The sequence below is a fragment of the Vigna unguiculata genome, chromosome 7 (assembly GCF_004118075.2).
Source record: "Vigna unguiculata cultivar IT97K-499-35 chromosome 7, ASM411807v1, whole genome shotgun sequence".
Lineage (NCBI taxonomy): Eukaryota > Viridiplantae > Streptophyta > Magnoliopsida > Fabales > Fabaceae > Vigna > Vigna unguiculata.
The window spans coordinates 15,816,034-15,888,122 of NC_040285.1; the positions used below are offsets into that span (position 1 = coordinate 15,816,034).

Below are 72,089 nucleotides of genomic sequence, written 5' to 3' on the forward strand. Positions count from 1 at the left end.
TGATTTTACTAAACAGATTATGTACTGGTACAATCAATCGATTGAATTAGAAAAATAGTCCACTGAAATACTGGCAAAAATACAAAAATGTAGATTTGTGATTTAAAGCAAGAACAATGTAAAAGATCAATCAAGACAGGTTCTAATGAGTTATACAAACATGCTCAATGCTGTAGATGCCACCAAAACACTCAAGAATATAAAAAATATGGTTTAAATCCAAATTCTTTAAACTTTAAATGACAATGCAAAAGAGAAGGGTTAAAGAAAATATTGATGCACAAGATTTTTGTATTGTTTCACTCAAACCTGAGCTATATCCAATTTGTCAAGGCAACCCGAGCCTGACTTTGCACTATTTCAAAAGATTTACAAAGTTTACACCCTTACACTTTCAAAATAAGCAAAAACACACACAAAAGAATCTTGAATCACACAAAAATCACAACAGCACAGCAAGACACCTCTTGTAGACTTGGAAAACCACCAGACACACACATAAAGCTTGTGAAAGATCAAACCTCAATGGTAGCAAAGCCTGCCTACCACAAACACCTTCTCCAAGATTCAAAACTAAGCAAAATGCTCCAAGAATTGATCTAAGATCAACCTTCACCAACTGCAATTTGTATGATCACGAAAGAGAGAGAATTCCTAGGTTTCCAGAATAGTTTCGCGCTAAAAAATGGTGTTCTTACCTCTCTTTTGAAAAATACAACTCTTATAGTCAAACTGTTACGAAATACAACAGGTTGATTTTCAAATCAATTGGTTGATTTCACTTAACTTAAGTGAAATCAGTCGATTAAAAAATAAATCAACTGATTGAATAAGTCACAGTTTAAGACTACTACATTTAACATTTTAATCTGTTAAAAATCCATTCAATGGATTAAAAGACACTTTTTAACCTGTTGAAAAATACTTCAATAGATTAACAGGTAAAATAAAAACCTTATACATCTAATAAATGATGAATGGTCTACAAAGTGAATTACAATCTTCAAGCTTGTTTTCCTAATGATTGATCCATATGAAGGGCATGCATATAAGGCTTGATCAACTCGAGCAACATCAAATCTCCAAAACTTCATCAATGTAGGGATGATTCCAAAGCAATGGCTTCAAGTTACTTCAACAAAGCTTCATCAAATCCTCAAGTAACACACCATCCAGGCTACGCATGTCAACAATGCACAGTTAAATTATGCTACAACAGAGAAGGAGATGTTGGCTATTGTGTATTTTTGGAAAGTTTTAGATCCTATCTCATTGCTTCCCCTAAGACTTACAAGCAACAACCCTGACCTACTCACCAAAGCCTTTAGCAAGAGCACTCTTGCTAAGCTTAGGCCAAAGGCTTACAATAGATCAAAAACCCCCTTTTACCCGACTCACCAAAGTCCTGTGGAAAAAAAAAGGCAACTTGGTTTTACATATATGAGAGAGCCATACTATACATCACATAGACAATCAAGTATAACATGCTTCATTACCATAGCATTCACCAAAACTAACATCCCATTCAAGCATACATCAGACCAACACCACCAATCATACCTTATATACCATGTAAATATCACCAAACAAATAAAACAAGTTAAGCCAGAGAAAAATAGCAAATCAGAAACTCTGTGTGACCCATATTTCCAACTACAAACCTTCTTGATCCAACAACCACTACTGACTAAACAAATTATCATGTTTACCTTTCATGTAATACAACAAAAACAACTTAGTAAAATCATAACACAATTTAGAGTCACACAACATCAACTAAACGAACTCACTCCCAACAATCACAAAGTCTTTTTTTTTAAACTAGGCTTTGATATCAAAGTGTAACACCCCAATTTGGGATGTCAAGGAAAATTATAAAACGTACACATTTAGCGAAAAATGATTATCGTTGAAATCGTACTAAGCAAAAGCTTATAGTTTAATTATTAAATATTGTAGTTCAAAACATCCATTGTCTAAAAATTTTCAAATAACAACGACAAATAAAAGAAATTACATCGTCTTTAATACTTAATTTAAACTACTTAATAAAAACGAATAGTAGTCAAAAATAATACTCATCATCACATCATAGTAAAATACTTAAGCATAGCAATCACAACCACACTTTGGTTTTCTTAACACCTGTTACCCACCACATCATCTAGTTTTCTAGAACCAACGGGTTCGAGTCGTCCTCCATCGGAGCATCAGACCTATCTCTCATACTCCTCAAGGACTTACGAGTAACAACTTCGACGCCAAGTAGAACTTTTAAGCATATGGTTGACAAGATTAGACTTTGTCATCCTAATAATGTGGATTTACATGAGGGGGAGAAATAAAATATGTTATGAACAATATTATATTGAAAAATAAAAAATGATGTACTTTTTTTCCTTCACTAGGTCTTTATCCCAAGGAGATTTTTCTAGTAAGGTTTTAACGAGCCACATTCTCTAATCAATGGACACTTAAGGGGGAGAATTATGAATAAATGGTTATCCATTGATTTGCTACAATTACAAATGTCAATGATTAATCTTTATGATTTGTATAAACTTTGATTTATATCCTTTTTGGATTACATTTTGTATCTATAAATAAGATTTTTCCTATTAGTAATAATACACAAAAATTAGTCTTCATGCTCTATTATATTCTTTTCTTCCTTTTTCTTCTTCTCTTTATTTATCACAGTAATTTCATCTATTAATACCTACAAAATAAGTTTTAATTATTAATTATAATGTAATAATGTAAAGATAATAGGTATTTTAATTTATTCGATTATAGGCATTAAATAATCAATGAAAACTTAAAGGTTAAAATATATATTTAGTCTTTATTTTCGTTCAATTTTATCATTTTAGTCCTAATATTGTTTTTTTTTTCAATTAGGTCCCATTGTTTTTCAGTTTTATTAAGGTTAAAATACCTTTTTGGTCCCAATTTTCGTCAAGTTTTGTTAAATAAGTCCTAATTTTGGTTTTATGTTCAAATAGGTCCCAATTTTCGTCAATTTTGTTCAATAAGGTACTTTTTTGCTAACATCATTTAAATTATTAACGACCATGAACAATGACTGCCACATGTCACTTCGTGGTTTTTTATTTTTTATTTTATTTATTATTTATTTATTTTATTTTTTATTTATTTATTTTTTTAATTTTTTTTAAATGTTCACGTGTCAACCTAGTAGCGTGCCATGTGTCAAAGTCAATGTTCTATATTTAATTTGGTCCCTATATTTGTTATTTTTGTTCAATTTAGTACTAATTTTGTTTAAAATTGACCAATTTTGTCTCTATTGAAGATGCGACCAAATTTAATTTTTATATCAAAGTTATAATGATGTGAATTTAAATATATTATATAAAAATATTTAATAAAAATATCAATTTTAATATAAAAATAAATTTGATTTCAATTTGAGAGGGACCAAATTGGTTCATGTTAACAAAAATTGGGACTAAATTGAACAAAAATAAAAAATATAGGGACCAAAATTGAATATATAACATTGACTTTGACACATGACACACTACTGGGTTGACACGTGGACATTTAAAAAAATTCAAAAAAAATTCAAAAATTCAAAAATTCAAAAATTCAAAAAAAACCACAAAGTGACACGTGACACTATTCATGGTCATTAATGATTTAAATGGTATTAGCAAAAAAAGACCCAATTGAACAAAATTGACAAAAATTGGAACCTATTTGAACACAACCAAAATTAGGACTTATTTGACAAAACTTGACAAAAATTAGGACCAAAAAGGTATTTTAACATTTTATTAAATTTGGTCTTTTTTTTCTAACGACATTGAAATAATTCGTAGTAATGAACAATGATTATCACATGTCACCTCATGGTTTCTTTAGTTTTTTTATTTATTTTTTTGAAAAACTTTATTTTCAAAAAAATGTTCACATGTCAATCCACTAGTGTGCCACATGTTATAATCAATCTTTTATATTCAATTTGGTCTCTATATTCATTGGTTTTGTTTAATTTAATCCCAATTTCTTTTAAATGGAGCAATTTTGTCCCTTTCCAAATTGAGACAAAATTTAATTTTAATATAAATTTTATAATGATGTTTTTAATGAAATTGACATTATTATGAAATATTTTGGTTTTGGCTTACAATTAGTTTGAAATTAGAATGAAAATTTTGCGGATCACTAGTGCATTTTAGAGCTTTTACATCGCAATATATGTCTCGGTTCTTGTGCACCCGCTGCATATAAACATGCGATAACATTTTTATATTAAAGTCAACTTTTATGCCTCGATTGCTCTTCTAATCGAGGCATATAACTTAACAAATTTTGACTATTCGCGCTAACCCAGAATTTGAGTTTTTTTCACATGCTTTTATGCCTCGGTTACAGCCCAACCGAGGCCTAATCTATTTTCTGCTTCAGTTACTTTTTACCCGATGCAGTTAAGTTGAAGTTTTTTTTTATTTCACGGAAGCAATATGCCTCGACTCTTGTATAACCGAGGCAATAGAGACCTTATGCCTCGGTTCTTATAGCAATATGCCTCGATTTCGAATAACCGAGGCAGTATCCCTTCGTAGGGTTAAAAATCCCCAATTTTTTTCACTGGAACAACGACGCAGTTCTGATTTTCTTCTTCTTCTCCGTCGTCCTGCGCACCAAAGCACACCTCCCACCGTCCCGCACACCTCTGACGCGCCAGCCCATCGTGTCGTCACCTGGGCCGCTGCTGCATCACCTGCACCTTCTAGGAGCCTTGCAATGCCACTAGAGCCGCTGCATCTTCTTCTTCTAGCAATCATCACCAACGTCCACTATGCGGTTCCGTTCAGTCTGCCTGCAATGTTGCTGCACGCACTGTCGAGGAGGTTGTTCTGGTGTCACTGCCATTGCCTCCGTTCAATCCCCCGCTCCTTGGTATGTTTATTTTTACAATTTGGATTCTACTAGATTTAATTTTCTGCATTGTTTGTATGTTCTTATATTTTCAATCTTGAATTTCAGATTATTAAATATATGGTAGAAATTGGGTTTGTACTATGATGGAGATTGAGTTTGTACATACTTTTTGGCTTATGCACGAGAAAACCATTTCTACGAAGTCACAACCAAGTGTCCTGATCTTTTTGTAATAGTCTCTCTTTTCGTCGAGCCCGTAAAGTGGTGCTAAGTGTTTGCATAGTAATAAAAATGGGATTGATGATGATGAACTTTGCTTGCTTTTCAAATTTACATAACTTAGTTTGGATCCTAGGAGTTAAAATGCATCAATTTCATTAGAATTTATTTTAAACTTTTGACAGTGTTCACATACTATTATCCCTGTTGTTGGACTATGGGTACAGTTGATTCTCCTCCGTTGCTACTCACGTTTCGCTCCCAGGTTCTTAATTTTATTATGAGCTTATAATTGTTTAGTATATTGTTTATTTTTTTTTATATTAGATAAATTAATTTAAATATATGCTAAAATAAATCTATGTTGTTGTATGTTTATTTATTTATATTTTAAAGTAAATCAATTTATTTTGTTTGATCTCAAATCGTCGTTGCATGGAGTTAGCCATAGTTTCCCGTTTGAGATTAAATACGAAAATTATTTACCTGTCTCCAAGTATTTTTTTTTTTAAAGAATATGTATTTTTTTTTAAAGTTTTCAATCTTAACTTGTCCGGTTGGACAGTTTAAGAAGATTAATCACTTTTTAATAGTTTATTGGAGCATATATATTTTAATATACATATCTTAATATTCATGAATATTTGTCATCTGTGTTTTGATATTGATCTTCGGGTATGACTCTAGTTAATTTTTGAAAGGTGGGTTATCGAGACGAGCCTTTTATCATGGCACATCAACCATCTCAAGTTTTTTATGTAAAAGATCTTGTATCTGAACATTGGTTTGTTGCTCTTCATGGCAAGAGAGAAATTGATGTTAATGAAGAGAATTTGAGTAACCTTCATATTGCTGACACTCATCCATTTAAAACAACAATAACTTTTGATGAGGCTCCAGTACTTGACGATGTACAAGCAATTCGGGAAGATCACGATGAGGGAATATACATATGACCAATCCATAACTTTATGTATGAATCTGAATTTTTTGTATAAATTTATGTGTTTTGTTAAATAATATGTTATTTGTTATTTTAAATATTTGTTATTAATATTTTGTATTTTTTTCTTTTAACAATAGATATATGGTTGACCATCAGACTTCATCATCAGAGGATGAAGTGCCCAAAAAGAGAACCACTAGAGGAGTCACTGGATTGAAGAAGCTCTTGTTGAGAAAAGCTAAAGGTAAGAAGACTCATGTCATTATTGACATCGTCACAGGTCAAGCTTCAGGTCGTAATGGAGACGTTTTCAAAAGATATTTAGGAGTACTGGCACGTGACAGAATATCCATCCTTACTCCTAGTTTCGATCATGTGTCTGAAGTTCAATGGAACATGATTTGGCAGGATCTAATGGTAAATTATGTCATGTAATTTTTTTAATTTATATTTTTATTATATTGGTAAAGCTCTTATTGATGTGCATTCTCTTTATTGCAGATGAAATTTGATATTCCAAATGTGGCGACGCTTAAACATAAATGTTTGTCAGTTGTCGCCGAGGATTTTTGTGCTTTTAAGACAAAACTAACGTCTAGGTATATCTATGGATCTAAAAAGAATGAAGATCCACGCGAGTTGTACAAGGAAATTGATGAAGACACTTGGCGTCAGTTTGTTGAGTCTCGTACATATGAAGGATGGAAGGTTAGTTTACTTGAATTCGAAAAATTGTTGAAATTGTGTACAAGTTGAACTAATTAATAAAATGAATTATATGTTACAGCTAAATAGGACAAAAGCCCAAGCAATAAGTGCTCAAAATAAAAACCCGCACTTATTGTCTCGTGGTGGATATAGAAAGCTTGAGGAAAAGATATTGACAGAAAAAGAAGAGTCTAGGCCCCCACCTTCTGAAGATGATTTTCCTGCGCCTCCTTCACCACCATCTTGTCATCAAAAGTGGAAGTTAGCCCGTCTACGATCATCGGGTACTTACACTTCTGAAACTGCACGAGAAATCTCTGAAAAAATTGTAAGAGTTAACTTTACTTTAAACAATAATATCATTTTATACCGATTTTATTTTAATTTTCTTTTGTTATATTGCAGGACTCCTTGGTTGAGCAGAGTTCCCAAGGTACTTTCATTTCAGAAGGTCGTCATGACATTCTTGCTACTGTAATTGGACGACCTGAGCACCCTGGATGTGTGCGTGCTGTTGGAGCAGGAGTCGGCATTCGCCAATATTTTGGTGGCTCCTCTAGTCAGTCTTCATGGACACACAGTGTTGAGTATGAAGAAAAGTTGACACAACGACTGACAGAAAAAGGGTTATGCGTCAGTTCGAGCAGCATTTTGGTGGTCATGGCATCCCTCCGCAACTAATTCCCCAACCAGAACCTTTTATTCCCCCAACAGGTAAAATTAACAATCATTTTGTGCTAAGTTATGATCTTTCATAATTGTGATTTAATAAAATAATATTATCATTGGCTTTGACAGGTATAAGCAAAAAGGGAAGTTGTTCGGCTCCAGCTGTACTAGGGGATGATGCAGACGATGCTCATCGATGTGAACTATATGTTCTGCATGGTACAGGGAAGACACTAGTGGCTCGGGGAACAATATTTGAGGCAACCACTTTTCTTCATGGTATGGAGCTAACGGGTGATGAGGTTAAGGTCACAATAGAGGAAGTCATTGTACCATATGCTTTAGTTCCTGTGCCAATAGATGAGGTATATATTGTCGCACAGGCATTTTAGTCTTTCCTCGCCTGGCCTAAAGATTTGATTGGTTCTATTTCTGACCCCTCGGTATGGATCCCCAAACTCATCTTATTGTACTCTGCATTTTAAGTTTACACATTATTTATGTTCACAATCAAATTGTTTTTTCCATGTAATAATAGTGGCATGAAGTGGAAAGTCCTGAATCTATGAAGATTCCAATATCTTTGGATGATCCTCTTGGTGGACTGCACCAACTTGCTGACATCATAAGTGATAAGTCGATGGCAGTTCCATGGGATTCTGATGTATTTGGTAGAGATAATGACATCCTAATTTACCTGCATAAGCAAGATGTCTTAGAGCTTGCGCCGGGGACAGAAGAACGGAATATTACCCTTATTTAGTTATGGATGATGTAAGCATTTAAACCATTCATTATGTTTAACTAATTTATCTAGTTGTATCTAAACCATTCATTTGTTCAGGTATATGTTTGGTGTCAATAACAATATGGGGTTGAGTGATGTATATGGGTTCATAGACCCCCAACTAACTCATGCAAGCAATAAATTTGATGACATTCAAGCATACGTTACCCATTGCTTTGGACGAGGGAAGGAAATATATTTTGTCCCCTATATTGCTGGGTATGTGTACTTTGTTGACTTCTAATTATAATCTGTCATTTTAAGGTAAAACAATGAATTTTGTTTTGATTCCTAGCATCATTGGCAACTACTTGTGATTTCCATGAAGGACAACATTGTAGTGTGGCTTTGTTCCTTGCACAGGCCTCCCCCTAACCATCTCAAACAAGTTATAGATTGGTAAGAACCTACTTTTTATGAACTTTCTTTCTTATATAATTGTATCTTAACACGTTACTTTTTTCATAGTTCAATTGCTGGGCATAGCATGTTGTTAGGGAAATCAACTACTATGACAAAAAGGCTAGCATGGTTGGGCCTCCAGGTTTGTTATTTTTGTCTATAGTATTATAGTTATTCAATTTCTTTATTTTCTTAATTACTTATAATTGTGTATTCATTGTAGTGTAATTTACAAACTGGCTCATATGAGTGTGATTACTATGTAATGCAATGGATATCAACCATTGTACGTGCTTGTATCACAAATGGTTTGGAAACGGTAATAGTTTCACTATATAAAATACTTATTTGCAATTTTGTCTTATTCTATATACTAATTTAAATTATTCTCTTGTGTGCAGAGATTCAGTACCACTACATCAATCCCCACCAAGTCCATTGAATATTTAAGGATAACTTGTGCAAAGTACATTATACAAATGTACAATAGTACTTAGTATATTTGTTTATGGTAGCATATGAGATTGTAAAGTATCCTACATTAATATGGATAGTATTTAAGTATTTTGCCACATTTTCTATTTGAATAGCATTTGGCTTATGTTTTTAGATGGTTTTGGTTTTCTGGTTGAAAATTTGCAGGTTAAATTTGGTGATTATCAATAAAACAGCATCAGAATTTAAAAAAAAATGACAACTTTATGCCTTGGTTGGAACCAAAACTTAGGCAGAAAGATATAACGATTTTTCTTTTTTTTTTTTAATAAATCATATGTCTCGGTTGGTCCAGAACCGAGGCAGTAAAACTATGCTATATGCCTCGGTTGGACCAGAATCGAGGCAGTAAATCTATATAATTTTTTTTTAATTATTTCTGATACACCCTTAGGCCTCAGTTGGTGGAAACTGAGGCAGTAACTTTGCAATATGCCTCGGGTGGATAATCGAGGCATAAAGGATTGTCTTTTTACCTCGGTAGTATATGCCTCGGGTTCGAACCTGAAGCCAAAAGTAGAAAATAACCGCTGTCGTTTTCCTTCCCTGCACTGGTGGATGAAAACTAATTTTGAAATTTTAGATCAATGATGTGAGTTTTCTCATCCTTAAAGTTTTCATTCTAATTTTAAACTAATTGTAACCGTAAACCAAAAATATTTAATAAAAATGTGAATTTTAATAAAAACATCATTATACTATTATATAAAAATTACATTTGGTATCAATTTCGAGGAGGACAAAATTGCTCAATTTTAAACAAAATTGGGATTAAATTGAACAAAAATAACAAATATAGGAACCAAATTGAATAAAAAACATTGACTTTGACACGTGACACACTACTACATTGACAGGTGGACTTTTTTTCAAAAATTATAAATTAAAAAAAAAATAGAACTAGAAAAACCACGAAGTAACACGTGGCATACATTATTCATCACCATTAATTATTTAAAGGACATTAATAAAAAAAGTCCAAATTGAATAAAATTAACAAAAATTGGGACCTGATTGAACAAAAAACCATATTAGTACTAAAATGACAAAATTGAACAAAAATACGAACCAAATGTATATTTTAACCAAACATAAAAAATATTCATAATGTACTTTTGATATATAGATACATTTAGGTTAAATTATGCCTTTTGTCCCTATTTTCGTAAGAAAATATCGATTTGGTTCCTTTATTTTTATAAGTCTCAATTAGGTTCCTTTTTTCTAAAAAAAAGGTATCAATCATGCCCTTTCTGTTAAATTGGGCAAACGATGTTAAGGGAATAATGAGTAGCCATGGTTTTGTCTAATTAAATAGTGACTAGGCAAATCAAAATGACTGATGTGGATTATTGTTTTTTAATAATCAAGTTGTATTAAAAAAGTGATAGAATGGTATTTTTGTTATAAATAGAGATTAAGATTTTACAAAATTAGGGTTTTCTTCATCAAGGAAAATGGGGATTGAAGATTGATAGAAGATTGAGGTGTTCGGTGATAGTGATCATCTCTAGGAACATGTTCAGTGGAATCGTGATATCTTTTGGTGTAAATTCTACTTAGGATGATTCTTAAATATTATTGCATTGTAGGAGATCATGAAAATACTCTTATAACAAAAGGCTTTGGGCTCCATAAGAATAAAACTAAGAGGCGGGAAAAAGGTATCATTTGTTACCTATCTGGAACTTCATTTCTCTTTTTTCAAATTGAATAGATATATCTATATTTCCTTATTTTGTGTACCAAGTTCGTTTTGAGGTCATGGGGAATGTGTTTTGCACAAAACTACAAAGTCACCGTCATTATAATCTAAAAGGGTCTTCACAAGGAAGATATACAAACAATGATAAAATCAACTAACACAACATTAAAAAATCTTGATTTACTTTGTTCTTTACTCTGATCAGATGGATGTGTGTAATTCTTGGCTAGGATTTATCCTACGATTTTTTATCTTTAAACGGATGGATAATGATGTTAGAATTTATAGAGAATGTAGAAAAGAACTTTAGAAGAAGTTCTATAGAGCGTTGATGATTTTTATAAATTAAAACTCATTAATAAGAATTTTATTTATAGCTTTAGTCTTTTAATAATAAAATGATGTAGGGTTATCTTATTCCTATTTAAGATTTTCATGAATATGGTGATGATTTCTTAAGAAAGCCAAATGAAAATGTCCATTGGACATAAGATAGCATGTTATCTAGATGTAAAGGTTCATTTCGCAAAGCTCAAGAGAAGAAGATGATGGATTGATTCAAAACAAATAAAGAGTGGAATGCACATAAAGAAGAAAAACTCGAGAGCAAAGTAGCATGAAAACTGAGACAAATAAAGGTGAAAGAAAGCATATAAAATGGAAAGGAAAGAAATGGTTGAATGTGAGAAGAAAAGAAATAGTCTCAAAAAGGTTACATTTCAATAAACAAAAACCTAAATTTTAGAAGGTAGGTCAACAAAGCAGCACATGTGCATGATCTAGAAGCCTTCTCGACTAACGCAAAGATGAAGGGTCCTTCTAGATGCTTCTAGACGTCTTGATTGCCAAAGCATGTGGTCATCCTTTTTAGATGTTTCTAAAAAGCTTTGTTCTTTCTTTCTCCTCAACATGTGTTCTCCAAGACCATCAATCATGCCATTTGTCCTCTCTTAACGCCACCTCCTAATCATCCTACCAAGCAAATGAAATTAGATTCGCATGTTGATTTAGGTTAATCTAATCTTTGAATCAACAAGTCAACCTAACGTCAAGGTCAACAAGTCAACTTAAAATTAGTCAACCAAACCAACTTTATAGAATTCAAGTTAAAGAAATGCTAAACATGGTAAAAGATGGAAAAGCCTCTCCTTTTGTCATGCTTCTTGTAATCCTTCTTGGGTTGGCTTCCATGGTGCTAGGTGAGGTGGTCATGCCTTCATCATAAAATTGTTGAGTGTTATTTTTTAAAAAAATCATCAATACGTTTTGAAAAATTTCTAAGTCTTTACATATTTGTTCTTCTAGTATACTTATATATTATCTACCTTGATAAATGTTTAGCCTTAAGTTTTGTGAAAAGTTTTTTTCAATTGTCGGTGCTTATTCATTAAATCATCTACAAAATCCCTTTTTATGTTTTCCAAGCATCTACGAAAAGTTTTTTAAACTTTACTCAACCCCATTTCTAAAATTCTGTTATTAATTCAACATAGGCAACAAATCCCAGTCAATGTTGATCAAAAGTTTGATCCCAAGTGACACTAAAAGGATATCTTAACCAACTTTGGACAAAAAATAAAATTGATGATATATACAAGAAAAAAATAATATTTATCAACCAATAATTAACGATGACGTTAACAAAGAAAAAAACACCACTGGTGTTGACAAAGAAAATTTTGAATAATGTCAATTCAAAAAATATACTGATTATACTAATGAAAAAAAAAAACTCTGATAAAAAAAATGTTAAACCTCAACATGAAAAATCCTCATCAAAATCATTTGAAAATACAATGTCAAGACGACAATATCTTTGAGTGGATTGAAGAAGCGATTATAACGAAAAGAGGCAAATTAATATATATATATATATATATATATATATATATATATATATATATATATATATATATATATATAATTTCAAATTATTACTTGATAATTATAATTTGAAATGATCTCATTTTATATAATTAAATTATTATCAAACTTTAAAATTACAAATTCCCTTATATTTTTTTATTCAAACAATATATTTTGTTATACATTTTATATTCTCTATGAAAAAACCTTAATATATACATATTTTCCATCCAAACATAATGCACTAATATATGACGCAACTAGGACAATTTATTATCTAAAATAAGGGTTATTTATATTTTATATAAAATTAAAAGTTACCAAATATCTTTAACTTAAGAAAATATATTTTACTTGACTTTCTTTTGCACTAATTTTTTCGCATTTTATTTAGTGAAGATACAATATAAGAAAAACATTCAAACTTCCTGTTTTCTTAAACGACAAAAAAATATAATTATCTCAACATTTTATTTTCATCAAAACACTATTTTTTTTATTTTGTCCAAATTAAACATTAAAGACTATTCTATTAACATGGGGACTCTACCATTAATACTAAACATTTGTTTTTTAATTTTTATTAGAGAAAAGAGTAAACAACCACCGCAAATTTTGTTTGGTTAACAAAGGGATAATTTGAACTTTTTCGCTTTCTCAATATTTTTCTTACTTTTACAAAGAGCAGGGTTCGAGATGAAAGTAAAAGATATCTACCTATTTAAAAGGATATAGGTATTTTGACATTACATTTTGTTTTTTACTATCATCTCCTCTCATTATTATTCATTTTCTCTTTTTTTCTAAAAATGTAAAATTTAGCTTTTGATAATACTATTTATCTTTAATTGTGAAATGGTGTCTAAGAATTTTTTTCATTGGTAAAAGTCAGAGTTTAGGGTGGTTACAACTTAGTAAGACTGAAAACAACAGACCAGAAAAACCTCTGGAAATGTTATATACAAAATTGTCACTGTGTCATTTGACATCAAATAATATAGAATTCAGAAGGGATGTCAACACGGTGAAACACTCGTCAAATGGGTTCATCATAGATTGACACTTTTGCTATCTCTACCTTACTGCTCTACAAGATCCTGGGATGAACTGTGTGTATCTACAAATGTTTTAGTGTATGTGGCAGAAGGAATGAACAATCCTAACAGATGCCACCTCCATTTCATTCTATTTTTCCTCCTTGTTTCCCCAGAGACACCGAGGACCGAGGATATTAAAATTTAAGCACGATATAAAAAAACAAGTTTTACTAGAAGAAATCATCAAATGAACCCTCCTTTCCACTTTCAGATCCTGAAAATGCAACCATGAAGAAAAGGACAAATGATACTGTCAGACTCATCTTATTTTCTTCTTCTCATAGATTACAAAAAGACAATTCAAATAAAAGGAAACATGAGAAAATTCAAATATCATCCTATAGATACAGGAAGCAGTTAAATCCTACAACGCTACTATCACTACCTAATCTTTGATATTCCACTCCAAGATTAAAGGCTGCGAATCTCTACAAAAGAGTATTTCTATTCATATTTAAAAATTACATTCATAATATACATGACAGGATCTTTATATATTGGCTATACTCCCTATGACAACCAAATTATTTTCTAAAGCAGTAAGCAAAGTTTGATGGGAAGATTATTAGTACATTGACATTTGTGGAGAAAGTTGGACTAACCCGATCCATCCCCTGCAGTGACATCCTGAACTACTAGCGGGAAAGAATTTGACTCCTGAGGTTCTGGATTTGAAGCAGGAGCTGGAAATGTGAAATCAGAGTCTGTAGACGAAGTATCAGAGTTACTAGAAGCAACGTCAACCCTAGCTATAGGTCGAAAACTTGAACTCAATCTTGATGAAGTACTCGAGGTCGTCTTCAGCTCGGCAACTTGACTTGACACGGAAGATATCATCCTGATACACACTAATTCAGATCTAGCATTAATCAAATAGAATTCAGTTTTAAAAGTCAAAATTCAAATTATAGTGTTTTCCATATAAGGGTAGACGACATAAAAAATTAGAATGTCATCATGGTTAAACCCTGTTTAATGTTGCCCCCCAGACCATATATTTTGGAAGTTCAAACGTAATGTTCATTAAGGTCCAACAAAGTATGATTTCTGTTATATGGTTTATCTTGGTCATTCTTTTTTATTTTTCCAAATAGGCTTTTGAACAAGACAGGCCATGACTCATGAAATAGTACATTGGACATTTGCTTCCAGTCATTCTAACAAATAGTGATAATGAACAACATAAAATCCGTAAATTTTTGGATATTGAATCATATCTTTCGAAAGTAACACTTCATAAATATAGGCTGACTTTAAATCTTCCTCCCAAAGGTCACCTTCAGAGCTACCTAGCATACATAAACGAAGTGTTTGAAATATTAATCAAGAGAATGCCAAAGGAACAAAAAGTCAATTCCATCTCTCATGTATCGGTTCTCCTTATGATTACTGAAGAAGATGCTTTGGGGAAAATTAATGTGGTTAGTATCTTTGGTTATTATAAGTTTTATTTAATTAAAAAAATTTGTTTCATGGTTGTAAGACGCATTCAATTCAAGAGATTATGCCGAAAGGGGAAGGAAGCCAAACTTTTCTCCTACAGTTTTGCCTCTACCCCCTTTAATAAGCAACTGTCTAAACTTGACATATTCAACGTACAGACTTTAGAATTTTTTATTTAGAAACTCTAAATACTATTCCCATAATTTACCTTAAATATATTGACCCTTGGAGTCTAAGTATATAGTAATTCTTTTGCAAGATGGATTATAGTACTATTTATATATCATCAGATATTTCTATAGAAGTTCAATCAATCCTACATGTTTTCCAGGTCAATAAAAAGTTATTAGTTACTTCATAGAATGTATTGGAAAAGCACGACTTATCAACATCTGTTAAACTTGAAACAATCATGTGCTATGATTTAACCATATTGACGGGTTTTGGTATTGGAAAATAAAAAATTGCTAGATTACAAGAATCTGCAAGGGATATATTAATACTACCTGTTCCAAGTGTCCTGAAGCTGATATACTTTTTTTTCAGTTTCTGCTAATATTTTGCGTAACTCTTCATTGGATCCTTGAGCTTCTGCATATTTCCTTTCATATTCATCACCTCTTTGTTTTTCTGCGTGCAACTTGACCTGGCAATGCAGTAATTAAATAAAACTTGGTAAGTTTGAATTCAATAACTACAACCATAAGCCAAAACCCATTACATGTATAAATACGACATGAATGACAAAATAGCAGCTGATCATTATAAATTATTAGTGGCAACCATGTGATCTGATTGTTTAAATGATCATTTTTCTGAACTGTTCATCCTTGCTTCCATATGATGGTCTTATGTCACACATTCCTCAAATATAAACTGCAAACATCTACACAAATTACCCACTGTATCAGTTCCCAATCAGTAATTATTTACAAATTATTTCCATCCATTTAATCTTTAAATTTTGTTTGCCGTTAGCAACAAACAATATTTATCCATCTTGTCTAGCCACTATAATAAATATAGGTTCTATTACAAAAACAATATTATTGCCATCTTACCTCTTTACAGTTAATTTCCATGTAGGTAAGCACACATTATCTTTCTACACATAAACTCTTACATGAATGTCTATTTTACAAAAAAAAATATAATGTGTGAAGTTTTGTAGTGGTATTAACTTTAAGGTGTCATGAATTTCTTGACAAGAAATTATTGTGCAGATAAGTTGATGAGTTTAGATTTGACTAATAGGGAGGTGTTTAAATGGTATATGGTTATTCCGGTTATTATAAGTTTTGACTTTATTCATCATAGGTTTCTTTTTCCTATCTATAGGGCCAATTAGTTTGTGTATAGCTTGTATAGCCGGCTTGTATTTTGTTCATGGGTTTCGGTTTGGTCCCTCCATGAGTTTTTTTATCTTTATTCTTAATAATTTTTTCATGTGATGACAAATGATAGATGTACTTTTGGATGTCACCCTAACTAAGATGTCAAGGTACATAGTGATGTCTAACATAAGTTTTATATAAAAATAAAAAATCAAGAATATAACGAGGTAAGTAAAAATTCCCTTAAATTTTAAATGGTAAAGGTTGTTGAGATTATAGAGATCTTTGTAGAAAATGTGAAAAATGGTTTTGATGAGATACCTCTGCCCAAGGGACCTACCACAAGAGCTATGGCTAAGAGGACACAAGAAGAATGGGCCTCCAATGAACATGCAAGGCCCAAGATGGAGTTCACATGGGCCAAGGAGGATGTAAAAACCTAGCCTAGGACTCTTTGCTTGTAAATACTAGATTAGGATTTATTTTTGGACTTTGTACTTTTGGCCCAGTAGAATAGGATTTTCTTTGGACCATGTATTAGGCGGATCTAGAAATAATTTGGAACAAAAAGGGAATTAGGCCTTGCATTGGGCCTCAATTGGAGTGCATGAGCTAGAGAGATCTAGAAGCTTCAAGCTTGCTCTCCAAGGCTTCAAAGTGAGCGTCCCATGGCAAGGAGAGTGTGACTTGCTTAGGTGGCAAGTTACACCTTCCACATGCTCTTTTTTGGCTCCAAAATTCAACTTTTTAGACTTCTTTTTGCCTCCTCTTTTTGGAGACTCCTTGATCTCATTTTAGCCTATAAATAGAAGGCTTAGGACATGTATTTTTCAGCTTGAGCCAAAATGTGTGCACATTACCTCTTTTTAGCTCACCTTAGAGTAAACTTCTCTCTAGTTTACTCTAGTCTTCTTCCTTAGGAGTTGACCTCAGCTCTCTCAAGGACTTCACTCAAAACCAAACCATCTTCACCCTCTCTACTCCTTGCTTATGCGCCTCTTTATTCATCCATGGAGTCTTCATCGTCTATTCAAGGACTCCAAGCTAAAAGAAGGACTCATCAGGTTTGGTTTCTTCAAGTCAAGAACTTGTTAAGAGACCACCACTAGAGATGTTCTTAGTGACATTGATGATGTGTAGGTTGGTTGGCCATAATCTTGTGCATGGCCAATGGAAAGAAAAGAGGAATGGAGATGTGACATCATCACAGTAGAGTGCTAGATTTTAAAGAACTCAGTGGAAAAAATGATAAGGCATGCCATGGAGGCTGCTATAGCTCTAATAGCATAATGAAATTATATGGATTTAGGTAAGAATTCCCAATCACAATTAAAAAAGAAAACATATATTGAAACCACAACTCTAAAATAAAATAATGATTATTATGCAGATTTTATAGATATTCGGTAGTAGATATACTATGCTTTACCTTTAAGTTTTTCATTTCTACAGCAAGAACCTCAATCTTGTCAGTGTCTTTGAGAGGACTAGAAGAATCCCTGATAGCTTCAATACTTTCGTCTTCTTGCACAGGATTTGAGGATTCTTCATGCACAGGATATGAAGATTCTTCCATACAAGGACTTTCATTTTGCAGAAGAGTCTCTGAAACCTGGCATAACATAACAGCAAACTAGTTAATTTTGTTATCTCAGCAGCAGGAACTTCAAGATAAATGCTAGAAGAAGGTGGTTCACGTGCTTTTGTATTCATTGACATTTACAGCTTCAAAGACAATCCTAATCAATTTTCTTCCCGAAAAAGTAGTCTTCCCAAAAGCTGTAAGCAATTAAGAGAAGGCTCCAAAATAGTTTTGAATTATATCTCTAATAATTACATATTTCTCCTATCAAAATGTTAAAATATACAACCTTCTCTTCTTGTGTATCACAGGAGCTGCTGCTTTGTTGAATGATTGATGCTTTCTTAAGGTTCTGATAGTCAACGAGAGCTTTATGCCGACGCCAATGGGACTGCATTTTTTCATCCCCAAAATTTCAGACAACTGAAAGGCATTTCAAAATTATTGTAAAATATATTTTTTCCCTCAAAACATCTAAAAATTTGTTTTTAATTCTCATAAAAATTTATATGTTGCTAGCCCCTACGACTTTATATTAAATCTAGGGACTAGCATTAATTTTAATAGGGACTGAACCAAAATTCGAGGTATTTTGAGGGAAAAAACATAATTTACCCAACTTTAACAGGACAGCTATAACCTGAATAGTAGTTGATGCACTAGTCTGCTTTCTATATGTTTGCTTTTTATATCTAAATTGATTACAAGCAGCCATTGCTCGAAAACCTGTCTGCAAGACATTTGCACAGAACTTTATTTCAACATACTGCTTCCTAGCCACTGTTCGACGCATCTGCTTTTGAATTCTGACGGCAGCAACTTGCCTATATTTCATGCGATAATACAATCTTCGAGCCAGTTCTCCTAAAAGTTGAAACAATAAATGTTTAATATCTATCCTATGTACACATTTTTTTTCGAATTTTACTTTAAATAAAATAATTATATTTTCATCTTTACCCTTTAAATGACCATTAATTTAAATTTAATTATTTTAAAATTAAAGTAATTATTTTACTATTTTGTTAAAATCACTATTTATTTAAATTCAGTTATTTTTTAAAATTAAATTAACCATCAATAATAAAAACAGAGGACACATATGCACGCTTGTGTTTCCAATAATAATAAATAAAGTAAGTGCTTGAAGATTTTTATGCAAAATATCTCAACCTAAGTTTCAGAGTCCCTTTGAAAAGGTCACAGAAAACAATGCAGAAGTTATGGGAAAAAAATGTCAAGCAAACTGGACTCTAAGTCTTCATTATATATTCATTTCATGAACTAATAGGTGAACAAAGGCCCAAAAATTGAAACCGGTTCCATGTCTCATTTGTCCAAGTGGAGAGAGGTTTGATTAGGACACATGGGAGAGAGACCAATTTCAAGGGAGAATAACCTCCATTGAGAGAAAAGGAAAAAAAGGCATGCTCGCTCATTCACGGAGTTGTTACAGTAAAACTATTTGTGAATTTGTTAACATTTTGGATCAGGAAGATATTTTATCAGAAAGATCATGACATCTAGTTCTTCATTATCAACAGTTTGATTGGTGATCATTTCTATTGTAAGCTTTGTTGCTTTATCGATGGGCTGGATGTTAGCACAGACTTGTGCACTTGATTGATACACTTTTGTACCCATTTTTCTCTATGGTTAACCTATGGTTTTTTCCAAGAGTTTTCTAAATAAAATATTTGGCTGTCTCCCATATGTTTGAGCTATTTATTGTCACATATCTTGAGTGAAGGGATTTAATAAGCTGTCAAATAACGACCTCCACACCACTTTATATTTTCTGTGTCGACTATACTATGTTTCACACTGTTTTAAAAGAGCTAGAAGGGAAAATCAACACAGGGCACAGAGATAACGCCATAAATGAATGGAAAGTAACTTTTCTGCAATAAAAATCACTGTCCATAGATATCGAAGAGGATTCCTTTCTCATGTGCCTGTGTGCAATGCTTCCTTTTTCTTCTCAAGGATCATTAAATAGTTTCTTTTATGTTTCATTCGAAATATGATATGACAGTACTATATTTCATTCCCCACCCTTTGCGATTAGGCTTCAAGACTGAGAACTATAAAAGAAAAAGGATTTGTAGTTTGAATAGAATGAAGGTGAATCTAAAAACCGAAAGCTTCATATTTTACTGCCTCTAAAGATACTCCCCATACCAAGGCAGCCTTTTGTCCTTCACATAATACAAAAAAGACAAAAACTAACCTCTGCAAATGGATTGTAGGAAAAGAGAGCACTTTCGCAAATCAATATATGTTTTCCGACTATAACGAGTTTTAGCATTCTTTTGAATAACTGTAGCTGAACTACTAAGCAGGAATGCCCTCCGAGCATCCAATTCAGACATCTGACCAGCTCTTAAGAATATTTTTGTTTCCCCTATCTGCAAAATTGGTAGATCACAAGAAGTTCAGCTGAACATAGAAAAGCATCTTAGAATAAAGAATTTTGGTCAACGTATGTGACTCAGAATATGCGTCATTTGCCATACATCGAGTGTGGTTTACACATTTCATTTACAAACCCAGTCAAATGAACTAAACCAGAAAGAGATTCTGAGAAATCAATGACAGCAACTTTAAAGTACAATGATATCAAACTATTTAAAAAAAATAATAATTTTGGATTCCTTCACAAAATTCAATATATTTCTTGCTGTACCTGATAACCTGTCAGCCCAATCTTCTCCAAAATCTTTCTACACGAATCCTTTTCATCAAAGCTGCATAAATACATATCACTTTCAAGATGCAGAACCAAATAATTGTCAAACTAGAAAGCATGATATCAAGACTATTGAGTAAAAGTAACATGGTTAAAATTGGGTTAAGTTGAACTTACTTCCCTCGAAGAATCTCTGGAGCAAGAATCCATAATCGAGTTAAAAAATCATGAAAGGTCCAGTGAGTGGGAAATCCAGCGCATTTAATTCTTACTGCTTCAAGAACACCCTACAATAACACAATGGGTGAAAATTCTACAGAGGAAAGTTTAATTAGAGAAGCTACATGCCGTTGGAACCTGTAATTGCCTATTCATCACATTACGCGGGTTACTTTTAAATGCAATTTCTAATTGTCCCCTATTCAATACGAATAAACAAATAGGAGAGTAATTAATTAAGGATTGACTGAATAAATCCAGTATTTACTTGAGAGAGAATAGGAAACTAGTAGCTGGTAAGATTGTGACAGGCAATGGAAGTGTCAATAGCTCTACTCAGAAAATATGATAGAACTTAATTCTTAATTAGACTTACACCAGATCGTAATTGCTGGATGACGTTCATATGTTCAAATATGAAAGGTTTTAGTTGAGTATTTGGCTTCACACATCTAATATAGTGTGGCTCTGTCAGATTGAGTGTATCCATCAATTGTTGTAATTGTAGCTGTACAAATAAGTACAAGAGTATTAACCTTCTGACCTTTGGATTGAGGTAAGGCCTATCAGATGTACTCTGACAATATAAAGAACCATATTTTATAAACCTTGAAACGAGAACCAATGGAAGAAAACTTAGAAGATTTGGCTGACTCCTCAGAAAGTGGAGGGAAAAGACCTGATACAAATGAACATTTGGAAGCACTTAGCATCTCTTGATGTTCAGGAACAACATAGTCTTTGTTTTTGTCTAAAAAGTGCTCAGATTGATACTGAACCTGAAAAGAAGTGGTAAATAACAAGTTTTAGCCGATACTCGGGAAAAAAATGCATAGCAATGTTGAAAATTCAAACTCACATCTCCCGCATAGTGACAAACAGTGAAGTCTGAACGTGCCAATTTTGGCTTAATGAAGCGTTTGTGATCTTTGAATGTCTGATAAAGCTTTTGCGAAAACGTTTCATGAGTTGACTTAGGAAACATACTGCAAGCAGACAATGAACATGCCAATAAGGGAAATATAATCCATGAACTTCGTAAGGACAAATTATCAGGAAACATTCACAAGTTTGTGTACATTTTTCCTTGGAGAAGTTATTGTTAAAAAAGAGACCAACTTGTTCACTCTTTCACTTCAAATTCATAAGAATGACTTTCAAATCCTTATAGTGCCAAATACAATGCATCACATATTATATGCAGAAAACTTATACTGCATTTACTAAAACAGTAACAATCAATTCAAAGAAATAATGCACGACACAGTTATGGTACTTAATATGCCATTGGGCAAGTTCTACATTGCGTAAAATCATTTCTTGAGAGGAAAGAACTCCTTCCATTTCTCAATTCTTCTCTCTTATTCAAATATAAAGGCATAAACAATAAAAAATAAAGAAATTTCTTCATACCAAGCTTCATCAAGCAGAGCAATAATTCCACCAGGTTTCTGAAAAAGAGAATTATAGATATCAGTGGTGACATTCTGAAAGTAGATTCAGAGGATACAATCTTAGCAAATTCTGAAACAAATATTCCATAATATTTCAAAACGAAATCCAGCACATAGCAAAAGCATGTTGTGAGAAGCTACTAATAAAACTTATCTTAACCACGGAATGATTTGTAGATGATAATCCTGAAATCGTTCCAAAACTATGACTATTGATAACTGCCTCAAGGCTTCCATTGCTAGAATAGAGGCATATGTTGTCCATCGGCAATGAATAATGTGTACAGGTCTAACACAAGACAACAAATACACACCACTACTTGTAAGCCCAGCCAACTGCCAGACATCTGAGCCTAGCAGAAGCACGATAGGTAAAATATGTACCAGACATTTCAACTTAAATAGTTTCTCTTTTACAATAAGAAATTATCATAGGATTGATTATGCCAAAATTATATTCATGTAAACAACCTTGCACTCAAAGTAATTTAGAGCTAGTAATGGCAATTTATGAGAAATGTGGGATCCCTAAGTAATCTACATAAAACTATGGGGTAAGAATAAAGTATACACTGTATATCAATTATCAAAGTTTATTAGATTTTACAAATACAACGCGTGCTACAATAGTTTTCTTTATTTTTCTACAGTGATAGAACTGTTTAAAGGAACATATAGATTAAAATGAAGATAACCAATCCTTAACACGTGATAAAAAGCCCTCCATGCAAAAACACAGTCCAGAAATTCCCCTCAATCTCTGTAAACATTGACTGTTGGGATGCTTTTGTCAGAGTTATAGAAACAATTGTTGAGCCTATGAAAAAAAAATTTGTAGGATATTTTATTCTTAAACGACTCAAAAGTTTGTGACCAAGTGGTAAAGAAGAGTTCAATCCTTGGTGTGCTTGTGCATCATGATCAAGTTAAATTTAAGCAAAAAGAAAAATAGGCTTAAGTAGTTATGTACACACCAAACCTCTATAGGTGTGTTTCAGATATAAAATCCATTTGTGGGCTCCAGCCCTCTGTCTAAGTTTAAGCTTTCGTGAATTTGACACCCTTAAGGTAGGCAGAGTTGAAACTATGTTCATATATAGCGGCAAACCATTGTATTAAATTTCACAATGGTCCTCAGATTAGAAATGTGGGTCAGTAATTGTTAGCCTCTGAATTTCAACAATATAACTAAAATAAAAACCTATAAAGTGTGATTTAACAAGATCCTTTAATAAATACTAAAGCACAGACTAAAAGTTGGTAGAAACCTTTTCAATGAGATCCAGTACATCTTGATTATCTACAAATTCTAAGTAGCTCCAGTCAATCCCTTCTTTCGTATATTCCTCCTGCTCCATCTTAAACACATGCTGCGCGCATCATTGGCATCAGATTGAATGTTGAGAGAAAAGTCTCACAGTGGGAATTGTAAAATATATGAAAAACTAACCTCATACCTGGTTGAAGTGTTGCTGCAGCTTTTCATTTGTGAAATTTATACAAAACTGCTCAAAGCTACAATGAGGGAATTACATATCAGCATGGATTTATCTTATTTACTACCACACCCAAAATGAAAGGGAAAGCTTGCTTGCAAATATGTCATCTCCAACTCAATATAAAATTACTATTCTGTTGTATTTTATGTTATGTTGCTAAGTAGTTAGTCAGGTAGTCACATTTGTAACTGCATCTCTGTAACGGACTGTTGAGTTAGAAGCTAGCTAGATATAAATAGTGTACTCTCTCATCTCTAAGCAACGAGTCAGTGTAATCTTTTCTACAGTGTATTATTTAGGTTTCTTGGTTTCAATTATATATATTTAACTAACATGAATGTGGTTGTATGAGACCTTCTTTGGTGCATTTGTTTGTTTGTGGCTTCCTAAATTAGAGTATGCAAGCATACGATGACTACAAACTAAATCTAGGGCTACTGTAATAAATAACCTACACTCTTGAATAAAAAAGCCAAAAAAAGGAAATAATACTAATATCATTCATTTCTTCATATCCTTAACATAACAACAATACCTTAAATAGCCTAAAACTAACAGCATTGTAAGTGCCATCATCTAACTTGATAAAATAAAAAGAAAATAGAAAATAATGAAATGTGAAATAAACAAACTTAGCCCCATCTAATATAAATCTTTCGACCACTTAGATTTGGGCCTAGAGCCCATCCTATTATACAATAACAACATTGCATTAAAAAAATCTATTCTCACCTATTTGTTTGGAAGCTTTCAAAGCCGTATATGTCAAGAACACCAATGAGACATTTTGAGCTAGGATCCTGCCCAATGGAGATATTAATTTTTTGAACTAACCTGGACATGACAAAAACACATAATTGTATTTGATATTCCTTCTACAGAGAAATAAAAAATAAATGTTATATATGCACCTAGATAGACATATAGATGCATACATACACACACGCAAACATACATATATATACATATATAAATATGTATATATATTATATATATACACATATATATATATACATATATACACATATATATATATATATATACATATATACATATATGTATGTATGTATATATACATACATATACATATATGAATATGTATATATACATACATATATATATATATATATATATATATATATGAAAAAATCACATTACCAGTCAAATAAACGAGAATATATGGTTTTGGCTAAACCATCCCTGCTAACTGTGGCACCCAGAGGGTCAAGACTTTTTTTGATGATTTCTTCTGGAGTAACCATCATACGCTTACATAGTGCATCTTCCAAAGCATGCACATCACACCTGGAATATGAATAAATTCAATTGATAAATAATATCTATACAAGATTTTGGAAAGGATAACAGTGAAAATGCCGCAATACATAAGAAGTTCTGCTGTCGTTTGTAGATGAAACTTGGATTCCTCTTCTTCTAGAACTGCGAAATCCGTTTCTTCTGATCTTGAAAACGTGATATTCCCAAGATGAAGAATACCAGCTACAACTCTGAAAATAGCATCCTGAGAGGAGGAAGTGAGGAAATATATTACTAATTTTACATTGAAGTTTTGTTTGAAAGACAGCTAAGTGAATTATTAGAAACACTAACAAATGTTTTAGTGATACCTGCTCGTCCTGACTGATTCCCACAATATCCATGGCTCTCTTGGTGCTAAGATACTCTTGAGCAGCATTAACACCAACTAATTCGTAGCAATTGGATTGGTTAAGGTAGTGAAATGATTTAGGATCTCCCAACTTATATTTCTCCTTTTCCTAAATGAAATCAGAATGCTGCTAATAAAATGACATGAAGAATGGTGAATAGAAGGTGAAGCTTTGAATTGCTTACCTCCGGAGGAGAAGCGCAGAGAAGGTAAAAACAGTGATAGTTACGCTCGGGATCTGAGATTTGGCAAACACGAGATTTCTCAAGCAGGTAAGTTCTAATGGCTGCACCAGATATTCGTCCAAACTTATCAAATTGGATCTCAACAAATTTTCCAAAACGGCTGCAAGAAAATAAAAGAAACAGAAGTATGAAACTGCTAGTAATTATTGAAATCACCAATTCATAAATGAGAAACAGCCTTTGTGATGCCTATTACTTCTTACTGACTGAATACAAATAACAGGAAAAGAAGAAATAGATCACCATGAAAAAATTTCATATGAAGAAAATTTTTTCCCAATTAAATTAGTAACAAACTAAAAAGCATCGAGTATGTAAATGATGATATAGTCACAAGATGAAGAAAAATTGAGTCAATTATTCAAAAACCTGCACTTCTAATATGAATATAAAACATATACTGGAAAGAATTCAGAAATGCAAGTATATAGCTGAAAAAGTGTAGCATAAAAAGGATATCACGTACATAATGTACTATAAAAAACCAAGCATAATAGAAACATAACCAGAAATCTCTTACCTGGAATTGTCATTTCTAACAGTTTTTGCATTACCAAATGCTTCAAGAACTGGATTTGACTGCATCATTACAATTTAAAAACTTGACTGATGAGTTCAACATTACTCAGAAATAAGACATGAAATAGGAACTACTTGACTCACCAAGGAGAATACAAAGAAGATTACAAAATATTAGAAAAACAGGAGAAAAGAGTGGAATTTGGTTGGACTAGTTTACTACATGATCTTATCACAAACCAAGATCCTGACATCACTAGAAAATAGTGAGTCTATTTCAGCACACTCTCTAACATGAAATTAATCTAATTAAACTTATTTCCTTGATCAACTGCTTGTTATGTACACTACTTTAATCAGGTTGCTACAATAAGTATATTGAAGAATGTCCTAATTGGTTAGATCCTTCTGACACTCGTCATAATCAATGTAAATAAGGTAGCTATGTCTCTATGCAAAGACAGAAAGGAGGAAATAGTGGTACTTGTATTTGTGACGTGTTCTATAAATAATACTCTCGAGGGTGTTAGTTATACACAGATTCTCTCCAATTGGATTTTATATTTTTCATCTCAACATGGTATATAGAGCCTAACAAGAAAACCCTAACACATGTCTACCTAGTGATCCCATTATATATCAGGGCCATTTGGAAAACCATGTACTTTTCTAGTTTCCTTTCCCCTACTAGGCCTCCTTTTTTTCAGCATGTTCATGCCAACCACTACCACTGTTTTCCAGAAATTTTTCTGGCAAGCTAATTTCCCACAGGACGATCACCAAGTTGACTATGAGAAATAATCACAGATTTGCAACTTTGCACTAAAAACCCTACACAGCATGTGCTCTAATGCACCCTTCCTACTCTCGGCTGCAACTTCACTACTCATGGCTACTCACCGGCCATGCCTTCAGCCAGCACACATACATAAATGTTGGGGTTACCCCACAGCCCTGGTGAGCCGCCTATTCCCTGCCCAGCCTTTTCTACCTCCTCTCTCTCCCTCCTTGGTGATCCATGGCTGGTTTGCACACATACATAAATGTTGGGTTACCCCACTGCCCTGGTGAGCCGCCTATTCCCTGCCCAGCCTTTTCTGCCTCCTCTCTCTCCCTCCTTGGTGATACATGGCTGGTTAGCAGACTGTGACAACTAGGCAACCCTCCCATTTTCACAAACTTCCTCAAATAATACGAGGAACATGAGACATCCAGTTCAACTACTTGTGTTGTGCACACAAGTAATCTCTCTACAGGTGTCTTAGTACACATCCACATCTCTTGGTCCTTAATTCTAGTGTTACTGATCATATCACATTTAGTAAATCCTTTTTCTTCATTTTTTTCACTTCAAGTAATTTACCCTATATCCCTTTTGCTGATTGGTCTCAAACATTTCATTTAATTTGGTACCTTCCATCTTGTACCATCTTTTTTGGTTGATAATTTCCTCAAAATTCTAGAGTCTCGATTTAATTTTACTATCAATGAGCCATTTCACTCTTTTATTGATTGTTTCATTTTTTATTAAAGATTTTGTTGCCCTATAGGATCAGAGTTTGGCTGGATAATTGGCTCAAGATGTCAATCACATGAAATTTATTAGCTTAGACCTCTACCCATATAGTTAGTTGGTGGATTCTTTTGTTTTCGTTCACACTTAGCTAGATCATCCTAGTCCTGCCAAGTAACAACAAGTAGCACTAATTCTTTCCAAATTGTCTATGTTCTCATGAGTTATGTCAATTCCCCTGTATTGATCATTATTATGGATGCATTTAGTTGATTTTAATGAAAAATCAATTCAAGTTGTTTTCAATAGTTCAATCTTTTATCAAGAGATGAAAAATCAATTTTAAGTTCCAACTTGCACTTTCCAAAGTGATAATGCTCATGAACATTTTCTGACCAATTTCAAACAATTTTGGTCATCCTACTCCAAACATCTTCTTTTCATACCCCTTACAAAATAGGGTTGCTAAAGATAAAAACAGCACCTTAATGAAACCACTTGAACACTCTTTATAGAAATGCTCCTCATTATTTTTAGGGGATATGTTATGCTTATTACTTGTGACTAATTTGGATTTATGATTTAACCTTAGAAAACCAATTTGAAAGGAACAATTTAAACTTTATAAGCTTTATTTATAGCATATCTTTAGTCGATAAGGAATTAAATCACCACCATGGCAATTGCCAAAGAGAACACAATTAAGGCACACTAAGGGTGACAACAAATAAGGTGGTTTTCCAACCAATATCTTACTAATTGTATGCCTTTTATTTTTTCATCAAATCAAATACCTCACTCTAGTTTATTCCCTCACAAATCCCTCTATTTGTTACCTCCTCTAGCCTTTTGGTTTGTGTGTTATAGACATAATCCCGCCCTTGGTCACTCGGCACCCAAACTTGAACCATTCTAATACACACTTTTATGTTTTGGTATGGCCTAGTTTGGGCACATCTACTACTGAAACCATGGACCTTTTCTCAATAAATCATTCAATGCCTTATAAAAAAATATTCTGACCCTCTAGCTAGATAAACTTTCACATCAATCATACAAATGTATTTTCCTAGGACTAGCGTAAATACGGGCGCTATAGTGCATGTGTGTATGCATTTTTTAAATATGTATGATATTAAGAGCAAAGTGGAATGAATGGAGAAAAGAAGAGAAAATAACTGTTGATGAATGGAGAATAAAAAAAAAAGAGAAAAATGAATAAATAATTTATTGTAAAGGGTAAAATAGGAATAATAATTGTGGACACAAAAAAGAGAATTATCTTTATATACAGTTATATTATATAAAGTTGTCACATATTTCAAAGGTACCACCTTTTACCTATCCCTTATAGGTGTATTGAGGATAAACATTTAATATTATGCCACCACCACTACTAATGAGAGTAACACTCCTCTAAAACAAATTACTAAACCCCTTTCAACATTACTTACAGTACTTGATCCCTTAATTACTTTTTGAAAAGGTACATGTTTATCCACTACACATCTTCACATACTATCACATTAAATTATTATTTTCTTCTTACATTATGTTTTTTTATCTTCTATTTGTTGTGCCTAGCTATAAGCTTGTAGGTAATGCCTTTTTATCATCCTAGACAAAGATAAGTCATGATTGATGAAATGTAAGCCTTTTAAAGCAGTGGCACTTAGGATGTACCTAGTTCATGTTCCACTGAGGAAATTTAAGCTATCAATGAATTTTTATGTGAAGGTTGGCCTTGATGGTCAGGTCTATCCCTCAAGGATCATTTGATTGCTAAAGGTAGGCCTTTGTCTTCTTAAGGTGATACTTCTCTCTCATTGCAAAAGTAGTCTCCAACAAATTATTTTTGTCTAATTGTTATTCATCATTGACCCATCTACTAAATTACACTAAAAATGTTTTCCTTAATAGTGATCTCATGGAAGTTTAAATGGAACCACATCCTAGATTTATTATTGGGTTCTTTTTGTCCAGTGTTTTATCTTTGTAAATCCTTGTATAGTCCCAAACAATCCCTTTGGGCAAGGTTTGGCAGATTCGGCACTATATTTAAAAAATTTGGTAATTAGCCACAAGATGCATATACTAGAACGTGTACATCTATAATAGTGTAATAACTTATAGTGATCATCACAGAATCACTCAAGTAAAACAAAATCATTGTCATCGTTTTTCTAGACAAAGGATCTTGACATACTTCACTAATTCTTAGGAATAGATGTGGCACAATCAATGGCATCCTCATTTCACCGAGAAAATATGCAATGAACATTTTGGTGGAAACAAAGCTGATGAACACTAACTTTGTAGATTGTTTCATGAATCCCAATACCAATACCAAACTTCCATGACAAAAATTTGTACCACATATATCCACAAGTAAAACTTGTAACAAATACTAAATGGATATCCTTAATGGTACTTATGGGTAATGGGTATAGGTATTTTAATTACCCACTTATTGATAGGATGGGTACAAGTATTATTAGTGAATTTTATTTGAATATGTTTGAAAAAATCAAGTGATCGAAAAGAAGTTATTAGTGAGAGAAATATGAACCTTAGAGGAATTGTTTAGAATTTGATTTGTTGTATTTGTTGGAAGTCTCACATCAACTAGAGATAAAGCAATTTTGCAATATATAAGTGGGGTGTAAACCTCACCTTACAAGCCGGTTTTGAAGAATTGAGTTAGGCTTAAAGTCAACTTCTTAACATAGTATCAGAGTCAGGTTAGAACCTATCCTAGCGAGATTTCTTGGACATTCTGTTCCAGCCGCTAACGAACACCCCATTTCTAGTCCCACGCACGAGATGTATGATGTGTCTTGAATTTTGTTACTTTTCATTAGTGAAAGTGTTCATTTTTTTCATTCTAGAATAGCTAATTTGAGCATATTAGGTTAGATTCCTCACTTAGAATCATTTTTGCATTTTCATAGAATTAGTGTTTATAGAATGTTTTTAAACATCATTTCAGTGTAGTTGCATCATATTTTGAGTCCTAGGGTCTTAGGTTAGTCAAACCTAGTGTTAAGAGTCAAATTTTGTTCATTTAGCCTTTAAACCATGACATAGTTGACTTTAGAGTTGAATTTTTGAAATTCTTCCAAATTGAGTGATTTGACCTTGTAGAATCATTATAAATGCCTAATTACACTTGTTGGAAGTGGTCAAACACCAAAATTTTAGGTTTAGGGCCAATTGAGCAAAATTCTTGGTTTTCATGTTTTTGGTCATTTTAGCTTAGTTATTCAAGTACTGTCTAGGTAGAGCTAATCCTTCCACTTAAGTTTTTGATCAATTTGCAGGTCCTCTATCCTTAGGCAAGGTTTAATTGAAGATTTGAAGGCCTAGAAGTTCACACGGCAGCAAGGTCAAATTGGTGGCAAAGCATGAAGTGTGCAAAAGTGGCAAGTTTGACCTTAGAGTTGACTTTTCCCATTTAGACCCCAAATCAAGAGCCAACCATTTGGAGCACTTTGGGACACTAAATGTGACTGGTTTGGGCCTTGGGATTGCCAAAAATCTAAGAGGGGGCTGCACTTTGGAAAAGCAAGAAGTGTGCAAAAGTGGCATGTTTGACCTTAGAGTTGACTTTTGCCATTTGGTAAAGAGCATGCAGGACAGCTTTAAAAATACGTTTCAGTAAAAATTACAACCAAATATGCAGAAATAATACCAACCATAATCCAGAGTTAGATAACCCTATTACCTCTAGAACCTGTTTTTCAACTGTTCGACCTTCAGATGCAGTGTGACCACCTAAATATGCCAGGTACTGCATAAGCATTTTAGTGGTTTCTGTCTTACCAGCACCACTCTCACCACTAACAAGAATAGAGTTGCTTTTCACCTCATTCATCATTTCCCTAATTTAAACAAACAGTCAGCAATAAGAATACCATTTAAAAAAAGTAAAAAGTTGAGAGTAAACGAGGCGCAAATTCACCTATATGCTGCTTCAGCAATAGCAAAAACATGTGGGCTCAAGTCTCCGGTCGTTGCTCCCTTGTATCTTTGCATCACATTAGTATCATAGAGATGTGAAAGACTTTGGAAAGGATTGATTGCAATGAGAATATTTCCGGTATAAGTCTGCCACGATGTAAAATTATCATAAAAGAGATGTCAATATATAGCTCCGGTTTAAATTATTCATCATGTATCATATTTCTCTTGCATCTAGGTTTTGTCTGCCATGATTTCAAACAGAATGTGGGTTGTAATCTTACATATATTTCATTCATCATATATCTAGTTTCCAAATTATGCAGCACTGCTGGCTCATGCAAATAAGCAAGCTTGGTCATGTCATCAACTCCATCAGCAGGCGCATCGATATCCTTGGGATATAATTTTGACAAACGGGAAATAACCTAGTCACATGCAAACAGAATAGAAGATGATTAGTCAAGATTACATGAGCACACATGTGTGCAGCAATAATTCTAATGTGAAGTAAAATCAGTTGCATTCTTAGTCTCATCAGGCATAGTGTCTGTGGACGGAAGAACTTAAACAGATGTCTCAAAAAACTTCTTAGTTTGCACTTTTATAGACTTGTTCTTAAGAAATAAGAAGCGATAATTATGAGCCGCGTAATCACAGAATGGCTCCATGGAATGTATTTCTCATTGCCAAAATCAATCACATGTCTAACAATGATAGAGAATGAAATGTTAAGTATTTCAAATGCAAGACAGCTTGTCTATGTGCTCCTCTCAGATCACCAACAACTATCGTAACAATGGGGCAAAAGCCTAGACTTTCCTTTCTTTCTTGCACTGTTTAAGCCATCCCCTTCTACCCTTCCAAGGCTCTGAAACTAACTGTTCCCCAAAAAGAGAAAAACTAGAAAAAGGAATAGATATTAGAAACCCAAGGAGGGCACCATAAAACATAGATGCTGGTCAACTGGGAATAAAAACATTTCTCCATCCCTCTTAAATACGATGTGCAAATTAACTAGTAAGATCTGTATCTTCCACAATAACTGAAAAAATTGACATTGAACATGAGTTTTTCCTTTATAATTAAGGATTAATGATGTCGTACACTGATGTTGACAGAAATGCTAACAAAAGCATATTTTAATGGATATTAAAGTGTTCTAGTCTACCCTTTGCTAAATATTTTAAGGACAAGATCCTCCTAAAAATTCATTAATGTTAACAAAAGCATATTATAATGGATATTAAAGTTTTCTAGTCTAACCTTTGCTAAATATTTCAATGATAAGATCCTCCTAAAAAAGCATTAATGTGTGTTTCTTAAAACAATAAATAACTTGTCAAAAGTACAAAAATGAAGTTCAAATATCTTGAATCCTTAAAAACTATAACATCACCAAGTGGAACTAGAGATAATTTGGAAACACTACATTGAAAGAATGTGACTTATTAAACATCTCAGTTTACCTTCCTCTCATCACCAATTTGAATTTCAGCATCTTCTCCAGTGATACTCAGTACCTGGCCAGCAATCCAAACTACTTCTGGATCTCCAACCCAAACATGAGAATCAACAACAATATTTTCTGGAATCCCCTGAATCATTTGTAATCAAAAGCATTTAGAAAGTTCTCGATTTGATCAACACATGAAAATAAATTGCCAGAATAAAACAAAGTCAATTTGATGTGCCTGAACTCTTAAGTATCTTTCAAAGTGAACAGCTGATAACAGAAACAACATTATCTGCTTCATAACCCTTCAGTTTTCATTTGTTTATCCAAAGAATGTTGAAATAGGTTAAGGATATTTCCTACAACTCATTTGACTTTGTAAGTTCCGTCTCAGATTAACAAACATAGCACTAGTTTTAAACTTTAAAAAATTCAAAATTCAATATTTGGATTATACACAGAGATTGTGGTCACAGTCTTCGGAGCCAATCCCACCTTAATGCCCTGCTTTTGCTATGAATGGAAAAGATGATTTTGGAGGTCATACCTCTTGGCATGGATTATTAGCTCAGTTCAAATTGGGGGAAAGAAGAACATTTCAAGTCTCACTAAGTTATTGAGACTTGAGATACATACAAAACCTATCTTATGACCGAAATCTTAATCAAAAATTTTATTAGCACGACCATACTCATTTGGTAGCCATGTACATTCTTGACGTAGCCATGTACATTTTCCGCATACAGCGTATATCATACAAAATAGTTCCTTAAGTATTAAAAAATCCTTAAAATCAGTACTTGGATGTTAAAAAATATACCAATAAAAGAATTAAATTAATGGCTATTCAACACTCTGAGGACTACTTATATAACATCATACCAAAGAGAGCAGAATATTTGAGTTATGAAATTGATGGTTCATCCAAAATATGACTATATATAAGTCCAATCAAACATCTCACTCTCACAATGCATCTGCCAACTTCAGCAGCATGTATTAACTTTCTCATCTTCTAGGTTTTCAGCCACTTCTTTAAGTATGCCTATCAACGTCCAACTCACATCACTTCAGGAATCGTAAAATCTATCTTTACAAAAATCAAGTAATTACTAAACAATGTAGAAAGAACACTGCAAGCCTAACTGACAAAGATTCGATTCTGCAAACACGATCGCTCAAATCGAAATCAGCAACAACTATACCATTTCCTGAAAATATGAACCTCAGCCCAATAGGTGTCAACGGCCAAGAGAAACTCGTTCGGACATTTTCCAACGGCCGGGAAGAGAAATCATGGATCGAAGTTGAAGGCGAGGGAACGGTGGACTTGGACGTGCAAGAGAGGAATGAGAATAGAAACAAAGAGAAGAATTGTTTTGGAGTTTCCCTAGCGCGAATGGAGAAGTGATAGCGATGAAGGTTTGTGAGAGCAGAAATGTCCGAAGGCCCTGCAAAATCGCCATGCTTGTGGACATTCTTGTGCCTCGCACTCTTCCTCTTTCTCTTCTCTCCTCGTCGCATGGACTTCGCGAGGAACCAACCATACACGTTGAGAAACTTTGAAGGTCACCTTTGCATAAATTTAATTCTAATCTCACTCTTGTGTACCTGATATTAAATAATTACATTATATATATATATATATATATATATATATAATTGTTTTCTGGTATTCACACCTTTTTTATTTATTTTATCTTTTATTTTCTTAAATTTAACTTATTTTAATTAAAATAACTATTTATAATAAAATACTATCAACGGAATAAATAAAAACTATAAAATGATTTCATTATTGTAGTTTAAGTGTATACATTGGCTTAATAAATTTATTATTATTATTATTGCTCATATATTTTCAAATTAGTACTCTTTTTAACGATTTCTCAGTTTAATTCTATTTTCTTTAAATTAATATAGTTCAACATGTCAAATTATAATGTAACATTATTAATATAACAAACTGATAGTATTATATGCAAAATAAATAATATATTGAATTAGAATTTACTTATCGAAGAAACTAAATGAATAACGAATGTCACCTATTCATAATAAGCTGTTTATATGAATTTGTCAACAAAAATTTATATTAACTCATTTAAAATAGCAAAATCAAATCAAAACATTTAAAATGTTAAAATAAAAAAAATAGTTTAGTTAATTTTTAATCATTTCATAAATTTGGGTTATTAAATTTATGTTAAAAATATTCTTAAATATTTAAAATATTTTTCTATTTGATTCTTGACGTGGAAATTATATATATCTCATTTCTAACTTATTCACTAGATCAATTTATTCTAATCTTCTCTTCAAATTTTTTAATTTATCTACTGATTACTTGAAAAATGAATTAACTAACAAACTGAAGAAGATTAAAAAATATATATAAACAAATTGATTGATTTAAAATAAAAAACAGAAATAATGATTATATTATTTATTTGTTAATATAATTAAACAGATTAAAATAAACATATTTGAAATATTTTATAAAACAAGAATTAATAGCATAAATTCAATTAAAAATAAGTAAATATAGAAAGTAATTAAAATTTAATCAAATATTAAATATTCATATTTATTTAAATATATTGTGTCCACAAATTTACTCTTTAAATAAAAGTTTTTTTAAATTAAAATAAATAATTTAAATTTTAATTATTTTTCTAAATTTAACTTTTTTATTTTACCATTTTTTAAAATTTAACCATTTTTAATTATAAAATTACTTATTAAATAAATAAAAGTTATTTATAATAAAATTATAAAAAATATTTTAATTTTATAATTATAATAACGATTATTATTTCAATTTTATAATTTTATTATTTTTTATTATCTTAATAAATAGAAAACTACCCCAGCTTTTAAAAACTTCAAATGGATCAAAACTTATCACGCATTAATTACTTTTGGTCACTTAGCACATTTCACATCTAAATATTTCTTAAATTTGTAATTTTCAAACAAAGAAAAAATGGTAAAAGTTGGATCGTTTCCATATTATGAAGCTAAAGAAACTAAAAGAACATAAACATGATGTGTTCTCATTAGATTATTATGTTATTTTATCTTTCGAGAAATACAAATCTGATGCGAAAAGTAATTTGTGACGAGAGATATGACCCATTCAATATTTAATGTATTGACATCAATTTAATCAAAAGTCAAGAACATGGAAAATGGAAGACCCTCCCTTTGCAAGTCATATCCATCTTTTCAATAGGCTAGAAAATAAAACGCATAATCTGCTTATTTGCAATGTTATACATATAGCCTCCATTATTTTTTAAACATTTTAAGATTGTTTTTCACTAATCAAAGAAATACAATGTATCAATTATGTTTAATTCATTTTTTTTCTCCCTATCTACTTAATAAATATACGTTTTAATTATTTAATATAATTAATATGATATTAAGATTTACAAATAATAAATAAACAAAAGCTAAACATTTCCCAAAATTCGATATTTAAAAAGATATAGAGGAAGTATTTGTTTTTTACTTCAATTAATTTGTTCTTTTATTTCTTATTAAAAATCACTTTGAAATGTTAATATTTTAAATCAATTAAAAAGTAATCACTTCTCAAATAAACAAAAAATCTCAAATTTGAAATTTAAACAACTTAAATGAATCTCTTTGAAAGTTAAACACCAACATAAATTTTAATAAGAAAATGATAGAGAAACATGTTTTATTATTTCCTTTGACATGTCAATCTATGCTATGATAATTGAATATGTATTTCTTATCGTGGAACAAAATCATGACATTTTGCTTTGTTTTCGTTTCAGTTTTTTCTGATTTATTATTTTATTCAATTTTGATTAACTTTATGCATGTTTTATCTATATTTGAATTTTTCGTACTTTTCATTATAGTAAATTTATTTAAATATTCGCTTAACATAAATTTATTATTTTAGATATTTCTAGTACTGAATTATTAAAACGTTCAAATTGAAAAAAATTTATTTTAAAGTATAATAATAATAATAATAATAATAATAATGTTAATAATGTGAAGATTAATAATTTGAGAGTATTTTAATTGAAAAATAGCTCTTTGCACTTTGGTATCCATTGTGGTATTAATATGGTATTGTCCGACACATTTTCCATCTTTCTTCTGCTAGCAACTGTACATAAATTTAATTGAGGTTACTATTTTTATAGGACTCTAGGTACATAATAAAAGTTGGTGATTTCAGTCTTTTCTTCAATTATTGCAACAAAAATGTTAATTATTAATGGTATATTCTCAACGAATTCTGATCCGTTGGTAATGGTTCATTATCAACAAATGTTGTTGTTGAATGTACCAACGGATAATATATGTTCATAAAGTCTTTAGTAAAATTGTTAACATATGTTATCGACGGAATTATTGACACACATCAAAAAATTATATTAATAATGACAGTTTTAATATGGCAATTCTAAAAAACTGTTATAATTTTCTTTATAATACGACAGTTTTGTAACTGTTATATTTTGTATTCAAAATATGACATTTTCAAACGCCATATAATATACATATAATAAATATATTATTTTTTCTTTTGCTTTTTATTCTCTCATTCTTATTTTTCTCTTACTGACTTAAAAAGATACATATCAGTTTTTCTCTCTTTTGAATTTTAGGGTTCTGAGAACCCCATTGATATAGAGAGCATTGTGTATCCAAAGGCAAGGTTAAGTGTGTTGCCACGGCCGTTTTCAACTCCTTTGCTTACCTCCCTACGTTGCAGAGCATTACTGATCGCCATCCCACCACCTCATCCTACACCTCGACTCCGATGTTGACACCGTCGACACCACCCTTGTCGCTAACCTCGGCCTCTACCTTATCCACGTTCACACCTCGCGTATCGAGGAGATCACTAACACCGTCATGGCGCTCTTCGTCGGACGTCACACACACCTCATCTCTTGCCATGTGGTCTCTGCCTTTGATTGGCTTAGCTTCATTCAGTCTCTCTACTACGAGATGTGCCGCTGTTCGACCTCATTCTCAACATCGTTGGAATCTCTAGGTTTGCTAGGTATTTGGCCATTCGTAGCTTGGCCTTCAAAATGAGTGTGCTCTAATTTGATACTCAAGCAGAACATATTTTTAATCTTTCTTTCATTGAGCGAATAACCCCTCTCCAATTGAAATTAAAATAGTAATCAATGTTCTTATGCTTTAATTTTGTGATCCACCTTTTAGCCTTTCCCTTCTTATCTTTATTCGATAAGATCAGTAAGCAAAGAGATATGATGATTTTTACATTGGTTTGTGTTTCTGAATCACAGTGATCAACAAATCTTACTAATTTATGATCTCCAATAATAGCTATAACTTTTATTTTAGTTGTATTGGTTTTTGTAATTGTTTTCATGCTTGTATTGACTTTTATTTTAGGTCAGTGAAATTCTGCTTTATATATAGTATACCATATTCTGATTTATTATACGAGCGGGTATTTATTTGTAAATGAGAGCCAATTATTTGTTATTTTTTGAAGTGTTTTTATTGTTAATCACGTAGTTTGAAATGAAGTAAAACATTTTTATATTAAAGTTTTTGTTCTGTATATCTTATTCTGTTGTGATGATTTTAGAATAAAATTCACATGTCAGACTTTAGAGATTTTAAAATCGATGAGAATGACAATTCTTCTCCTAGCGGATTATGTGGCATTGTTTGCATTATATGCATTTCACTATTTGTTGGATAATCATTAGTTATTATTCTAGTTTTCATGATTGAGTTACGTCTTGCAAATGTTCCAATGGTCCTGACAAGTACTAATCCAACATGGAGAAAAATTGGACTCCAGGTTTGTTTATGTATTTGTTTTCAACTAGTTGAGTTATGTATATGTTTTCAACAGTGAATGATTTTATATTGACATCTACTTTCTAGAATGAGTTATGTAAAATTGGGCAATTTAGATGTTGTGGAATGCTGATGAAACCATAGTGTTAGTCTCTTGACAAGCGTACCAAAAGTCAACTGTAGTATAATGATTTTTAGTAAAAGTGTCGAACCCACGAGAAACGGATTCAGTGAAAATTAATAATTATCTCAATCAGCATATGTACATTTTAATTTGACTTGACATTAATTATTGCATAAAATGAATACAGTAAAAGCGGGAAAGTTTAGAAAAATACAGTAAAAGAAACTGGGATTGAATTTCATTTATCTCCCTTGTCTGTAATCTGGATGAATATAATATATAACATCTGAAAATACCAATATTGATGCACACTCAAAAATCATTTTTACTGATCCCTCGCGTATAAAATTCATAAGATTAGTTCCCTGAATATTGATTCCTCACATATTCAACAAACTATCCAGCATTACGGTCGAGTGTTAAAAGCAATTGATATATTGAGATCTATTCCTAGTATCACAGTATATCAAGTATCATTGTTCAAATTAGATTTTCAGAAATACTTTCTAGTTAGATCTAAAAATCAAAATCAAAACATCTATTGATCAGATAGAAGTAAGCATTAAGAGCAGAACAATAATACCAATATTGAGTAAAACATAAATGCTATATATAAATATCACCAGATTACATTCACGTTCGAGTAGATTACATTCAATCCCAAAGGAGAAGATTAGCCACTCATGGTAGCTATCAAATCCTAAGAACTAAAGAAGAAGAAGAAGAAATATGATCTGTGTTATGCTCCTGGTAGCAGCTCTGCAGCACGGATGCACTCCTCTTCCAAAATCTCTAGCCCATCTGCAGTTCTGAACCTCCAAAATATATATATAGCTCGAACTCTCGCTTGGGCTACTGAATCTCCCTTGGGCGAGATAGAGTACTTCAGCATGAAGGAAGGGTCTCGCTTGGGCCACTCATTCTCGCTTAGGCGAGATAGAGTTCTTCAGGTTGAAGAAAGGTCTCGCTTGGGCGACCATGTTCTTGCTTTGGCGAGAATTGAAAAATTGCATCTTGGCTTCTTCACGAAATCTCGCTTAAGCGAGATCAAGCTCGCTTGAGCGAGAAAGGCGGCAAGTGTCTCGCTTAGGCGAGAAGACTTTAACTTTTGGGCGAGCCTGTCCTAGCTTGAGCGAAACACCTTAGTTCTGAGCGACCTGTAGCAGATTTTCCTCTTTTTCTTCTCTATTTCTTACTTTCTCCTTCACTCTTCTTGAGTTCTCTTTAATCTTTCCTGAAAAACACACAAAATAGGATCAAATGATTTCTTTAATTCAAAACTTGGAAGCATGCGATTGAAACTTAGATTTAGGGATAATCAATATGAAATGAACACCCATTAAAAGCATAAGTGCCAGATTTTGTTATGAATCTTTACTGAAGTTTGGCACTTATCACATAGCAACTGTGAAACTTGGATATTGATTTTTCAGTTAAATGATGGACAACCATAGCAAGAAAGTTTGAAAAAGTTTTTGGTTTTTCCTATTTTGGATGTTGGTCTTTAATTGTTAGTGATGAAAATCCAGCCTTTTCATTCAGGTACTGCACACCAAGAGGTTGGTGTAACAAATCCTTCCACCTGAGGAATCCTAGGTGTCCATAATGCAATTATTTATTTAACTTTTGTTTTAATCTATTTTATTTTCTTGGCATGAATCAGGCCAACTTAACTATTTCTTTGCCCTTTTTAATATTTCATGTTTCATTCCCATAATGATTTAGGAATATGACATTGCTGGCTATGCCTCTTTGATATTGCAAATAAACGTGTTGCCTGGATATTTAGTTAAATCATTGATGAGTGCGTATTTTTGCCCTCATTCAGTGTTTAATTCTGGGTATTTAATTGAATTTTTGTGTTTAAAGATTGATTTAATTGAAATTTCCTATAATTGGGTTTATTGAGCATGAGGTACAAAAGCATGTTAAAAATAACTTTTTAGTTGCATAAATTTTCTTTGGATATTTTGAGGTGTGTTAGTGCAGCTGCAGCTAAGTTGAGTTCATGGAGGTGTGGAAATAAATTTCTCAAAGCTTCATGGCACCTTAAAGATAAATCCAAGAATAGGAAATTATCAAAATCACAAAAATCCAAGCCAAGCATTCCATGAAGACGGCAAGAAAAACTTGAAAAAGTGAAGAAGTTTGGCTAAACCAAGAATAGAGGAACAAAAAAATTGGACCTTGCGGTTTTCTTTATCTTTATGATAGAAGATAATTTGGGAAAAATATATCTTTATATATTTTATTTGATATTTTTAAATAATTATCTTATTTAATTATATCATAAAATATTAAAAGATATTAACTACCAAATATTTTTAAATATGACAAGATCTTCTGGAATCTTTTTAGATCCACAACAAACAAATATATTTTGAAGATATTGGATTATTTAGAAGATAATTTGAGGAGATTGCAAAGGGTTGATTTGGAAAATTAATACAAATATTAATTGGTAATAATTTATCATATATCTTTAAGTAATTAATTAATTTAATTATATTAGATATTGATATTATCAACCAATTATATTTGTGAAATACTCTATATCTCTCCAAATATTTTTAAATATTTATATTTATCTTTATTTTAAAAGATATTTGAGAGATTTTAGCAATAGAAAAGCCCAGTCCAATTCCTATATAAAGACACCAAGGGAGAAGCAGAAGGAAGAAGCTCGGCACGTCGGAATTTAGGAACCTTAGGGGGGCCTAATTTCTTTCTCTCTCTTTTCTTCTCTCTATTCTTCTTTTATCTTTATTTTGCATTCATGGAGTTCTAAACTTCTTGGGTTGATTCCATTGTAATTTCTTAATTGGATTCTGAGGTTAGATCAACTAATTTCTTTGTTCTTTTTATTATTGTTGAGGTTTTAATTCATCTATGTCTTTTATCTTTGAATCACATAAGAAGTAATGATTTTAAATCTATATGCATGTTGGTCATATGAGTCCAAGGGTTTTTAAATTGAATTGAGACTTTAATTTGATTTTATTTAGAAACTTTGATATGATTAAATGAGTTTTTACCACTAATTGAGACTTTACTTTGGTTAAAGGTATTTACTCGAACTATAATTAATTGAGACTTTACTTTAATTAATTAAGCTTTTTATTTGGTGAGGAGATAAAAGAATAGATATGATTAGGCATAGTAAATTTGATTGAGACTGTACTTTGGTTGAATTTACTGTGGATAATCTAAAAGTTCTCACTTTTAATTGAGACTGTACTTTGGTTAAAAGTGAGAACGCCAACAAATTAATTGAGACTTTACATTGATTAATTTGTAAATCTACAACAATAATTAATTGAGCAATAATCTTTAGATAACCGATGATGAATCTATTTTGAAAAAGCAATGGAATCAATCTACTTACTTTACTATTGTTTATATCTTATTTTATCTTTTAATCTTTATCCCTTATATTTTTATAATTTTATTTGACTAACTCTTGTATAGTTTTATAAGAACTAACTTGTTAAAAATCAATTCCGTGTTCGTTGGGAGACGACTTTGGGTTACTTTACCCTTACTATTTTGCTGACTATTTTCTTAACAATACTGAAGTTGTTATAGATAAGTAGTATTAATTTGATCGCGTCAACGACAGCGTTATCAATCATGAAATTGAATCTTCACTGCAAAAACAAAGAAATTTACTATAGTAAACTCAAATTGAATTAATTTTTATTTTTGAAATCTGGTAGGATATATGCTACTCATTATTGTTGTCTAATGGTTGATCAAACTTACAAACAAGATGATGTTTGTTTTGTGAATGTTATTATGCTCACAAAGTGTTGTGAACACCATATGCCATGTCATTTCCATTTTTGAGCCAAATGGAATTTTAATAGATATAAGTGGATATTTTTAATAATGATCTCATGCTTTTTAATCCAATCCTAAGAGGTTGTGTGAAGTTGATTTCAAATGATTGTTTTCTTTCTACCAACATAAAAGTGACTCAGTTCCTTTGTAATAGATGAACTTGATTACAAAGCTGAATAACCCATACATTGTGGAGTACAAAGATGCTTGGGTGGAGAAGGTAGCGACTACTTTTCTTCTTAATTTAAAACTTTTCAGTCATATGTTTATATAGAGATGAAAAACTAAGTTTGAATATTTACATACAATCAACTCATTCTGATCTAACCACAATTCATAGGCATGTTTCTGATATTTCATATTTTGTAGGAGGACCACATATATTTGAATAAGTTATAAGTTTTTTTTTTATTCTAGGTACCCGATGTTGGAAGTGGTGCTCCATCACCTATTGGTATAAGAAGATCAAGTGGGACAGAAAAGACAAGTTAGGAACATAGCTATAGAAATTTAGAAAAATGTATTATAATAATGTTTTATTTTTTTTTTTGGCTTTTGTTTTCAATGTGAAAACTTTTGGATGGTGTTTCATAATATCAACTTTTTAAATATGAAATATGAATTATGAATGAAAGTATTAATGATCAAGATGTTGTTTGTGATTTTTTTAATTTTATGGAAACAGGTTCAATAATAATGGAAAGCAGGTTACATAAAAATAATATAAAAAAAATCACATTCAAATTAGGGCAGTTGAAATATCATATAACGCAGTCGTATAGTGCAAATAATGACATTTCTAGGTGTTGTATTTCGTATGACAATTCTTTAAAAATAAACAAATTAAAACGGTTTTCACAGTCATTATTTGCGCACAAAATACGACAGTTCAAACTGCCATTATTTGCGCAATGCATTTAATGGCGGGTGTTGCGGCATGTCGTCCAAGACTGTTATATTATTCACTGTAGCGGCAGGATATATGACGGTACCCGTACCTGCCATACACATAAAATATGGCAGTCAAAACCGGCCATTTTATACCCCAAATAATTGTCATATTTAACAATTTTGTTTTGTAGTGACAAATATTGATGTTGACTTTACCAACAGATAATATCTGTCGGTAACGTCCTTCATGAAATTTACTGAAATTTACTGATGAAGTTTTGACTAATAGTAGTCGTTAGTAATGTCGCTAATGGAATCAGAAATTACAATTGTGATTCCCTCCTTCAATTTCATTTTCCTCCCCAGTTTGAGTTTCCTTCACTAGTGCAGGAAGGATATTTTACCGCGGCTATTTTTGCTATTTTGCCCCGGTTTTAGAACCGAGGCATATAAGACTGAGACCAAAAAGGGTTGTTTTTGGCCTCGGGTGTTACCCGAAGCCATATCTCTTTATTACTGCCTCGGTTTTCATACAACCGAGGCCTAAGACGTTCAAAATTAAAAAAAAAATCACCAAACAGAGGCTTCCACTCCAACCCCATCTTCCACTCCATTTTTCACTTGCGGAGGATTAATCTTTCCAACATCACGAAATACTTCATAAGTGCATCCTCACAAAATCACCAAAATCACAAACCTCACCACCCAATCTCAATCACCTGCACAAAATCACCAAAATAGAGGCAATCAAACCATCACAATATTACCGGATTTCACCCCTGGAAACAAAATGAATGAAGGACAAATAATTTGAAGAAAAAGACCCTGTCGACAGTAATATATGAATGCAGTATATATTGTGAGAAGAAGGCACAATAGAATGCAATAGATAAAATTGGGGATAATATTTGATGTAGAAGAAGCGGAAACACGAATTGGGAAGCGGAAACGCAAACTGGGAAGCGGAAAGACGAACATGTTACGGAGAAGGGTGAATAAAAATGAAGGAGAAAGAGAAATAGTGTACCTCTGAACTGGGAAGCGTGGAAGCGACAAACGAGGGGGTCGTGGTTGAGGTGGGAAGTGTTGGGTTTGATGGAAATGAGGGTTTTATCGATAAAATGGGAGGGCGAGGAGGAGCATCAAATTCCGACGAGCTTGGACTGACGGTGGAAGTGGAGTTGGGGAGTGACGCCCATCGGTAAAGGTGGTTGCTTGTGGTGAAGACGAAGGAGAGGACGGTTGTTCATGGTAGGGGAGACGTTCCCGCCGCATGAAGGATGAAGAAGAAGCTTGGTGGGGGAGAGTCTGCGACTTTAGGGTTTCTTGCTGAAGAAAGGAATTTGGGCCTAAGGTGGCCATTTTAATTTAACTAATTGTATTGCCTCGGGTTCAAACAACTGAGGCATATAAGGCCCTATTGCCTCGGGTCAGTATTAACCGGTGCATAAAATTTTATTTTAAATTTAAAAATCCAAGGGGCGGGAAGCGGGAAATTTTGGAGAGGCTTTAGGCCTCGGGTCTTTCAGAACCGAGGCATAAAACTAATTTATACTTCGGGGCAACTAGTAACCGGGACATAAAATGTTGCATAAATTACAAAACTGCCACCGCGTGTTTATATGCCTCGTTTTCACTATAACCGAGGCATAAAGTCTGAGGTAAAAAGCGTAAAATGCACTAGTGCTTCCACTATCGTCTCGAAGCCTACCCTTGAAGCCCAAACCTAACACCCACCGTGATCGAGACCTACTATCTTTGCTGCCATCTCCATTACTCATCGAGATCGATCCACTACTGTGAGGTTTGTGGCTTGAGTGTCTTTGTTTGTGGCCTGAGTGTTTCTGCAAAAGCTTGCCTTCGTGGGTAGCGGAAGGTTGGTGTCGAGTTGTGGAGGAACGTTGTCATGGGGGTTTCCGCATCGGAGGTCGTGGGGCCCTGCCACCTTCGCTGCCACACCAAAGTTGAGGTAAAGGATTTTATTGTTGTGGATTTGGTCGAGCCTACCTCTTTGTATGTGGTTGCCTATCTGCATTGCTGCTTTGCTTTAATTGATTTGAATTGTGTTTGTCTTTCTCACTCACAACGACCATGAAAGTTACTCAATCGTATGTGGCACCTTAACTCTTTTGGTTGTTGGGTCTTGTTTTGTGTTTCAAAAGCCATAGACTTCAAACATTTGATTTGAATCCTATGTAACCAACATGTTTGTTTGTTTGTGTCTGATTAACTTTGTGTTGTGAAGTTGTTATGACTACAAATAGGTTTCGGTATTAAATTGTGATGTGTACACTAAACAATGACATTCAATATTCTATGGTCGTGACCGATTATCCCATTTTTTATTTGCGCATCAAAAGTATAATTTGTTCTTATCTTGGGCATTTTTCTTTTCATTTGATTCCTTGGAGGAAAACTTGAAGACACAATGGTGTTTAACTAAGAGAAGGATTTGATATTGAAATGAATAAATAAAAGGGTACTGATTTTTAACTGTGTTATGTTATGATTCTTAGTCTTGTGTACATGAACGTAGTTGATGAAGTATAAAGATAGGTTGAACCTTGTGATCAAGTAGCGAAAGTGAAATTGATTTAAGCATGCCTTGTGTGTTTTTCTTTTAATAAATTAATCAATGTAGGTTTGACTCCTCTGTTTAGAAGCATAATTGTTTATCTACTTAGTTGTAATAGTTTCTCCATCACATTTGTTTCTTTTGGCTTTCTTTAATTTAAGGTTAAATTATTCATTTGGTCCTAATTTTCGTAAGTAAATTTGAATTTGGTTCCTTAATTTTTAAAAATGTTATCTAAGTCCCTAATTTTGATATTTTGTATCAATGAAGCCCTTTCCGTTAAAATGGCAGAAACGACGTTAAGAGTACAGTGACGTGGAGATATTAAACTGAACTGAACAATGAAGTGACATAATAAATAATAACCACCATGAGTTTCTTTTATAGAGGAATCAGATTATAAACTTCAATAATCATAATAATAATAATTATTATTATTATTATATTAATTATTAAAATTTCTATTGTTGCTATTATTACTATTATTATTTATTATTTATATTGATGGGGTAATTTTTTAAAAATGATGAGACAGGAAAAAACAGATCCCATTTTCATAAAAGGACCTTTTTTTAATGTACTCAAAAAATACCTACCTAAAGCACAGAGTTTCAAAGAAGAATCTAAAAGCCACCCCCACCCAAAAAAAAAATAGTCAATGATGCAGAAGAGATGATATTACGAAGTATTGCAGCAGAGACAATATCATTAACCCTTCTCAAGCAAAATTACGAAAAACAAAAATAGCAGGAGTAAGTAACCGTCCAAATGTTGAACTTTGAACTCAAATACACACGTTTAAGAAAAACAAAACCCCAATTTAATAATCTCAGATGAGCATTAACACTCAATAAAACTCAGCAAAATCCAAATTAACTTAACTATAAGGAATTAAAATGTTCCAAAGGAACTTGGAAAAGTTTTCTCAGTATAAACAAAAATTGGTCATACGATAACAGAAAGAAAAAAAACCATTTGAGTTAGTGGAACCAATAAATTACAATTGTTGAGATCTCGTGCGAATAACGTTCCACCAATGGGATTTCACGAACTCACAACTCTTCTGCAAACCCCTCGTTCCCCAATTTCGCCGACGAACACAAACCCTAGATCCAGCTTCAAGGGTAATCTCCAATTTGGTCTACGAACTGGATTACACCTTCTGATTACATTTTATTACATATTAAATATAAAGTTATAGCTTTTATTCGTAATTAATAATTTATTACAGTATTTGTAATTCCACGTGTACACCATTTATTGTGCCACTTCACTGTTTAATTCAGTTTCATATCTCCACGTCACTATGCTTTTAACACCGTTTCTGTCATTTTAACGGAAGGGGTTTCATTGATACAAAATATTAAAATTAGGGGCCTAGATAACACTTTTAAAAATTAAGGAATCAAATTCAAATTTACTTACGAAAATTGGGACCAAATGAATAATTTAACCTTAATTTAAAGGACATAACGAGAAAGTGGTCATCTTAATTAGAATTTGATAATAAAGTCCAACCTGCAATCTTTAACATTTATTCAATTTTACCTTTGAGATCATTGCCTTTTTTTACCATTTTTCTTTTGATCCATATTGACCCCACCTGAACCTGTAAAAAAGAAGTCCTCAAGCAGATCCTTTGATGTTAATGTTAAACTTCTATCATATTTCAGTTCACATTCTCTTATTTATTTATTTTAATCTTGATTATATAGTAATTTACACATAATATATGGTGCTTTTTGGTTTACAAGTACTTAAATTAGTCAATTTGAGATGAACCATTTAGTTTCTAGACTCATGGCTAATTGACATGAATTTGGTTTCTAGATGAAACTTCGCTACTTATTTATGTAACATGAATGTGTGTTGATACCAACTTATGTTAAGAAATCTCTTTTCAAATATGTTATAACATGTATCTTCAATAACAAATGGTTGATGCAATTCTATCGTGAACAAATATTGCTCTTGGAGAAATAGAGAAAGGGAACATGTTATCTAATGTGAAGTCATGGGAAGAAAGTAAAAAATCCAAAGAAGAGAATAAGTGAGCCTTTATTTTAATTTCATTTTCACCTGGAATTGGTTTCTAAAATTTAGCTACTAAAGTTTTAGCTAGTAAAGGAAATTGGTCATTAAACATTAACTACCAAGGTTTTTGTTACCAACAGGATTTGATTTCTAAATTAATCTCTAATTAATTAGTGACTAAGTATCATTTTTTATTCATAATAGTGATTATTTTAGTAACCAATAATTTTTTATTTTATAAATTAGTATTTAAATTGGTCATTATACACTATAATGATTAACAACTTTTAATCACTAAATTGGTTATTAGTGAAACATTTTCTTGTAATGAACAGTTGTGTAAGGGTATTAAGATGCAAAAATAAAGTTGCCAAAAAAAAGAGTCACCTTTGAGTGGGTGTGACCTTCTCTAATTTGCTTCCATTGTTACAACGCACTCAAATATGAAAAAGCTTCTAGGTGCAGAACATGGGTCGAAAATTCACACATAACGCACGCATTACCATCTGTTTTTTACTCTAGGTTGGGTTTTAATGGGCTCTAATGACTTTTTTTATTATTTTTAATATATTTCAACCAATAAAAACAAAGTGTGTTAATAAACAAATGTATAAGAGTTTTTTAACATCTACTTAAAAACTAAGAAAACAAACTACTAGGGATATTACCCTAAAACCCCTATCTGATAAGCTGACACGTGTCCAATTAAATGATTTTTTCGTCAATTTGGTGCCCTTTATGAATGGTTTGAGCAGCTGAAGACGGAATGACAATTTTGTCCCTGTTTTCTACTCCTTAGTTTATTTGGGTTTGGTTATTTCGTAATTTTGCATAGTTTTAAATGCATCTGAAACCGATTTGACGAGCTTTCATTTCCACTGCAGGCCTTCTCCTTGGTTTGAACGCGGAAGCTTGCTGTGGAAGGAAGTTTCACAGATAAATGTGGAAGAAGTTGTGTTTTTATATTTTGTTTGTTGTTTTCCATTTCTTTCTTCCTTTCATGTTTTTCCCTTACTCCAGGTATTTCTGTATTTTTTCTGTGTTGCAGTGTTTATGTTCATCATGGAATGATACTTGGTCAGAAGTTTACGTCATAAATATGAAGATGCTTTGTTGTTTCTGTGTATTTCTGTGTTTTTTGTTTGTTCAATGTTTATGGGTAATGATAGAATCATATTTGTTTGTTGTTTTCCATTTCTTTCTTCCTTTCCTGTTTTTCCCTTACTCCAGGTATTCGTGTAATTTTTCTGTGTTGCAGTGTTTATGTTCATCATGGAATGATACTTGGAAAGAAGTTTACGTGATAAATATGAAGATGCTTTGTTGTTTCTGTTTTTTTGTTTAACTTTACTCCAGTTTATATTTTTGTGTTTAGATTGTGGTTTTTCTGTGTTTCTGTTCATCATGGAATGATATTTGGAAAGAAGTTTATATTTTCTGTGCTCTGTGTTAAGATTGTGTTTTTTTGTTTAACTTTACTCCAGTTTATATTTTTGTTCTTGCATATCCATTTTATTTACTGTTTAAATTTTCCGTTTTGGTTTTTTGTATTTTCATATTTTTAATATGTAGTTAATGGTTAGTATTTACGTAGGGTACATCAGGAAATTTGACTGATTTTATGGTGTTTTTAGGAAGTGCAATGGCGAAGAAGCTGGATATGATTAAAGATATTGATGGTAAGAGGGAAACTCTGAAGTTGGGAGTTAGAGTTGTTGATCATTGGTATGTTCAGTCCCGTGATTCTACTCTTCAATTGGAGATGATTCTGATGGATGAAAATGTAAGTATTTCTTCATTAAACATTTCAGTTAGTTTTTGGATGTCTTATGTATTTTAATTTGTTCTGTTGATTATTTATTGTAGGCGGACAAAATACACTGCATTATTTGCAGGGAAGAGTTTGATTTATGGGATAGCAAGTTGATTGAGGGAGAAACATATATCATGCACAATTTCAAGATACTGAAAAATGAAGGGCAGTACAGGGTATGTGAGCATCCTTACAAGTTACTATTTATTGGTGCTACATCCGTGAAGTTGCAAGCTATTGCTAAACTTCCAATGAAAGCTTACAGCTTTAAAAGTATAAAAGATATTGTTAGTGGCAATTTTATTCCTGACTTGCTTATAGGTATGAGAAATATAATATCTGTTTTATTTTTATTTAAAAATTTTTCGTATGATTGTCATACTAACCGTATTTTATATATTTTGTCATTGAGATTTGATTGGTGTCGTTGAGAATGTGAGGTAAAGTAATATTATGTTAATATTTTGATTTATTTGAACTGAAAAATTTATATTTCTTGCAGTGGTGCTGCTATTTGTTGTACATTGTGGGATGAATATTGCAAGAAGTTTATATAGAGGTACAATGACCTACCTAATTCGGAAAAGCTTGTGGTTGTCATTACTCAAGCTAAAATCAAACCAGCTGCAGGTATAAATCTTTATGAAACCTCTTCTTCATTGAGTGTGATTTTTATTTTTTCTAACATTGGTTTTCATATGTAGGTGAATGGCCAGTTTCTGTTTCTAATACGTGGAATGGTACAAAGTTGATAATGGAAAGTGATTTTCCTCTAATAGTTGATTTTAAGAAACGAATGAAGGAGTAAGTTATCCGAATATTAATCCATGTTAATTATTTGTCTTGTATTGGAATTATTTCACATATAGTCAAAAAACTATAGTTGATTTTGTATGTTTTATTTGACTTGCAAAATTGATCCAGATGAAGTGATATTGAGTCAGTGTGCAAGTCAATTGACTCAGTCTTCCCAATATACTGATGCTGAACGTTTTGTATATAAATGTTTAGTAAAGAGTTTGTCTGAAATCCCATTAATGAAGAAGGTATGAAAGCAAGTGTTGAGGAATTACTTTATTTCATTTGTTCTTTTTATTGTATTTTAACTTAAATTTTTTCTTTTGATATAGGAAGTTGTATGTGTGACTGTTGCAACGACTGTTAAGTTTAACTTAGATAATGAGGGCTGGTATTATTTGGTTTGCAACAATTGCAACAAAAGGACTTATGAAGCAGTTTCTTTCAAGTGACTTATTGTGATAAAGATAATGCACTACCTGTTTTCAAGTTGGTATATTGTTTTATTGTATTTTTCATTTTGTGATGTATGTTAGTTGTTAATTGTAATTTATCTGTACTTTGCAGGTATAGGCTCCAAGTCCAGGTCTGTGATGATTCAAACAATTATGCTAACTTTGTTGTATGGGACCAAGAATGTAGCAACATTATTGGGTTGTATGCTGCTGATTTGCAGAAACAAATGATTGAGGTCTACAATTTAATAGTTTCTTCGTTTATATTTTCTGCTATCAGTGTTGTTTATATTTTGCATTGTTGTTAATTACAATAGGCTGGTGATGATGATCCCCTTTGCTTTCCTGATGCATTGGATGTAATGCTAGGCTGTACCTTTGCTTTTAAAGTTCGAACCCAACCAAGAACTAAGTGTGCATATGTCATTAAAGTTTCAAATGTTTCAGAAATAGTGACACATGTTAAAAGTCTTATTCCTTCACTTCAAGTAAATATTATTTTTGAAATGATTTATGTATTTCTTTCCATATGAATTACATATAAATGTAAAATATTTTTATTTTATTTGTATATGTAGATTGGTGATGGTACTGATAAATGCAGTATGGATTTGGTTTCTGAGAGTTCCAGTGTTATGGTAAGTATATTAAGATGCAGTTTTGATTTTTTGTTAATCTGAATCACAATTTTTAAGTATATATTACAGAAATTGATATGTGGTTTTATTTGTTTTGTAGATTTCAGAATTACGTGGGAAAGCTATTTGTAATTTGGCTGCAGACACTAATACTGATATAGTATATTCTTATTCAATTATCTTTATTCATAATTAAAACTATAGAGTATTTTGTTGTGATCAATTTTCTATTCTTAATTTTGTAGATGAGTTTGAGCGCAACTGGTGAGAATGAGTTGGATTATGTTGTAATTGGAACTCCAGGAAAGAGGTTATTGCCATGTAGTGAAAATTGCAATGAATCTTCTCAGGACATCGATTCTGCTCAATTATCCAGCACTAAGATGAAGAAGCTTATTAAGAAGGAGAAAACTTAAATTAAGTTTTTATGATTAGTATATGTTTGATGTATATAATTTTGGGTGCTTTGGAACAGTTATGGTTAAGCACTTTTTTAGCCACATATATTCTGTAAGTTAGGTTCAAGTACATTGTCCTTCATTTTCTTGTGTTTTGTTTGATGTTGGACTCATTCCCAAATATATGAATGAACCATCTTGCATTATTATATAGTAAGCGATTGATAAAATTATAGCTACTAACATTCAAACAAAGGATATACATGATTGATAATAAAGGAAATTAGATTAAGTGGATCTATATACATACAGAAACATATAGTCTTTCAAAAAGCAAATAAGAAAAAGCCCGTAAACTATTATCAAACTTAACTCATAAATATTCGTAGTTACATTAAGTGATTAAAACATGAATTGTGCTTGAACGGTTTTTGTCGACTCCAAACATCAGTTTGTTTCCAGCTTCAAGTGCATTATCAATGCAAAACTGCTTCCATCCTCGAGTAATGTAGCATTCCATACGCGATCTGTTACTCCATCTGATATTACATTCCCATAAATCACCATTTTCATTGCTGAGGTTATACATTTTTTGATTCTTTACCAAGGCTACATCAGCAAATTGTGCATCCAAGTACTGTAAATGAAATTCACAATATGTTAAGTAATTTTCTAAATTCATGTAACATAAACATTTCAGAAGGAATGAAACTTACCAGTGATGATGAGGGGATATCGTTTTCAGTTAATGTTTTTTCTGTTGAAAAGTAAAAAGGATTTTCATCATTGCTTTCCATTGTAGTAATGCAATTATCAGTTGATTTGTTGATGTAAGTGATTTCATCACCAGCCAAATCAAATATCCTTACTATGAATTTGTTATCTCCCATGTAAGTTAGCCTCAGTACATGATCATTTCTTATATCATAGTATTTAATAAACTGTGGAATTCCCTTTGTAATAAAATGCATATGCAAGAATCCTTTTGAAATGATAATTTCGTGGATGTTTCCTACTGGGTCAATCATCTCAAAGTTATCAGATGCAAATGTTGGACCCCAAAACCGTGAAAATGCATCAGCAAGTGTTATAGATTCCTGTACCATAAATAAATCCTCTTTATGTTTATACTGAAATAATTATAAACCAGTTACATATGAATTATATGTATGCGATAATGTTACCTGTTGTATGGATAATTTGACATTGAAACAGTTGAAGAATCTGGGCAATGGGATTTCTGGGTGGACATCTGTCGGATTTTTTGGGGCAGGGTATTGGATTTCAGTCATGTCAATGTCAAAAATCCTTAAGTCAAATACCCTGTTTCCTAAGTATTTTACTGCAACAAAATAGTTTTCTTTGAAGTTGTAAAAACTTGCTATTTCATAACCTCCACAAAAGAAGTTTTCAGGCACTGAAGTTTGACCTATGCGGATTACTATCTTATTTCCTCTTGGGTCCACTAAGTAGTTTAGATTGTGTCTAACTTCCTTTGACCAGTAAACAACGAAAGCAGGGTCAAATTGAATGTATTCCTGCAATGTGTATGAAGTAAAGGAATGAAACATTATGGATTTACTACAAGTGTCCAATTTTATTTGTGCAGATAATAAAATAGGAAAAAAAAAATCATCCCGAATGGGTTCCAGTTTGTAATATTATGTCTACAAAATGCATATTATAATGGCTGCTCTGCATAAATCGAACATATACTAACCTTTTGCATTTGCTTTCTCATATCAATGGTTGAAAACAGATGGTACTTACTTTAAAGCAAAGAAATAAAAAACTTACCTTAGTTGGATTAAAGATTGAAACCCATAATGGATGGCAGTACATCATGGCCTTCCAGGAAGATGAAGCCATTGGAATAGATTTGAGAAATGCAGTGCAGAATGATTGGACAATGGAAAGTGAAGAACTCGAAGGACATGACATAAATATTAAACTTTAAAAAAAAATTACCATTTCAAATGACGGTTGGTAATGAAATGGCAGTGTAATTAATACTCTGACCTTTTAATTATTTAGTTTAAGTTTTAAATACGAAAAAAATACGAAGCACTCATTGCATATACTAATTTCATTAAAGTGACACGACAATATATGAAATAGATTTATGTGCAAAAAATCCAATCTTTTTTTTATTTGGCGCCATTTTAATTGACTAATTGCAATAACTATAGCATAAACATCTAAGTTATGTGGTCTGCAATGAAGGGATGATAATTTGCAGAAGCAACAAAAATAATGAAACTAATCCAATGTCTACGAAAATAAAAAGTTAAACTACACAGCCTTGATGTTTGTTTTTTTGTTCTTCCAAAATATAATTATACATTTTAGAATATGCATTTATTATTTATTTGATTTGAATCCAATTTTGTAAAATATATTCTGAAGTGATTGTGGTGGATGTTAAAAACACAGGAATGGAGGCTGATAAAAAAATATTGAAGATTGCTTGCGCCCAAGCAAGATTGAAGCGAAAAATGATTTTGAAAGAAAACAGGATGAATAAGAAATGTGTTAAAGAGTGTGGTATATTTTCTAAAAGCCAACATGGTAGAACATTGTGTACTCCACTGTCTGATGTTACATCTAAATTTTTGCCTGGAGGAAGACTTAACACTTCTGGAAGAGTACAATGTCATAAAAATACACATGCAGTTCCAGATAGTAATGCTTCTCATCGACAAAATCTATTGCCTAGGTTTGAGATTATTTTTTCAGAGCAGGAAAAAGATAATCAATGCTCATTGAATAAGAGTAGTAGTTGTCAACAGTCTTCCTTAACTGCATCTCATTTTCATATGGCTGAACAAATAAGTCAAGTCAGTACTAATGCAGACAATCCAGATAATGGCCAAGGTATTAATTAATTTATCTACTAGCAAATGGATATATTGTTTAATTCTGACTGCTTTCAATAATCACAGTTGAATAGATGGTTAAAATGCGAAAAAAATCAACATCTAAAGCAAAAAACATATACAACTTCGGACTCTGACTATTCCATACAATTTGACGAAAGATAAGATACTATTAATTACATCCTTACTTTACTATATTTTGTTTTTTTATAAATGTTACTAAAATAAGGATACACATTCACTTACTATGCAGATATAGGTGACCCAATTTATACGTGCCCCTATTGCAAAGCATACATGTGGTATGAAGAAAGGATAGACAAGCATAAACATTCTGCAATTCCAAAGTTTAATTTGTGTTGTGGAAATGGAAAAGTGCAGTTACCTCTATTGAAGGATCCTCCTATTGTTTTGAAGCAATTATTGTTTGATTCCAACAGCAGAGAAGGAAAAAATTTCCAACAACATATTCGTACATATAATATGATGTTTGCTTTTACATCACCAGGTGCCAAAGTTGATAACAGCTATAACAATGGTCATGGTCCACCTAATCTGAGGATCCAAGGCCAAGCTTGTCATAGAATAGGTAGTTTGCTCCCGCCTGCAGGACAAATTCCTAAGTTTGCGCAACTATATATTTATGATACTAAAAATGAAACACACAATAGAATCCAATCCTTAAGGTATGTGAAGCTAAAGTTTGTTTAAAACGGCAATTTGATATTTTGGATGTTGTATTAATTAAGATTCTATTAATTTTCAGCAATGACAACAAAATTGATGTAGATATTGTAAACAAATTAACAAAAATGTTAGATGAATACAATGTTTATGTCAAATCATTCCGAGTTGCTAGAGACCGTTACAGAGAACAACATTTCCATGACCTTAAATTAAGGCTAATTGCTGATAGGAATAAGGATGGAAGGTTATATAATATTCCTACCGTTTCAGAAGTAGCAGCACTAATAGTTGGTGACGTTGACAGTGCTTCCCCAAGAGATATCATAATGGAAAATAGAAGTGGAAAATTGCAGAGAATTAACGAACTTCACACGAGCTACCTAGGATTCCAATATCCTTTACTATTCCCATATGGGGAAGATGGTTATAGGCATGATGTTAATCATCGAGTCACAAGTACTTCAAAAAACATGAAGAGAAATCGCTTGACAATAAGGGAATGGTTCTGCTTCCGAATTCAGAGTAGAGAATTAGAAGCACAGACACTCCTAAGATCTAGGCGATTGTTCCAACAATTTGTTGTTGATGGATACACTATGCTAGAGTCTGAAAGGTTATCATTCATAAGAAACAACCAGTCCAAGCTTAGAGTGGACAAGTACGATAACCTCTTCCAATCAAAATCAAGTACCCAAGAAGAAGGATCTACAAAAGGCAAAAGAGTTGTACTACCTTCTACTTTTGTTGGTGGGACACGATTTATGGAACAACTTTATTTTGATGGAATGGCAATTTGTAGTCATGTTGGTTTTCCAGATTTGTTTGTTACTTTTACATGCAATCCGAAGTGGCCTGAAATACACAGAATTTTATCACATAAAAATTTATCTGCATCTGATAGACCAGACTTGGTTGCAAGGGTTTTCCGAATCAAATTTGATCATCTTCTAGCAGATCTTACGAAGAATCATTTGTTGGGCAGGGTCATTGGATGTATATTCCCTTTTTCCTAATATTTGATAACCTAATATTTTTGTTGTTGTTTCATATACTAATGGAATGAATTTACAATGCAGACATGTATACTATTGAATTCCAAAAGCGGGGTCTACCTCATGCTCATCTGCTTCTTTTTTTGCACCAAAATGACAAATATCCAAGTGTTGATGATATTGATAAAGTAATATCAGCTGAAATTCCGTGCCCAATTGAAAATCCAAAACTATATCAATGTGTGAAGGATCATATGATTCATGGTCCTTGTGGAGTAGTAAATAAATCCCTTCCTATGCATGAAGAATGGTAAATGCTCACGGTTTTATCCTAAAAAATTTCAGAGTAGTACAACTATTTCAGAAGATGGATTTCCACAATATCGAAGAAGAGACAATGGAGTATGTGTGGTCAAGAATCATGTTTCTTTAGACAATCGATCTGTGGTTCCATATAATCCTAAATTGTTACTTAAATATGAAGGTCATATCAATGTTGAATTGTGCAACAGAAGTACTTCAATTAAGTACTTATTTAAATACATCAACAAGGGTTATGACAGAATTACAACGGCTATAGTTAATAATACCAATGGAACTTCTCTTCATGACCAGTCAGGAGATGAAATTAAACAATATCTTGATTGTAGATATATATCACCATCTGAGGCATGTTGGAGAATATTTTCATTTCCTATTCATGGCAGGAATCCAGCTGTTGAACGTTTATTTTTCCATCTTCCCGGAGAACAATCAGTGTACTTTAAAGACGACGAGTTTATTGATGAAGTCATAGGAAAAGCAACTGTAGCAGAATCAATGTTCACAAGTTGGATGGAATGTAATAAAAAGTATGAATTGGCAAGAACTTTGACATACCCAAAGATTGTGTCAAAATTTGTCTATGTCAAGAAAGACAGATGTTGGAAACCCAGGAAAATAGGGAACACAATTGGAAGACTTATTTGGGTTCCACCATCAACAGGTGAATTATACTATCTAAGGAGGATGCTCACTGTTGTCAAAGGTCCTTTATCTTATGAAGATATCAGAACGGTGGATAATATATTGTATTCAACCTTTAGAGAAGCATGTGAATCTTTGGGATTTTCGGCAGATGATAAGGAATATGTAGAAGCAATCAAAGAAGCCAAAGATTGGGGCAGTGGAAATTATCTAAGGAAACTTTTCGAGACAATGCTATTGTCCAATAGTGTCAACAAACCACTAGATCTATGGGAAAAAACTTGGAAATGGCTATCTGATGACATATTATATAGGGAAAGAATAAAAGCTGGCAATCCAGGTATGTTTGACTTAAATTTATAAACTTATAAGAGAAATAAGTTACTGAATTAAACAAAAATGAATACTTAAGTCACTGAATGTAAATGCAGAACTGCAATTATCAGTTGATATATTGCGAAACTTGACGTTATTCCATATTGAAGAGATCCTACAAACTAATAGAAGAAGCCTAAAACAATTCCCAACAATGCCATATCCAGATGGTTTTATTATAGCTCAATGTGGGAACAGATTGGTGTACTCAGAACTTGACTACAATCCTGTCACTGAAGCAAATCTATTTCAGCAAAATTATGATCGCATGACAGGTATAACCTAACTAAAAATTCGTGACTACATTTTTTGTTTTGAATAACTAATATCTGAATTACAATTGTAGGGGAACAAAAGGACATATTTCAAAAAGTTACTGAAGCTGTTATTAAAAATGTGGGAGGAATGTTCTTTCTTTATGACTATGGGGGTACAGGAAAGACTTTTAGTAAAATTAAATTAAATAATAATACTAATAAAAATAATTATAAAATAAAATGAAATGAAATTAATAATAACAATAAAAATAAAAATACGAATAAGAATAATCAAAATAATAATAATGATAATAAATAAATAAAATAATAAAAAATGATAATATAAGTAATAATAATAATAATATGAACAAAATTAGTAATAATAAAACGAAACTATAAAAAATAAAATAATAATAAAATGAAATAAAAAATAATAATAAAATAATAATACTAATAAGATAAAACAATAATAATAAAATAAATAATAATAATAAAACAATAATAATAACAATAAAGTCATCATTAAAATAAAACAATGATAATAATAAAAATAATAAAAATAATAATAATTATAATTATAATTATAATAATAGTAATATAATACATTAGTAAATAATAATCATAAGTGTGTGATATATAAAATAAAAATAATAATAAAATAAAATAAAATAGTAATAATAAAATAGTAATATTAATAAGATAAAACAATAATAATGGTAATAAAATCATTGTTAAAATAAAACAATGATAATAATAATAATATTATTATTGTATTTAATAATCATAAATGTGTGGTATATAGAAGAAAAACTCTAAACATCCTGTTCCATTTTCTCCGTGCAATTAACCGGGTTTCTTGATGACTTACTAATGTAGCAAAAAATAATCCAAGCGTAAAAAGAACCATTTAGCACTAATCAAGGTTTGAACTCACATCCACCCAATTACCAAGCATATGGACAACCATCAAGCCTATAAATGTTTCTTGACATATCATGCACACATATACTCATAACATTATGCCATGCGTTCATATATGTGCTCACAATAAATTAAATAATTAAAAAATCACATTAATGACGTACGCAAGACTCAAACTCAAGTCCTTTCCACATCACTCCACACACTCAACCACTTAACCTACCATTGTTCTTTTGTCATAATTCTCCGCATTATTTACTTTATAGATTCCTTCCTACATTTATTAAATAAATATTTATTTATTTACTTAATTTTTCTGGGTCTTACAATTGGCCTGGGTTGAGGTGAGAACTGAAGTATTGCATTCTCCTTCTATAAACGGTGTTGTCTTTGACATAACTTGCACATAGCTTCTGAGTCTTCCTGTTGCCATCTCTTTTTCTCCAGAATTCTTGCGAAGAACTTGAAAGGTTCGAGTACTAGGTATGTCTGTTAGGGGTTCTAATGCGGGCATTAATGAAGGGTCAGATAGTAGCCGTCTTTGAGAGGAGTCTAGTGATTATGAATCGAGGATACTAGGAGTGATTGCCAAGGTCATAAGGGAAAGTAGGAAGGACCCACCAGAGGAGCTTGCCAAGAGCTCTCTCCCTTTAAGGGTTGGGTACGACTAGGTTCACAAGGAGGTCCGAATGGCTTCCTCTAAGTTTCGGTTGTCGAAGTTGTTGGCATTTTGTTAAACAATATCTATATATTTGATTGGGGGTGGGTCATGACATAGTTTCTCTTAAGAAAGTTAGCGTCGTGGGTAGGGTTTGTCATGGTTGAGGGCGAGCAAGAGTTCTTTTATGTGTATTAGGCCTTTTTTCTGTGCTTTCATGTTCGTTTACCCTTTGACGAGTTTACCATGGGTGTGCTTCATCTTTTGAACGTTGCTCCTATGCAACTTCATCCTTTACAAGCATTCTGACTTATTTGCCAAGTCTTGTACTTCTCTCCCACCCCAAAAAAGTTTCCTTTACTTCTACGTTACTTGGCCCAAAGGTCTAGTCAAGTAGACAATGTATAAGGTGGTTCCTTCATGTGAGTAATCTTTAGTGATCCCCCTAGTGTTGTGTGCTCTAGGGAATGAGGATGGGTAGTCCATTAGTGATTTCTTAGAGCTATGCATCCTAGGAGACGAGGACAAATTGTCTGATATAAAATTTAATTTTTTAAAATTTAGAAATTAAATCCCAAAAAAAAAAGATTAAAAAAAGATTAAAATTGCAAACGGATAATTAAATGGAAACCCAAACTACTGTTTAATATTTTATTTGGATTTATTCATGTCATGGATGATTATGAAATACAAACCAAATATATAAATATATGTTGTTCGCAATTACGATTGTAGTAACGATTCTCTTCAAAAGGGTTTATTATTGCCTCTTATTTAAGTCGTAATGCGACTCACTAAAAAAAGCATGCATGTACACTAATAAAGCATGCATGTAGCTTTGGAGTTTCAAAACGATCAGCTAAAGTTGCACCAAATTTTGGTTTCAAGGATAAAACCATTTAGGGCTAATATATAACCTATTATCTATTATTTATTAACAGAATAGGTGGAAATATCACCTTGTTTATTCATGTATCTCAAACTGGTATATATACAGATGTATGAATATATTTTCATTAATTCCTACCTACAAATCTGCATAAGAATATTGACTCCATAAATAGATTACATGATTTTTGGCCAATCACATAATCACATAATTGCCTAATATATCAGCAATCAATGATAAGAATAATCAGCCCAAGATATTAGCTAACACCCCCCTCAAGTTGGTGCATGCAAATTTTGGATGCCCAACTTGGGAAGAAAAAAATCAATTTGTCGTTTTCCAAGTGCTTTGGTGAAAATATCAGCAAGTTGGCTAGATGTATTAACATAACGAGTGGTAATAGTACCATTCAAAATTGCATCACGGATGAAATGACAATCAATATCTATGTGTTTGGTACGCTCATGAAAGACTGGATTGACATCAATATGCAGTGTGGCTTGACTATCACAATAAAGCAACATAGGACGAATGTGACCAATTCCTAAAGATTGTAAAAGACCTTTTAACCACTTAAGTTCACACGTGGTGGTGGCCATTGAGCGATATTCAGCTTCAGCAGAAGAGTGGGAAACAGTGTGTTGCTTTTTAGTTTTCCAAGAAATGGGGGAACTTCTAAGAAAAACAATATAACCCGTAAGAGAACGTCGTGTGAGGGGGCAGGTAGCCCAATCTGCATCACACCAATCGTAGAGTTGAAGATCACAATCTGCGCGGAGTATAATCCCTTGACCGGGAGTACCCTTTAGATAACGAACCACTCGAAGAGCAGCATCCCAATATTCTTGAACGAGAGTTTGCATAAATTGGGCGAGCATATGGACACTGTAAGAAATATCAGGCCGATTCACAGAAAGATAGATCAAACGCCCAACGAGTCTCTAGTATTGAGTTGAATCAGATAGAGGAATCCCGGTGGCCAAAGGAAGATGATGATTTGGATCAAGGGGAGAGCTAGCGGGCTTGGCACCCAAAAGACCAGCTTCTGTAATAATATCAAGAGTGTATTTTTGTTGGCACAAGAAAATATCAGTAGGACTTCGAGCCACTTCAATACCTAAAAAATACTTTAAGGTTCCCAAATCCTTCATGTGAAAACAATGACTCAAGTATTCTTTAAAAGACACAATAGCGTCGTCATTATTATTAGAGATAACAAGATCATCAACATAAACCAAGACATTGAGGTGAAGATCATCACAATGGAGTGTAAAAAGAGAATAGTCTGAATAGGATTGTATGAAACCATATTTTTGCAAGGCATTCTTCAGCTTACCAAACCAATAACGAGGGGCTTGTTTCAAGCCATATAGAGACTTACGTAACTTGCAGACTTTAGTGGGATCAGGAGACTGGAAGCCAAGAGGTAGCTTCATGTATACTTCCTCATTAAGGTCACTATGTAGAAAAGCATTGTGAACATCCATTTGATGAAGTGCCCAATTCCTAGCAGCAGCAACAGCGAGGAAAGTACAAATTGTAACCATCTTTGCAACTAGTGCAAAGGTCTCGTGAAAATCTAAACCTTCAACCTGATTATTCACTAAAACAACAAGACGAGCTTTATACCTTTCAATAGATCTGTCGGCATGATATTTGATTTGATAGACCCATTTACATCTGATAGCCCTTTTCCCATGAGGTAGAGGAACGATAAACCAAGTCTCATTATTTTCAAGAGCTTGAATTTCTTGTTGCATTGCTTGCTGCCAATGGTCATGTTGAACAGCAGCAGCGAAAGTTTACGGTTCAGTGTCTTTAGTAATAGCAGCCAAAAACTGTCGGTGACGGGAAGAAAATTTAGTACAACTCACATAATTAGCAATGGGATAAGGCGTACCTGAGGAGCTTGATAGAGTGGATGAACAAGGAGAGAGATCAATCTTACGAATGGTATTGGTCACATAGTCACGTAAAATAGTTGAAGGTATCTTTATGCGATGACCACGACCCAAAGCATCTTCTGTGGGCATCTGATCAGGTGTACCCCCCCTGACTGTAGCAATGCCAAAGTCATTAGTAAGTGAGATAGAGGAGAGACTATCAGATTCAATGTTTGGTGAAGCATTCAAGTTCAACTGAGATATAAGAGGAAGATCATCATTAATAATCACAACTGTAGAAGGGGAAGGAGAGGGAACAAGGGATAAGGATGAATTATGTTCGGGAGAAATGGTTGATGCATAAGGAAAATCAGCTTCATAGAACACAACATCACGTGAGACAAAAAATGTTTTTGACTCAATATCATACAATCTCCAAGCTTTCTTACCATACGGATATCCCATAAAAATACATTTCCTGCTCCTACTGGCAAATTTGTCACCTCCATGATGCTGATTGTGAGCATAACACAAACACCCAAGAACCCGAAGATGATTAAGAGTAGGGGGTGTACCATACAAGAGTTCATAAGGAGATTTTCCTTTTAACACAATTGTGGAAGTACGGTTGATTAAATAACATGCAGTCAAAGCACAATCTCCCCAGAAATGAATAGGAAGATTAGCTTGAAAGCACAAGGCACGTGCAACATTCAGAATATGCCTGTGTTTACGCTCTACTCGGCCATTTTGTTGTGGAGTTCCTGTACAAGAAGTTTTGTGCACTATACCATGGTCACGAAAGTATGTTCCCATTGAGACAAACTATGTTCCATTATCACTTCGAATAATTTTTACCTGTTTGTGAAATTGACGTTCAACCATGGCAATAAATTGTCGTAAATATGTTGAAACTTCTTTCTTGTCAATAAGAAGATAAATCCAAACAGCCCTTGAATAATCATCAACAAGAGTTAAAAAATATCTAGCACCACAAAAAGTTGGAGTTCGATAGGATCCCCATAAGTCACAATGAATTAACTAGAAAATGTCAAAAGTTTTGGTTTTACTAATGGGAAAGCTTTCCCGTGAATGTTTTGCACGAAGAAAAATATCACACACTTGGTTGTATGATTTATTTATTCTATCAAAATCACTATTAAACATCATATCAATAACTTTATTGGAAGGGTGTCCTAGCCTTTTATGCCACACTTCATGCGAAATTGATGTTGATGATGTCTGTATAGTTGCTGCTGTGACCATTTTACCAAGATAATATAACCCCTCTCGCTGTTCACCCATTCCAATCAGCGTCCTCGTAGTGTGGTCCTGAGTAACACAAAATTTATCACTAAAGGCAATAACTCGATTTGATTCATTAACCAATTGAGATACTGAAACAAGATTGCAATTTAAGGATGGCACATAAAGAACATTAGTCAATGTTAGAGTGTCACTAAGTAACACAGTGCCTTCCTTTGTAGCTGTGATGTGTTGACCATTAGGAAGACCCACTGAACACCCCATAATATCCTTAATATCAGTAAGGCATGCTAATGTGCCAGTCATATGATACGAGGCTCCTGTATTAAGAATCCATGGTAAAGAAGTGCACTTACCACTCAGTTTGTCAGTTGCTCCTACTTTGATATTGTTCAAGAGACTCACCAATGTGTCCCATGGCGCAGTGGTTATACCTTTGACATCAGATGGACCATCATCTAGAATCCCAGTAGATGAATTTGCTTGCGTCGCATGAGCCTTGACAATTCCACGTCCTTTGCCAAGTTGTGTGCTTTTTCCGCGTCCAATTCCCTTTCCTATTCCAGGAGGGCGCTCTCACCACCAATCCGGATAGCCTATGATTTGGAAACAACTATTTGAGTCATGTCCAGAGCGATGACAATGAGTGCATGAAACATTTTTATCCTTTGTTGAATTTCGAATTCCTGCCTGCACTGTGTAAGCCAACACATCTCCATGTTCCTCCTTGTTGTGAGAGATAGTACGCACCCGTTCTTCCTGCACTAATATCGAATATATTTTATTCAAAGGAGGCAGTGGATCTTGTGCCACATCGTCCAATACCATGACAAATTGATGTACCTTTTCTTCTTCACGCTTCTTTTCCATTTCGGAACTGAGATTACATTTGCAAAGCCCACACTTACAAATGGGTATGGTTTCATAGTTACCCAGTTCTTCCCACAACTTTTTCAGTTTGCCATAATAGGAAATAATGGTCATACCTCTTTGTTTGCATTCAACAAGTTCAGCTTTGAGTTGTTGGATTCGTGGTCCGTTCACTATAGAGAAACGTTCTCGAATATCCTGCCAAAGATCTTGTACCAACTCCATATGCGAAATACTCGTTCGCAACGAAGGTTCAATCGTGTTCATGATCCAAGAGACCAACAAGGAGTTAATAGTCCACCAATCTTCAAGGTCACCGGACTCTGTTGTAGGTTGGCTGATTGTTCCATCAACAAAGCCAAATTTCTTTCGTGCTCGCAACGCTGTTTTGACAGATCGAGCCCATTCATCATAGTTTTCTCGCCTCAGTTGTACCTGAGTTATAAGAATTCCTGGATTGTCATTGGAGGTGATATCGTAAGGAGAAATCGTTCTTCTTACGGAACTTCCAGCGCTTTGGTTGTTGCTTGCTTCTGCCATGATGACAGACAACAAAACCTTAGGTTTGTTTTGTTATAGCTCTGATACCATAACAGAATATGTGGAAATATCACCTTCACTACTACAAATTCTAATATTACATGGGAATTTTCTTGCAAATTTGTTAAAAAAAATTGCAAGAAAAGGCTTTTTCCTGCTACTTTTACCAAGAATTTTAATTGGCAGGTAATTCCTTCGTGGGTAATTATTTCCTACAAAATTATAAAATTCGCAAGTATTTCCTACAAAATTTGTTACGAAAAGTGTTTTATACAAAATATTTTGCAAAAAAATTGGCAGCAATTTCCTACAAATTTTTTTTTTCATAAAAAAATTTATAAGTTTTTCCTACAAAAAAAATTTCAAAACAAAATTGGCAGGAAATATGAATTGTTTTAGTAGTGCTTGTTTATTCATGTATCTCAAACTGGTATATATACAGATGTATGAATATATTTTCATTAATTCCTACCTACAAATCTGCATAAGAATATTGACTCCATAAATAGATTACATGATTCGTGGCCAATCACATAATTGCCTAATATATCAGCAATCAATGATAAGAATAATCAGCCCAAGATATTAAGTAACATTTATTATAATATAAAAAAAATAAGATACTAAAAAATTTATTTTATTATTTATTTTATGTTGGACAAATGTTTTAAAAAATAGTTTTTTAGTTATTTGATATTTTTAATTTCTTTTTTATTTATGTTTATTTTGCTACATGTGTATGGAAATTATTTTACTTTTTATTCATTTATTTTATTTTTAAAATTTTTTATTTATATTTATTTTGTTGCCACGTATACACAAAATTTGTTTTACTTTTTATTCATTTATTTTATTTTTAAGTTAATTTGTCTATGCTATTTCTTTATTCTTCGTATTATAAATTTTCTTTTATATTCATTGAATTGATTTTTTACTCCTATTTCAAATTGTTAGAGTTTTTGACTTTAATAAGACCAAGATAAAAAGTTAAAATTAAGAAGCTAATTGTCTCTAAATATACAACTAACTAATGTATTTATATTGTCATTAATATTATATATATATATATATATACCTATTAATTGAGTTTGTCCATATATTGATAAGACAAGTCAGACAAAATACATTGCATAACTCTGTCCATACATAAATTATGAGTCTGTCAATTCACTAATTAAATGAGTCTTACAATATACATTACGAGTATGTTCATACACTAATTAAACAAATCTAACAACAAACACTACACGAGTATGTTTATAGACTCACTACAACAAAAAATATTTTAGACAACACTAAACGAGACTACAAGTATAAAAATGTGGTCTAAACATAGAGAAGGCAACACTTGTTTAGACGTGGCTTAAAAACTATTGTAAGCAACATTTATATAAATTTTGCTTGTAAAAAGTGTGGGCTAATCCATAAAAATGTGGCCTAAAATACACTAAAAATTTAAGTTTTTAGAGTAAAAATATTTCCTCCCTCCTTTTTTGACTGAAATCACAAAACTTAGTTCCAAAACGCGAAAATTTGAATTTCTTCCCTCCCTTTGTTTTTAGACTGAAAACGCCACAGTGCTGAAAATGTGAAGTTTTGAAAAAGACATACATCAAAATTGTTGCGTGCTATGAGGATTTGAAGCAACAATTTTAAAATTGTTGTCATACTGAAATTTGTGGCCTATTACCTACAGCTACGCTCACCTAGACCACATCTACAAAACTAATGTCTAAACTTTAGCCTACGATTTTTATGGTTTAAGTGCGTTTAGCAATATACATTAGGAGTCCTTTATATATTGAATAGATGACTTTAACAATATACATTATTAGACAAGTCTTTTCATACATAAATTTCATGAGTTTATTAATACATATTAGACAAGTTTGCTCATTCACTTATTAGATGAATATTGCAATACACATTAAATGAGTCTATTCATACATTCATCAAACGAGTTTAGCGAAAAATATTATATGGGTTTAACAATACACATTATATGATTCTATTCAAAACTTAATTATAAACTTAAAAATATTTATTATTTCTTTTCTCAACCTCTAAATCTCTTTTAAATAAACACACAAACAAACAGCCGTGCGTAGATACAAGTTTAAAACTAGCTAGCAGTAAAAGAATATTTAAAATGGTAAAAAGAGTATGTAAATAATACAATGTTTTAAAAATTAATTTTTTAATTATTAATAATTTCTTTTGGTATATATATATATATATATATTTATTTATTTATTTATTTCAATGTCATCGTTATAAAAAAATTCACCTTGTCTACACATTTTTTCTACAACACTAATAAGTATGGTATAATAATTTCATTATAAAAAAATCATGTATTATTAATGGACATAATTCGTCAATAATTTAAGTTTATTAATGGATTATCAACGATAAAAAAATGTTAATAATATATATTTGTTGGATTATGGCCTTCGGTAAAAAAAATATTAAATTAGCTTTAAAAGGTTAGTGTTAGTCTAATTGTAATACTATTAGAGTAATCAGTGTTTTAACATGATGTAAAATTTTAAAATTTGTTGACTTAATTGATTTTAACATATTGTGAAAAGTTAACTTTGTTTTTTGGAAAGTTAACTTTTTTTAATAGAGTTGGCTAAACTAACTTTCAACAGTAACTATTTTTAACTTCTAAAGTAAAAATATTTATGTTATTATGAGACTAGTGTTGACTTAACTAATGTCAACTAAAATAAATATTAAAAATATATTAGATTTGTGTCATTTTAGTTAACGTTAACTTTATTTATTTTTAATATTTAACTTTATTTATTTTTAATATTTATATTTATTTAAGTTAATATTATTTTTTTCACTAAATTTATGTTTCATGCTACATGAGCGCGGTATAAATTATCTATGTTATTAAATTTGTATTCCTTGGGATATGATGTGTGAAAGGCAGAAATGACGAATTCGTGGTTTTTATTTTTATAGTAATATGAATTTAATTTATTCTAACTTATCCTATTTTGTCTTGGTATTTTGTTGTATTTATCTACATGTGATGATCGTTTGTTAGATGTACGTAATGGATAATTATTAAGGTATAATACAAATTTCAAAAGAATCTAAAAGTTTCTAAAATAAAAGTACTGAAATATAATGAAAGTTTTAGAAAAAATAGAAAAACCTAAAATAGGAGATAAATTTCAAGAACATTTTATTATTTTCATAATTTTATCTATCTCATCAACTATTACTTTCACAACCTTAAAATAATAACAATAATGCAGGTAAAATAGTTGTGAATTAATATAGGACTATAAATAAGCTTACAAGAAAGAATAGTTGTTACTTAATTATATAATTTTTTATTGTATAGATCCTCTGGTTGATGAAATATTATTCATCTTTTTTTCAAAAGTTATGTTTTGTTTTTCTCATGATTTGTAATTAAGTACAATCTATATACTATGCTTTTTATTTTTTTATCAACGTAATGCTTTAAATTAGTAAAGTGAATCCTACTAAATTGGGGTGATACATAATACATTTATTTTACATTATTTTATAATTTATATTTTACAAATAGTACTTTTAAAATAAGAAACAAAAAAATAGTTTAATTAATATAATATTATTTTATTTTTATAAAAGTTTTAAATTAATTTTAGTATAATTCATTATTTCTAAGTAAAAAGAAAATAAAATAGAAGTTATTCATATATTAGTAAATCAAACTTTCTAAAAATTTTAACAGTAAAAAAGGAAAACCAGTCAAAAATAGAGTAAGCATTTGACCGTTATAAACTAAAATCTGAGCATAAAAGAAAAAAAAGATCTAATTAGATAAATGAGGTAAATTTGGGAATTTTTTTCTACAAAGAAAAGGTATAATTCAGAAAAATAAAAATAATATCCAAATTACTTTTCCTATTTTGAGAATGAAAGATAAAAGAATTTAATATGATATTAGTTAATATACATATATATATATATATATATATATATATATATATATATATATATATATATATATATACTTAGATGCTCTATTGAATTATTTATGCTATATTTTTTCTTAGAACTTTCGTTTTATCATTTTTTTTTCATAATATTATCTGACTTAAGAAATAATATTATTACTTTTCCAGGTTGTATTAGAAAACAGTACACACTAAAATTCAAGTAGTAAAGGCAGGTATAAGCATATAAATATTCACGATTACAAATATAAGCACTAAAATTATATACGAGTTATAATTTTATAGTAAGATGATAAATTCTCTGCTCATGGCACTCCTATCCAAACCGTTGCTGACTGAAATAAACGATTTGGAAGGGAACACTTTCTAGATAGGTGCATGCTGTGTTTAGCGTCAGAATTACTTCATAATTTTGATTTGTTCAATTCAATGTATTGCATATTGTGATCTATGTTCTTTCAATTTAATTATTAGATACCCTTATTATAATTTGTATTTTAAAATTAGAGATTTTTATTATAATTATAAAACTATAATTACAAAGCATAACTAGAATTTCTAATAATTAAATCACGATGACAGTACGCAATAATATTAAATTGTTATTATAAATGGTCTCTTTGTAGTTTCAATTTTGAACCTTCAAAGTGTATGCTGAGTCAACCCAAAACTTTTCTTCTTTTAAACCTGGTTAATGGAGACATGTATTACTCAGGTCAAGGCACAACACCCGCGTGAATAACCCTATATATATACATGCATGTGATTCTGCTTCCTCCACAACATTCACATCACAATCTCTCCTTTTCTCTGCGAATCACTTTCTGTTTTCACCATTTCAAGACACAAAACACAGGATTTAATCTGTGAGAACATTAACACATACACAGACATGTCTTTGTCTTACAGTTGCAGAAGGATCCTCTTCATGGTTCTGCTTCTGATGTTGGTCTTTTTGGTTATGTCTCCACAATTTGGAGAAGCTTGTAGGCCATTACAAGACCAACAACTGTTGCTCAAGCTTCCACGAGGTCCTCCTGTTGTATCAAGTCCAGATCCAATTCATACGTGAAAACCTAATTGCATGCGTCATGCACAACGTTAATATTCTACTTCTACATACGGTTACTAATACATGTAAAATTTAGTTTTTTTTTTCTGGGTCTGCTCGCTTGGAACAACCTTGGGAAAAGTGCTTTGGTTAATTTCTAGAGCAAATCAAATCTCAGTTTATTGTATTTATTCAGTTGCCAGACACAAGTTGTAACACTCATTCATTGAAATAAGACATTATGCTAATCTTCACTATTTATCCATCATTCCCTTCTACATTCCGTACACTATCTATTTATTTTTACTAATACATAAACAAGAACAAATGTCTTTCAATGTATTTACGTTAATTCGTATGTGAAGGAATATTTCTTTTATCACCAAAGACAAAACATAGATGTTCCTGCAGAGAACAAACAAGATAAGTTAGGCACAAGCGTCACCTTACCCTTGTAGTCCGTTCTTTCCTCAACTGGCCTCTTTCTGGTTGATACATATCAGTTTGGACCCAGGAGGGGTTACCTGCAGAAGGGTCTCCGAAGCTCAAGTGAGTCAAAACTCTCAAAAGGTCAAATCAGTGATTAATGAAAGCGTACCTTTAATAACTAAGGTCCACGTGTATTTATAGAGCATTAATTATGTCTGGTTATGCCATGGGCCAGCCCTGACTTGGGTTCTAGTTTGGGTTGTAAATGGGCCTGGGCTTAGGACTTATTGAATGCCGGGGGTTTTCATTGTACTGAGTTTATTGGAGTGGTCGGCCTAGGCTTTAATCTTACTGGATCTGTTAGAGTAGTCGGTCTAGGCCGGCTACTTATCTTTGTGGCTTATGTTGGTTATATGAGGTGCAGGTTGTTCCAGGTTGTTCCTTTAGATGTTTAGGTTAGAACTTGGTAAAACTTAGGCTAACTCGGCCTAGGCTGAATACTTGACTGCCTTGGTATATGTATTGTTTACTTGTTTTGTCAAGTTTGGCTAGATGTGGTACAATAGACATGGATGTAGGGCTGTGGTGGGTGTGCGTAAACTGATATAATGAGTATATCTATAATTGTGAGGAGCTTATATTCATGTAAATAATATTTACATAAAAAAGA

General features: G+C 32.1%; 3 protein-coding genes and 1 non-coding gene across 8 annotated transcripts; 3 read left to right on the forward strand and 1 right to left on the reverse strand.

Moving 5' to 3' along the window:
• Positions 1-13,623: 13,623 nt before the first annotated feature.
• On the reverse strand, positions 13,624-34,954 carry LOC114189702 (myosin-11). 5 transcript variants are annotated; one of them, XR_003605719.1, is made up of 26 exons: positions 34,593-34,954; positions 33,401-33,529; positions 32,216-32,359; positions 31,933-32,078; positions 31,696-31,852; positions 26,460-26,518; positions 25,880-26,039; positions 25,654-25,803; positions 25,411-25,547; positions 25,184-25,330; positions 24,758-24,859; positions 23,984-24,041; positions 23,795-23,896; positions 22,486-22,523; positions 21,932-22,058; positions 21,681-21,851; positions 21,449-21,580; positions 21,031-21,140; positions 20,851-20,911; positions 20,395-20,572; positions 18,805-19,028; positions 18,454-18,555; positions 18,012-18,194; positions 15,755-15,894; positions 14,408-14,653; positions 13,624-14,019 (listed from the first exon to the last, which is right to left on the reverse strand). XR_003605719.1 is itself a non-coding variant. In XM_028078352.1 (26 exons), the coding sequence occupies exons 1-26, from the start codon at positions 34,593-34,595 to the stop codon at positions 13,976-13,978; spliced, it is 3,240 nt and encodes a 1,079-aa protein (XP_027934153.1). In that variant the 5' UTR covers positions 34,596-34,954; the 3' UTR covers positions 13,624-13,975. The 5 variants fall into 5 exon arrangements, 4 of the variants coding, with proteins under 4 accessions (XP_027934153.1, XP_027934154.1, XP_027934155.1 ...); XM_028078352.1 differs by having other exon boundaries at positions 14,408-14,643; XM_028078353.1 differs by having other exon boundaries at positions 14,378-14,643.
• Positions 34,955-38,986: 4,032 nt separating this feature from the next.
• LOC114192851 lies at positions 38,987-39,078 on the forward strand. The gene has a single exon (XR_003606170.1). It is a non-coding gene; the product is annotated as a small nucleolar RNA R64/Z200 family (small nucleolar RNA).
• Positions 39,079-50,331: 11,253 nt separating this feature from the next.
• LOC114191219 lies at positions 50,332-52,809 on the forward strand. The gene is made up of 11 exons (XM_028080395.1): positions 50,332-50,472; positions 50,556-50,823; positions 51,005-51,061; positions 51,207-51,263; positions 51,427-51,548; positions 51,633-51,691; positions 51,868-51,991; positions 52,073-52,243; positions 52,334-52,393; positions 52,494-52,553; positions 52,639-52,809. Exons 1-11 carry the CDS (start codon positions 50,332-50,334, stop codon positions 52,807-52,809), a joined length of 1,290 nt encoding a protein of 429 aa, XP_027936196.1.
• A 2,417-nt stretch (positions 52,810-55,226) lies between these two features.
• Positions 55,227-60,410, forward strand: LOC114191220. Its single transcript, XM_028080396.1, has 8 exons — positions 55,227-55,665; positions 56,176-56,353; positions 56,434-57,347; positions 57,431-57,534; positions 57,692-58,652; positions 58,744-58,962; positions 59,034-59,117; positions 60,349-60,410. The coding sequence occupies exons 1-8, from the start codon at positions 55,227-55,229 to the stop codon at positions 60,408-60,410; spliced, it is 2,961 nt and encodes a 986-aa protein (XP_027936197.1).
• Positions 60,411-72,089: the final 11,679 nt, after the last annotated feature.

Coding starts and splice junctions, on each gene's coding strand:
- LOC114189702 (XM_028078352.1), bottom strand. Junction 26,519..31,695: donor TTGAAAAACAGGTTCTAGAG/GTAATAGGGTTA, acceptor GTAATGATGCAG/TCAAATCCAGTTCTTGAAGC. Junction 20,912..21,030: donor CCAGAGATTCTTCGAGGGAA/GTAAGTTCAACT, acceptor GTATTTATGCAG/CTTTGATGAAAAGGATTCGT.
- LOC114191219 (XM_028080395.1), top strand. CDS start 50,332: ATGGCGAAGAAGCTGGATATGATTAAAGATATTGATGGTAAGAGGGAA. Junction 50,824..51,004: donor TATTCCTGACTTGCTTATAG/GTATGAGAAATA, acceptor TATTTCTTGCAG/TGGTGCTGCTATTTGTTGTA. Junction 51,992..52,072: donor TGCAGAAACAAATGATTGAG/GTCTACAATTTA, acceptor TAATTACAATAG/GCTGGTGATGATGATCCCCT.
- LOC114191220 (XM_028080396.1), top strand. CDS start 55,227: ATGGAGGCTGATAAAAAAATATTGAAGATTGCTTGCGCCCAAGCAAGA. Junction 55,666..56,175: donor CAATCCAGATAATGGCCAAG/GTATTAATTAAT, acceptor TTACATCACCAG/GTGCCAAAGTTGATAACAGC. Junction 57,535..57,691: donor GTGTTGATGATATTGATAAA/GTAATATCAGCT, acceptor AAAAAATTTCAG/AGTAGTACAACTATTTCAGA.